Source organism: Parasteatoda tepidariorum, chromosome 12 (assembly GCF_982258835.1).
Source record: "Parasteatoda tepidariorum strain Cologne lab strain chromosome 12, Ptep-v5.0, whole genome shotgun sequence".
Classification (NCBI taxonomy): Eukaryota; Metazoa; Arthropoda; class Arachnida; order Araneae; family Theridiidae; genus Parasteatoda; species Parasteatoda tepidariorum.
Genome location: NC_141766.1, coordinates 1,636,471 through 1,708,559, shown reverse-complemented (window position 1 = coordinate 1,708,559; position 72,089 = coordinate 1,636,471). Strand labels below are relative to the sequence as shown.

The following is a 72,089-nucleotide window of genomic DNA, read 5'->3' as shown; positions in this document are numbered from 1 at the left end:
AATAAAATATTTATCTCCTGCGTTTTATCTGCCAAATGTAAATTCGCAACACATGTTTGTAAGATCACTGATTGAAATTCCCCCTTTTGTCCCTCTTCGACATGAGAAACGCTGGCTACAACTGTATTTTTCTCTGCGGTTTCTTGCGAACTTTCGTTTTGAGTTTTCGGAATTCCAAAACAAATTATTTCGTGATGAGATTTACTATTACATTTTTTACAAGGACTAATTTTACTCCTACATTGTGAACTTAAATGTGATTTTCGGAAAAATTTAAAGCAACGACCTTCGCGCATTAATCTTTCTCTTTTTTCAGAAACCGACATTTTTTCACAAATAAATGAATCATGTTCTGATTTACAAAATACACAATTAAATTTTACATTAGTAGCCAATGCTGAAGCTGTGGGAATATTCGATCTGAACTGTTTTCTGTTATTTATTACTTCCCTGGAATTATAATAATTATAGTGTTTATTTTTCTTAGCATTATCATGGAATAATGTAGATGATTCGCGTACTTGAATTTCTTCCTTAATAAATTGAATTAATTCCGAAACATTAAATTCTGATTTTGATTTTCGTTTGCGGTTGTATTCTAAAGTTAAATCTTCTGGTATTAGTTTTAATAATATAGGGCATAATAAGTGTCCATATGTTCCAGAGACTACATTTAAGCTTTCTAAAGATCTAATGTTTACTTCTAAATTATCATATAAATTCCGTAATGCTCTAATATCACTAGAATTTTTTACGGGATCAAGATTTAATAGACGATTCATATGACTATTAATCACTAAATCTTCCCGCCCAAATCTATCTTTTAACAATTCTATACTTTTCATATAATTTTCTTTAGTCAAAGCAAACCCTTTAATAGCATTTAATGCAATTCCACCCAGTAAACTCTTTAAATAAGTAAATTTTTGTATCTCAGTTAAACTTTCGTTTTCATGGATCGCGATTTCAAATTGATTCCAAAATTCAAGCCATAATGTTGTTTCTCCGTAAAATTTGTTTATGGTTAGTTTTGGGAGTTTAACTGCATTACTTATTTCTGGTACAAATTTAGATTGTGCGCTGTTAAATGATTCTTCTCCTCCTCTACTTTCTTTATTGTTTTCTTTCAAAAATCTTGCGATTCTAGATTGCCACTTTATTATTTTTTCCGAATATTCTTCAATTCCAGTAATTTCATTTTCTATTTCCTCACTTTCAATTAGTGGTTCAATTCGATTATTTATTGCTTTCAAACTTTTATTTTTATCAATTAACTGTTCCTTATAATCTATTAATTCTTCGATCTTTTCTTTAGTTTCAACATTATCATCATTCATCAAATTTTCAATCTTTGTTATTATTCGAGTTGTTAAAGAGCGAATTGTTTTTCTTTTGTTTTTCAAATCATCGTATGAATCCATAATTTAAATCAATTGCACTCACCTTTAATCAAATTCTTAGCTCCAGGTTGGTGCGCCAATATTAAATACGGTGATATGATCTTTCAGATCTCGGGGTTTCATTCATTACACAAAACGCCTTTAACATAAAATATATTTAATAACAAGAAGGATGATGATGATGTTACAGTGTTATGGAGGAAAACTGTGTAGAAACTAACTGATTTTACATTGCTGCGCAGAGCGCCATCTATTGAGTATTAGAAATAATTAATATGGAGAAATAAATAATATTAACACTGCCGGTGTCATTTTTAATAAATTTTGTTTTATAGTATAAAATAAAATATGTGGAAAACCCCTTATCAATTTGAGTTTTCTTTTAAAAAAACACGAAAACTACTTAAAAAATTACTTGAAACTTTTTTAATTTTTAAGACATTCAAATCGAATATTTTTTATTAGTTGTCAAACGCGATTTGATACAAAATAAAGAAGAAAACAATTTTTTACCGCACACGCGCAGTATAACAGAACTACTAGAATTGCTCATATCTTGAGCAGCTTTAAAAAAAAATTTCTCAATTTTTAAGGCAATGATTTTGTAATTAAATTAAAATTTTTCCTAAAATTTTACTTTATTTTATTGAATTTTTTTAAAATTATAGCAAAAAAAAAAAAAAAAAAAAAAAAAAAAAACGTAAGACAAAAAAATTAGTTTTTTTTTTTATAAAAATGTCCATAATTCCATAAATATTTAAACTAAGTTTCTGAAATTTTGTGCAAAAATCGCATGTAATAACCAAAACAATTGTTACAAGTTACAAATTTATTACTGCACTTTTTGGAATAGCGTGTTCAAAAACACTTTTTTCCATTTACTGGGACTCCTCAAACCTCTGAAAGCTTTAAACTTCATTGATAAGTATAAAAAATTCCATAGCCTAAGCACTTTTAAATTTGTAAAATGAGTTTCTAAGTATTCTTTTGAGAAAGATAAAAAAATGTGTTAGTATATATGTGTTTCCATTATTTTGCCCAACCCCTATAAATCCACTTATGTATTTAAAATTCCATAGTATGACAGGGTTCCCAGTTGATCATCGAAGTCAAGCATCACTGTTTGTGGTCAGCAGCGGGCAGGTGACCACTTTTATCCACCAAAAATATATGATTCATATCAAGGGACCGATCACTTAAAACAAGGGACCGACAATTCGCAATAGTGATTCTCGTTCAACTGTTTTACCATAAAGTGCTTGACTTCACGAGTAGGTCGTTAATTTACCTAAGTGGGGGAGCCATCCCCTCTTCAGAGGATCAAAATTGTGATGGCATATCTACGGATAATACTCTGGATTGTTTCCCAGACCGTCGCCAATAGCCCATTGTGCGGCTCTAATACGAAATAAATGAAGTACTACTTTTACTGTATTTTTTGTTCAGAAACCTCATAAATTCTAATGTCTTCGAAATCATGTTCAAGATATTTCCTCTCCACTGATAACTAAAAGATTTGCAAAAAGTCTGCATTAAGTTAAGGAGTATTCTGAACGTTTTTAAAATTTTAACAATCAAATACATAACAGCAACTGGAGATATATACCTATTAAATGTATTTACAAAGCAGATCAGTCTGATCCCTTAGTTTTTTTTTTTGGATTAAACTGGTTCATTTCCTTATCGCTTGTATCAAAAGAAAAAATAAATTCAACTTGCTTTATTTTATAGTTAAACTGAATTTGAAATAAATAATAATGTAAAAAGAATTTTAAAAAAAATAATTCTAAAATGAAGGTTAAAATTGTTTCAAAATTTTTCCGTATTTATAATTATTTTGCTTTTGAAATAAGTGAACTAACAGATATTGGTAAAAAAATTTAAGAAACTTAAAAACAAAATAATAAAAATATCTGAATTTACATTAAATTATTTGAAAAGTACATTAAATTATGACCAAACATTTTAAAAAGGATTTAAAACTAAATATATAGAAATTTTCCAAAATGTCATCTTTTTTTAATAAATTTTTTAATTTATTTTTATTTTGAGACTTAATGATGTGTTTCTAAAATTTCCCCTTATGGAGTAATTGTTTGAATGGCGATGCTTTCCCTAAATCATTGTTTTTCTTAGAAAGATTTTAGAAACTACTCATAACTTTTCCTTTGTCTTAGAGATATTATAGATAACCGATGCACAAAAAGAAAAATATCCTTTTGTAAAATATCTTTAAAATACAATTTTTCTCTCCTGAAATAAAGACACGATTAAAAGCTTATGATTCATATGTTACAATATTTTGTAACGTTTAAAAAATAAAAAAATGGCACGGAATTATCTCTGGATTAACGAATTTTTTTAACTACGTGCTATAGTTTTTGAATTCGCTTAAAAGGTTTTCGAGATATGACTAAATAGCCAAAAAGTAAAATTAACATTGAAGTATCCAAATTTTCAACTGCTCTCTTGACCAAACTAGTGGGCTCATCTTTTTCAGATTATGGTTACTCATTTACATATTGTGGTTACATATTTTGAGAGTCGAAAAAAATGTAGGCTTATTCACAAAAAGTACTTTCTTGTGTATGATTTTGCAACTTAAAATATCGTTTGCACTAATTCCTTAGCATGCACGAGGTCAAAACTTTGAAAGAGAACGCCGGAAGAAACTTTTCCCTGTAAATTCTTTTTCACCTCCATAACCGAAAGTATAGAAAAAGTAAGTTTAGTCAAACCTAGAGTAAGCCATGTAGTTTTAAATACTGAAAAGAAATTTTTAAAATATAAAAATGCAAGCAAATGATTGGATTTCTCCATTGTGTAATCGTATGTTATCTTCTCATAATTAATTTTTATTTTGATGTTTTGAAAACTTCTTTTCAGTATCCAAAAAGTGATCGAACCTGTTCCGATTGTAAAGGTACCGAGAAAAAGATGAGTAATGATTGGAATCAATTTTAAAAGCTAAATCACTGTGAAAAAAGTTTTATAGATTAAAAATTATTATTTTCGGTTTGATTGGAGGGATATTTCTTCATATCGTTTTTTTCTTCATATATTTTGATTGAATACTTTACTTAAACGGCATTCGTGACGATTTAAAAGCGACTGTGAATATACAAAAAAAGCATATTTAAAATTAAATGTTTTTATACTTAAGGGGACATTTTCTTAAAAATCTAAGAATCTGTTTTAAAAGGAATCGATTGCTGCACATTTTTTAATTACAATTTAGTTGTATTGAAAAACATTATTCATTTTTTTAAAAATACTTATTGTTTTCTCTTTAACAGTTATTAAAGACTCAACAGAAACTCAAGTAAAGGACAAAAAACCAGGTAATTTGATTCACTTCGTTAAGATTGCAATTTTTATTTTTTGATAAATCATCGATTAATAGTCTTTTTCAATTTTACATTGATTCATAAGGTGGCCAGGTAGCCGAGCGGTCAGCGTACCTGACTGCGAAGCCAATGGCTGCGGGTTCGAATCCCGCTCAGGGCATAAATGTTTCGCTCTGAGTGTTGTTCTCTGTTGTGTGAATGTGGCCCATCCTATAAACGGGTATCTGTGGCAGTATGGCATGGGTAATGTTGCTCGCCTCCGTGACTTAGGTTAAATGGTGCCCACCGGGTAACGTTAAATGAGCAACACTACCGGCATCTTTCGAGGTGAAGAACAACAGTGCCTGCCGCAGGAAAAAAAACATTGATTCTTGGAGATGCACAATGTTGGTTATATGATTGATCTTAACAAAATTTAAATTTTTTCATTGCATCAAGAATAAGTGAGAAACTTAAGATGTTCACAAATAATAAGTTTTAACACGGTTGATGGCTAAAATTGAATGGAAACTTGATTCAATTCAAAGGTCAGCAATTGAAATGCTATTATTTGTTCTAGGATGCTATCTAGATGGTAAATATTTTCCTGATGGAACTCAATTACCCCACAACCCTAAGAATCCTTGTGAAGTGTGTTATTGCATTAGAAACAGCACCGCTTGTATTATGCAAGAATGTGAGCTAAAAGTTGAAGGATGTTCACCCATCTATAAAGATGATCAGTGTTGTCCCTGCCGATACAATTGTAGTAAGTGTTACTCTCCTTTTTTCTGAAAAGCGGTGTTAGGTTTTTTAATATTAATATCCCTTTCCTTTTAGCATACGAGGATACAGTAACAACCCCTGGTGTACCTATGCAAGAATTACACGGTATGTTGACTTCTTTAAAATTTCTCCTATACATCTATCTTTTAATATATTAATCTTTTAATCTAACTTATTTATCTCTAGAGGGATGTACACTGGATGATGGTAGGTTTGTTGCTGATGGAGAAGCATTGAATTCTTCTAATCCTTGTGAACATTGCTACTGTATGAAGAATGAGATGCTTTGTGTAATTCAGGAATGTCAAGCACCCAGTCAGCATTGTATTCCATTTCCAACCAAGCCTGATCAATGTTGTCCTGAACAATATGATTGTAATGAAGGTAAATATTGCTTTGAAAACAAGTATTTATTCTTCAGCAAACATATTCTTTTTTGCAGCTGTTAAAGTGTAATGAACCAAATTAATAAAAAGGTATCACCCTAAATAACCCAAGAAAGCTTTATATTGTCAAATACACACGTTTAATCATATGTTTATAAAAAAGTTAATTAAAGTAATTATTAAAATATGTGATAAGTGTACCCATTCATACCTTATTATATAAAAAAGTGGTAAAAAAATAAAGCTACTTAACAATCAAGTGTTTTAAAATACAACTGCATATGCAAAGTGCAGTATATCAAAGTAACCTATATTACCGCATTGTGTACCCCCTAATAAGTCTATAGCTATTTCCTCTTGTGGGGTACACTATTACTCGGTAATATAACACATGGTCCAATTTAAATATTATGGGTCAATATTAAGGGGAGATATATGACCATATTGTAATACAATTTTATTAACCAGAAGAAATTTGTAGAGAAGTATTGAGTGATAAACATAAGACACTAACCCTTTATTCGGGTAGATCCTAGAGTAGCCCACCACTTGGCAATTTTTTTTAAAATCTCGCCAAGCAAGTTTTTGAAATCTCGCCAGATTAGGTTTCCGGAAGATATTTTGGGGAGATTGTTTTGAATGTCCGATCACACCACCAAAATTCTTAAACCTGATTGGTTATTTGATATGTATACATACGCAAAAGTTGGATTTCGTTAGAAAAAAGCTAAAAAGGTTTATTTTTTTGCCATTTGTGCTTCTGATCTCTTGCTATTATAATCATAGTTATTGTTTCATTTTTTAACCGTTACTTCTATTATTACTGTTATTATTTAATTTTTTAAAAAATTTTTTTGTGCGGAATCGGTTGAAAATAATTTAAATTATACATATATTTTCTAATAATCAAAAGGTAACGTTGATCCCAGTAATAATCACCTACTTGGCGAGATTTCAAAAAGTCGTCAAGAGGGGAACTATTCTAGGATTTTATCCTTTATTCTTCTATACATAAAAATTTGGTTAAGCGGGATCTCTATAATACTTTCTAGAAATATGTTTAACTCTGTGGATCGGCATGAATATTCTTTCACTAGATGTTTTAAAAGAAGAAAATATAATAGATCATTATATACGTGGTCAACGTTTTTAATTTTTAGAAAGTTTTCATGCCGTGCACTTACTTTATTTGTATGCTTATTTACAGATCCTTCAACCGACATTTTTAAGGAGTTACTTTCCACACCAAAACTTCAGTTTTCTTCAATTTTTGATTCTTCCACCGAAGCAACACATTCAACATTGCAAGAAGCAATAAAAGGACTGCCAAAGAAGGACATTTTAGACGAAAACTCTGATTTCAATGAAGAATTGAGTTTTAAAAAGACATCAACAAATGTCAGTCCCGAGACATCTGTATCGGAAATAAAACCAACCGAGGATATTAGAGAATCTTCCAAAGAGACAACCTTTGTACCTTTTGAAAAAATAAACAATCAATTTTCTGTGAAAGGAAAAAAACCAACGACAACTAAAAATCCTCAACTGAATGATGGAAATTTATTGAAAGATCATCCAACAGAGATTGATGCCTCAAACAGCTATAATGTGGAAAACAAAATTACACATTTTAATGTGAAAGGAAAAAGGCCTGTGTTAGGGAAGCCAATTTTTCAAAATGGAATACCAGGAGAAAAGCCCGTGGATAGGATTCCTGGAGAAGGTAATAAATATGTTTTTTCCTATATACTGTAAATAGTTCTCCAAATTTGTTGTTGGACAACCAAAAAAAATAATAAAAAACGGGTGAAGGAGAACTTTATTTCAAGTTAACACTAAATTGAGTTTTTATATACATTCTAAGGGAGTAATTAAATTCCAAAACCTCTAATGAAAGAAGATTACACCAAACTGACGCGCTTTCACGCCATTAATGAAGTATTTTTGCCTCTGCTATCGCTAATTTCGGTGTACTTATTATATCTCCAGTAAATCGTTTACAATCGAATCTATCCAATGCTTCCTAGAAGAGAGAAGGTCTCAGCACGGGTAATCATAAACAGGAAAGTCCAAACGTAATTGCATCTTTCGTAATTTCCCCACTGCACAACTTAGTAGCCTTAACGTATCGGTATCTTGGTTACCTTGCCTCCACTGCGCAGTTTGTGTTCCTTACGTAGGACTACTAAATTAATCCGTGCTGAGGTCTTCTCTCTTCTAGAAGGTGTTGATCGATCGTACAAGGTAGTGTGTGCTTGTTGCGGACCTCAACTTGTATGCTCGATATCTACCGAAACAAAAGTTTGCTATTAAAAAAAATGAATGTTTTTAGTTGTGCACTATGGATAATTTTATTCTAGTTTTAAAATATCTATCAATTGTTTTAAAAAATTTTTTAATTTCTATTCGCTTAAGTTTAGTTACGCCTATATTGAATTCTTTGCAAGTGTATGTTTGATTTAAAAATTAATTTTATTTTAAGAATTAGTGTGGCGCAACCTAAAATAAGAAATCGTGAAAATAACTTTACTGACTTTAATGTGTAAACTGTATTCCAAAATTGGCTACCAATATGAAAAGGAAAGTAATGAAAAAGAACATTCCTGGTATTTTACTACACCTAACATCGTTCACCTTTGAACTGTATAAGATTTATAAGCAACCTGATATTATTAAATACATAAAAATAAATATAATGAAATGGATAGCCCATGTGATTCGAATGAGTGATGACAATACAATAAAAAAGATATTGCTTTTAGACCCACTTGAACAAGAAAGTGGGGAAGACGGCGGTTAAGATGAGCTGATTCGGTGGAGTCTGATTTTCTTGCAATAAATGAAAAGAATTGGAGATCTAAGATAAATCGGAAGTCGTTATGAAGAAATCTTCAGAGGAAGGCATTGGCCCACATTGGACTGTCTGGCCAACTATGATGATGATAAACACCATCTAATTCTCTGTGTTGCTTCCCTTTATTACTTTTGGTGCAAAGTAGTTTCCACCATTTCCAAAAGTGCTAAAATATCCTAAATTTCTTACAGTTTAGTTATAAAATATGACACACGAGACTCACTTATAGAAACACGAAAAACAGACAAAAGTGCATGTATACATTTATGTTTCATTAACACAAATTATCTCTTTTTATCTTAATAATGAACTCTTCCAGAATAAATTTTTATATTTAGGAAGTAAAAGAGACGTCTTTTTTAAAGATGCCCATTTTTCATACAGTTTTTTGAAATTAGAAAACCATAATATTTCTCAATCGAGTTAACTAGCTCAGATTATATATGGTTGTGATAATAATGGTTATAATAATATATGATTATAATAATGTGATAATATATGGTTGTGATATGGATGATAATAAGATAAAGAAAATATATGATAATATATGGATAAATTCCTCAGTTGTCACATTTAATAACCCATTAAGAGTTATCACATACGCTTTTGAAATAATTTGAAAATTAATTTTTTTTAAATGCGATGATAAGAAAACATTCATGAAATCTCAAAACTTATATATGATCTTTCCAAACAACTCGTATTATTTTCTAATATACAATCTGAGACAATAAAATTTTTGTTTCAAAACAACGCAAATAAACCTTTCAAATTCATTGAAAAAAATGGCATATACTCGAGAGCTTACAAAAGATACTGATTTGAGACATGTATTATTTTAAAAGGCTAAATTTTTTGTTTCCGCAGATTGGCCGTAGCTAAATACTGACGGATTCTAAAACGGGTTTTTAGAGTAGTAACAGAAAATTCTCTTTTTATCAGGTATTTGCCGTTTTGACAATCGTGTATATAATAATGGAGATACCATCCCAACAACAGATATATGTACCAAAACTTGTCAATGCTTGAACAGCAGAATATATTGTAATAATATTATTTGCAAGCACATTCCACAAAATTATTCAGAAAACTGCCGAATAGCGCAACACGAATGCTGTCCAATTTTAGAATGTGCTACTGCTGATGGTGAGTATTTTTATTTTAGCTCATTAACTTATTTAGTTTATATATAAATATAGTAAAACCTCCGTCAAGCGGACATTCTTGGGACCGAAAAAATTGTCCGTTTGCGGGAAGGGTACTCTAATAACGAAGTTTAACACTATAAAAATTGTTTTAAGAATATTTTCAAAGATGCGGAAATAATTTAATAATTTATAATAACTATCCACACGTATATTTATTTAAACTTTAAGAAAGATAAAAAAGAATATATAACGAAGTTTGTAAATGCATAATTCTAGATGTAGCTGAAGATAAATGAATATAATTTTCCTATTAGCATAGATATTAAAGTTAGGTATATGATACCGAATAGGAGCTTTCAGTTCTCAGTCGGTTTCAATTATTAGGTTTACATCCCTTTACACCCACTTATCATTTGATAGGGAACGTGGTTAATACCTTCTTTAACCCCTTGGGGACGGGTGATTCATGAAAGCATTCGTACAAAATCAGAATCAGGAAGAAAATAAATAAAAAACGGTAGCTTAAATGCAGGAGTTGCTAATTTCACAGACTTACTTTGCCTTGAATTTAATTAGTGTTAGTTTAATTATATATATAATCAATGTTAATTCAAAGTATAACTAAATAATTTTATTTTGAACTAAGTAATGGTGAATTAAATAAATCAAACAATTATAACCCCGCCCACAAATAAACTTCTAAAGAATTACTTTGATTACCAGTTTTATCTTTTTACCCTGGTTGATACTGTTTTATGCTGTCACGTATTTGTGACAGTCGGCGCGAAAGGGTTAAAGTAAACCTCCCACGATTCACAGACAAAAAAAGAAATGCATATCTGTAATTCATGAAGACCTATGGAGTTGATTATTCACAATTGATCAGCTATCAAGTGTCTGAATAAATTTTTCTTTTATATGAACGCCTCGAAGTTTATACTTTTGTTCTCTTTTTTACCCCAGCTGTGTTAAATGCAGTGTTCAAATTGATAAGAAAATTAAAGAAATTTTTAATGGGGAAGAAGCATTGTGAGCATTTAAGATGTCATTTCTACTTGACCTGTGTGGTCTTGACCTTCTCATAACCTGTGTGGTCCAGATGAAAAGATCAAAAGATGCCGCTGTCCGAATTATTTCAGCAGAGTAGTATCATTTTTTCTCTTGTTTTTGCAAAAATAAGGCAAGATGACAAGAGAAAGATTGATTCTTCAGTAGTGAAATAGCTTGACAATATTTTTAGTTATGGATAAGGCAAAAAATTTACATGCTTCAAAAATGGTGAAAAGTTGCATTTTTTCCTGTTTCAATTTAAAGCAGAAATAGTTTTTTTTTAATTTAGAAAAAATAGTGTCCGGTTTGAAGAGATAGAAAATAACGTTTCAGGGCCAAAATGACTGTCCGCGTCCGCTTACAGGAGTGTCCTCTTTGCGGAGAGCAGCCATACCCATGGTAGTTAACCTTTCTCCAAATGGGTTTTTGCATTTTAAGCTGAAAGTTGAAACTACACAACTGTATAATTTGTTTGTCAAAACTTTATTATCTTGTGCACCAAAATAGTGTTTGAAATGGAGTTATCATGTCAACAGATCAAAACGATTATATACTATGAGTTCCGAATTAAGCTCAGTGTCACTGAAATCCACAAAAAATGTGAGAAAGTTTAGGTTTCAATACTGTTGCTTATGACACAGTAAAAGTTTGGTTTCGAAAGTTTAAAGGTCGGAATTTCGACACTGAAGATTAACCACGTTCTAGCCGCCCTGTTAAGGTTGATTGTGACTACTGAAAGCAAATCATTGATCAAGACAGGAATGTTTCAAGACGAACTATTGCGTTAAAACTTGACGTTTACCAAAAAAACAATAGTTAACGCTCTCAAACGCATAAATTTAACTTTTAAGTTTAACAGCTGGATGCTTCACGAATTGACTGCTGGAGACAAGAGCAAGAAAAAAGCGGCCTGTTTGACTCTGCTCAGAGATCAAAGAAAATAGAACATTCTGGACAGAATTATGACCTGTGATGACAAATGGATGTACTACAACAATACAAGGCGTAAAAGAGGGTGGTCAACACCCGGGGAATCAGCAGGTCCGGTTGCAAGACGAACGCTAACTAACAAGAAGGTGTTTCTCTGTATTTGGTGGGATTGTCATGGAATTATCTATAAGGAGTACCTGAAAAGCGGGTAGGCTATCAACAGTGCAATATACAGTAATATGCTAATCAACGTTAGTAATGCCATTCGCGAAAAACGAAAAAAAAACAGTTCAGAAGTAAGGTGGTCCTCTTTCATCAAGATAACGCCCGGCCGCATGTTCGTGCGATGTCGAACTTGATGCAACATCCGCCATACAACCAGGCATGTCGCCTTCGGATTACTATTTGTTTTCACATCTGCAGCTGCATCTTGATGGCACAATCTTCCATTCAAATGATGAGGTCATAATTGAGGTCGATCGCTTTCTGGACTCGCTCAAGCCACAGTTCTTCACAGAAGGGATTGAAAAGTTGCCAAAACGCTAGTTGACCACTGTTGATTTGAATGATATATATATATATATATATATATATATATATATATATATATATATATATATATATATATATATATATATATATATATATATATATATATATATATATATATATATATATATATATATATATATATATATATATATATATATACACTGGTTATCATAAATTAAGGAAAATTCACAAAAATCGCGATAACTCAAGAAATTACACATGGAATTTTATGAAACTTACCCACAATATACAACACATAGTAAGGTATTAAACAACATAAAAAGAAATTATCAGACATTAATAGTAGTATAGAAATTAGCACATGTATAAAATAAACAAATTGGAAGTATCGGTTTGCAATAGAAAAAGTACCTTTAATATGGAATATGATTGCCTCTAGAAGCAATACAGCACAAACAGCGATGTGTGATGCTTTCAATTATGCGGTCTATCAGTTCAATAGGAAGTGAGAGCCATTGCTCTTGTAAAGCAGTTGCAAGCGTGGCAAGGGTCTGAGGGGGCGGATTGATGGCAGATACACGCCTCCCTAGAGCATCCCAAACGTGCTCGATAGGATTCAAGTCCGGGGATCGAGCTGGCCACTCCATGCGAGTAATTGTTTCCTGTTGAAGATAATCATCAACAATGCGAGCTCTGTGTGGTCTTGCATTATCGTCCTGTAACAGGAAGCAATCACCAATTGCCCCGGCATATGGGCGCACATAAGCATCAAGGATGTTGTCTCGATAAACCTGAGCATTCACGGTTCCCCTTGGAAAGACATGGAGGTATGTGCGCCCTCCTAAGGATATGCCTCCCCAAACACAGACACTGCCTCTTCCGTATGCATCTCTTTCACGGATGTTTGATGGATGATAACGGGTCCCAGGTTCTCTCCATATCAAATAACGTCTACTGTCACTTTCTAGACTAAACCTGGACTCATCCGTAAAGAGAACAGGCCTCCATTGATCTGACGTCCAGTGGACATGTTGTCGGGCCCACTGCAAACGGTCTCTCCTATGGCGCGATGTGAGCGGCACGCAAATGGCTGGTCGTCTCGCATACAGACCACCTTCGTGGAGCCTTCTGCGCACAGTTGACGTTGACACCAACCTTCCGGTGGCTGCAGCAAGAGAGGATCTAAGATGTGTCGGAGTAGCGGTTCTATTCCTGCGTGCACTTAATGTCAAATATCGGTCATCGGCACTGGTCGTAACAGTTGGCCGTCCTTGACTGAACCTCCTAGATGCCGAATCTGTGGTTTGAAATTGCCTCCAAAGTCTATGAACCACAGATGGACTCACATTTAGCCATCTGGCCACTTCTGATTGACTCTGCCCTGCCTCTAGTCTCCCGATGGCTCTCCATCGTAGTTCTTCAGGCAAATGATGCCTAGAGGTCATTATTACGAATTGGCTATCTCAGATTTTCAATGTCGCAATCACAGTAAAATTTGTGTGCTTTCTCTCAAACTTGGACTTTTATGCTCCAGGCAGATGACGTAAGCCGAGTGCAGCGCCACTAATTTGCATATTGCAATTTTACTCAGCTACTCTTAGTGGACAACATATGCAAATTTTGCACGGTTTGGCTTACTTTTGAAAGAGTTATCGCTATTTTTGTGATTTTTCCTTAATTTATGATAACCAGTGTATATATATAGTATTTCTAAATTTTCCATTGAGTTAACATATGCATCTGATTTAATTTTTTTAGACAAAAATTATTTATAAAAAAGTAGTGTATCTTTGACTCTTCAGGAATGATATATTGTACACATGTAAACAATGAATATCCTGATTATATCTGACAGTTTGAATCTTAACTACTTTATCTATTTTTCCCCTGTGTAAAAATTATGAAATTAATTTCTTTAAAGAATTTTATATAATATTTGGAACATTTTAATCAAAGAATATGATTCTTATCACACCGTTATGTACAGTGCGTAAAAATAAACGGATCAGCCTGATTAACTTTTGATGTAATGTTTGGATCTTCATGTTCTATGACTCAATCTTAATAGTTCAAGGAGGTGATCTCAAATATGCTATTTAATAAGTGCAGACGATATTTTAAGTTTCGAAATCAGGCACACAAAAAAAAAAAAAAATTCTTGACGAATTCAAATTTCTGAACCCCAAACGAGAGAGTAGCCTCAATAGTTTGGGTTAGAAAAGCAGTTCAAAGTTTGGACCCCTTAATGTTAATTTTACTTTTTGCGTATTTCGATATTTTTCGAGAACATTTTAAGCGAACATTTTAATTGCACACAATTATAAAATTTTTTTACCTAAATATAATTCAGTGCAAAAGATAACTTTTTGTAAATGTTCATTATTTTTTTATTATTTTATTTATTGACGGTCGAAAAAGTTTTCAATAGTAAGACATAGAAGCTTTTACATCATTTTAAGGAATATAATTTTGCGTGGCAAAATACAAAATTTGAGCAAAACCGATCGAATAGTTCCTGTAAAATCACATTTAAAAAAAGTCACATTTCTAAAATTCGATTTCTCTGGAAATATTCGATCAATTTCGTTCAAATTTTGTATTTTGCAATGAAAATTACGTTCTTTAAATTATATGAAAAATTGTATGCTTTACAATTTAAAGTTTTTTCGACTATTATTAACAAATAAAGAATAATAAATATTTGATCTAAGTCATTTTTTGCACGGAATTATCGTTAGATAAATGAATTTTATAATTGTGTGTAAAAAATTTTCAGTTCGCTATAAAGTTTTCGAGATCTGGCGAACTATGCAAGCAATAAAATTAACATTAAGGGATCCAAATTTTGAACATCTTTCATGACCAAACTATTATGACCATATATCTGAGATTGCGGATGCCCCCCAATATTTTTGTAGTCAGAAATAAGAATTCGCCGAAAAAAAGGCATGTTTATTCAAAGAAGGTCTCTTTTCGTAACTTAAAATATTGTCTACGCTAAGCATATTTGAAATCACTCCATAAAATCATTGAGAATGAATCCTAAAAAGTGAAGATCCGATCATCAGATCAAGAATTATTCAGGGTGGTCTGTTTTTTAGTGCACTGTAAAAACTTTGATGCAATATCTCTCTCAATATGATATTGAACAGCCCAATAAATTGCGTGAAGGAACACTTTATTTAAAGTTAACACTAAATCGAGCTTTCACATACAATTTAAAGATTGTAATTAACTCTAAACACCTTAAGTAGAAAAAGTTTACACCACTCTTACGCGCATGACCATCGTAATTGAATTATTTTCGCTTACGAAAACACCAGTGTTGGCTTATTTTGTTTATCGTCAAAAAATTGTTTACAATCCGTTTCACATTTGAGTGAGTTTGATATTGTCTTCCAAGTTGGTATATATCTGAGGAAACAATAGTTTGTCGTTAAAACATGTATGTATGTTTTTAATTGCGTCATATTGATAATTATATTTTAATTTCTGAATCTCCATGAACAGCATTAAATGGTTTTAAAATATATAATTTCCATACACCTTGATTTTGATAAGCCTAATTAGAATGCTAATTTGCCTAATTAGAACTAATTATATTTTAAGAATTAGTGTGTAATAGTCCAGAGGCAATAAAGTACTTTACAGAAAGTTTATATATTTTTTACGTTTATGTTTTTTATTTAAAAATGCTGAATTTAATTTTTTTTAATGCTGAATACAATTTTTTTTAAAAAATTAAATAAGTTTTTGAGAATTTTTCTGCAAAATTTCAAGATTTTTTTTTTACACTGACGTAACTATTTTCACCACTTGATTTTATTTTCTCTTATGTTAATTATCATACTTTTCAACCTAAAAAATCAAGAGGGTATTTTTGCTTTTGTCTTTAAAAAATAAAAAGTGGTTTTTAACCAAAACTGTTCAAAATGTTTTATAGCACAAAAAAAAAAAGTTTTTCGAGCTCAAAATTTTACTTTTAATGTTAAACATCCCATTTTTTAATATAAGAAAATGAAAAGTTTTTCTTTTGTTCTTGGTCAGTAAAAAAATTCGAAGTAGTATTTAGACAAAATATTTTAAGATTTTCTTATGGAAAGAAATCAGTTTCTTGACCTTAATTGTATCAGTAAGAGTTTCTTGGCCTCAATTGTTGTACGTCATTGTTGTAACGTAATGTTCAATGTCATGCTTTCAATTTTTTAAAAAAAATAGAGATAATTTTTTGCTTAGTAAAAAATGTGGTTTATAGCCAAAATAATTTTCAATAATCATAATAATAAGGAGGATACTCAAAAATATAAGAGAAAATACTCCCATTTGCGTGAAAATTAAGGGTTTGAGAAAAAATTGTTGAGGGGTAAATAAACTTCATATGAGTATTGTAAAATATTATTGTTATAGGTAAAAATCAAGTATGGAAAAAACCCTAAAAATTATGATTTTGAAGAAGATTTAGGAAAAATTATGGTTATTGGAGAGTTCGCATATCGAGGAGGTGGACACATTTTTTTTTTATTCTTTACTAGATCGCACAAAATTTTTTATTAATTTTAAACTTTAATTTATTATTCACCTTTATTTTTCTCTGCTGAATTACTAAGAGAGACGTCATTCAAATCTTACAGTCATTATTCGATAATCATAATTCTTTGAATTTTCACATTTTGGACATATTGTAGGTATAGAATTTTTAGAAAATTTTTCCTAGTTTTGCAATATGCCATCAGAAATACTCTATCTTGAACCAAAAATAATAAATAAAAAAAAAGAAACTATTTTCCTCAACTGAATTACTATGAGAGACGTCATTCAAATGTTACAGTCATTATTCAATAATCATAATTGCTTAAATTTTTACATTTTGGACATACCGTAGGTACAAAATTTTTATGAATTTTTTCCTAGTTTTGCAATATGCTATCAGAACTATTCTGTCTTAAACAATATATACATATATATATATATATATATATATATATATATATATATATATATATATATATATATATATATATATATATATATATATATATATATATATATATATATATATATATATATATATATATATATATATATATTATGTTCAGAAGAGCCGGATTTTCCCCTTTAACTGTTTTTATTTCAAATTAAAAATAACTTTACTGTTACATACTGTTATTATAAATGTTAGTATTAAGTAATTACACTAAGAACATAAATCAGGAACTATCCCTGTTTCTTGGTTTTGTGAAGTATCAAGAACCACTATGGTATAAGGCCACCATTTTCGGAGTTAAAATACACTAAACTTTTTTATAGTGTGCTGACTGTTTTGACATTATAAGAAGTAAATAATTTTAATGACATGCCAGGTAATTTTAGATAATAAAGACCAAATTATATGCAGATATTTAGGTAAGTATAATTTAGTCAAATGTGCTAAGGACTCATTGTGAGGTAAGTAATAACCTTTTGTTAAAGCAATAAATCTAGCTTTAAACGATTAACTGAAGGTAACTTTATTTCATTTTATATTTCTAATAATTTAACATATTTTAAAATGTCTGGAAATAAATTTAGATTTTACTTGTCAGACCTTTCTGCTACTTTTTAAACAACAAATCTATTTTATGAAGAACCTGATAAATCCATCGAATGCGAAGCAGATTAAAACAAAATCAAATGGGGGGACATAGTATTTGATATAACACAAAGATAGGTCACATAATAATTATTTTTAAAGCAAGAGCCTTTGCCAGAAATAAATAAATTCAAGATAGCTGCTAGATTGAAAAGAAAGCATACTGGACATTTAGTTCAATTAAACCAAAATGGTATGATGTACTTTTACAAAGTAATTTATTTGATTTCACAAAGAGCAAAAATTTTCTTAAAATTTCTTAGATCTCTGATTGTAACACGTAACAATAAAAATTATAATTGGCTGTTCTACCCAGCCTAAATAAAATTGTACCGTTATGATACTTAAACCAAAAAAGAAAAAACTTCTGATTTAGCCTAAAATACATTTGCGTTGTGTTATCATTTTGCCTTTCAATTCTGACTTTGACTAGATTCCAGCATGGGATATTTACCTATTTATTATGACAATGTAAACTATTAAAAACACATTTTTAAAGGTAAGAAAAATAGCACATTTATTACGAATAAAAAATGAAAAAAGTTGTCAGAAAGGACTGGCATCAAACATGAAAGACGAACATCATCGATTACCACAGGCTAACATCATGCCCCTTATAAACATACGTAACATACCATATTTCATCGCACAACCTTTTCGGGTACACATAATTCTCTACAGAAGGGATTCATATTCTTTGAGCCAACAGGTTACCCACATAAAATATTTACCACCAATAGCACACCAGCACACGTGTGGCAAATACAACGCGTGGTTCCCTCAGGTAACAGCTTAATAAGCGAGCACACATTCTGGATCTTCTTGCATATGTAAAAAAATATGCCTTACAAAAAAGGCAAACGACGTTCGCCATCAACTAACGAGCATTTTTCAATTATATCATATCAACCACTTAGGTTATTAAACATTCTTTCAACAATTTTTCAACCAACATACTTATCACATGAACACCAACAGAATGCATCAACATATATCAGGGGTGGCGAACCTTTATACACCAACGTGCCATTTTTTCTAAAGAAGTGTTTGATGAGGTCATAGACGTGCCGTCAAATAATTTTGACTTCGTGATTATTGGGAAAATAATATTAAATACTATCAACTCAAAACTCTTTATTTACATTGAAAAAAAAAGAAAAGAAAAACTTTTGCAATGTCTCAGTTATACGCGTAATTCAACTTAAAGTAACATCAGTGTGACTTCTGTTGCAGATTAGATGACAAATAACTTATATTAGGTTGTAAGACGTTAGTTTAAGCAGGACTGTTAATTTTTTTTGCTAGTTATTTATTGTTAGCTTGTTTTTTATGGTTATTAATTGATTTTTTTAGCATTAATTGTTAATTTTTTATTAATAATTGCTTATTATTTTGTGTATTTTTTGTGAATTTTAATTTAATTGTTACATATGCTTCATAGTGTAATACCATTTGTGTGATAACAAATGTGATCGGTGGCGTGCCTGAAATATTGTGTCGGGTGCCATAAATGGCACGTGTGCCATTGGTTCGCCATCCCTGACATATATCATTTTCAATCACCTAACCCAGTTGGTTGCCACCATACAGCATAAGTAATTACAAAAAGTGTAAATTAAATTTACAACTAAAAAGTGAAATATATAAAATTAAAGGCTTACATTAAACTTATTCTTAGTTAAAATTATAATACTGAACAATAAAATTAATTATTACATTTATGTTAAAAAATTAAAAGTTTAGAAAAAAGGTTTATTCTCACTGTCATTAGTAGAAAATTTTAGGTCTCATGCTGCCACCTATTGCCACAAAGATGAATAAAAAAACTGTACAGGAACTTTATCAGTACAAATAACCCCGTCCCAAAAAAAAATTTGTTTTTAACAAAAAGAAATTTACATTAAAGAGCAAAAAAATTTTAAATATATAAAACTTACAAATTACATCATAATTAAATTCACCTAAAAAAAAAATGGCTAAGCTAAAACTTATTTCACTTCACAAGAAGCACCACAAAGAAATTTTATTTTCAACCTCCTCTGAATGTAATCAAAATTCAGCTCAGCCGTGAATAAAAAACTAAATCCTCAAAAATCAACCCCCCAAATTAAATTACATTATAACCATAAGTGTCAAGGTATTGGTACCAGTGAGGACAAAAATTAGCACAAAAACATATATAATAAATACCATAACAATACAAATAACACAAATCACATAAAATATTCCTGAGTATAATACGCGCTAAACAACACATTATCACATTTGTACCCCAAAATTGGGTTTTAACATTATCATCATTCATATCACTTGAAATATATACGCAAAAATTACAAATTCTTGAATCACAACACTGTAAGTTGCCTAAAATGATTTATATCGGAGTAGTCTTGACACCACGAAAGCTATCATTGCCTTAACAGGCAAGAAAATTTTCTGTAGCATAATACAAGTAATTTCAATAAGCACTTAAATTTGCAATATCAAATATTCCCTTAATTCATTTTGAAACAGCAAAAAATTACAGAACATGATTAACTTACAATTATTTACAAGAGCATTTATGCATTTTCATAAAACACTTAATTATGTCTAACCCTACCATTTTGTCGAGGTCTTAATTTATATCTCGTAGGTAAAAGTTGCATTTCCCCAAAATATTCGTTGTTCACTACATTGTCTCCCAAATTGTTAGGATTGTAAGTGTAAGAAGAAACATCCTCACTTTGTGTAGAAACAGGTTGCAAAATCTCATTATTCTCATCGTCGGTGTTGAGACAACCTAGCCTTTTTTCCATATGACTGATGTCCTCAATGCGCACCAACCTGTTGTTATTAGGTTGTTTAGTATGTTGGATTCGCACAACCACAGGCGAGATGACCTCCACCACTTTATAAGGACCCAAATTAGGTTTATTAAAATAGCACTTAGATAAGAAGCTATATTAGATATTTCATCTTCACCGCATTTCTAGAAACTATTTTTTGCAGCTTTCATCGTATGCTTAGCAAAAAAATTTTTGAATATTGTAAATAATGTCAGTGTACTGAAATACGAAAAATGGCGGCAACTACTTTACACTAATGTGATGTAGAACCAAGAACAGTTCCTTGCGTAGTGAAACTCTAAGAATATTTTTTCCACCAATTGGTGTAAAGTAGTACCACCAAATGGCGGCAGCTACTTTACACTAATATGATGCAGAACCAAGAACAGTTCCTAGTGTAGTGAAACTCTAAGAAAATTTTTTCCCACTAATTGGTGTAAAGTAGCTACCACCATTTTTGGTATTTAGTAACACTGATATTAAGATAAGATACACACAAAAGTCAGTAGGTTTATTTTTACGAGACAACATAAAGTAAGAATCCTTAATTTAGAATGCATACACAAATTCTTAATAAATAATAATAATACCTTTGTAGTTAAAACATACGCGTATCACAGAAAGAATGTTAAGACGAATTCGAGCTAGGCTTAATAAAATAGAAGCGAATCGAAATTATACATTATTTAATTATTTACTACAGTTTATAGAGAAAAAAATATAAATATCCTTATTACACAACTAAAAACATGCATACGTATTTTATCAACGAACTTTTGGTTCAGTAGATGCAAAGTAGCATTGAAGACAATATCCAAATCACGCTAACTCGAAATGGATTGTAAACAATTTACGGATGGCATCCAAAATACATCAATACTGGTGTTTCCAGGAGCAAAAACAATTCAGTAAATCGTGAATGCATGTGATAAGTGTGTAAGCTTTTCAACTTCAGGTGTTTATAGTTAAATTACACTCTTTAAATTGTATTGATTGTCGATTCGATATTACATTTTAAAAAAATTGTTCCTTCACACAATTTTTTGAGTTGTTCAATATCAAATTCTGAGAGATAATACACCTCAGTTTTTACAAAGTAAATGATGCTAAATTAATATTTTTATGCCACACTAGCTTCTTTATATCATCGAAATTTGTGTGTCATTTCTGAGTTGTTTATTCCTGTGAGTTGTTTATTCCTGTTTTATTAAGTGTCACCGAAATTAAGCATGTTCCTATTTCAGAGCCAGTTACTGATCTTTCTTCAACTAGTGATAATTTAACAACAACAACAGAAACTCCGATTGTTAAAGTTACTGAATCTTCATCAGCTACTACTGAAACTTCAATAGCATTCAGTGATTCTTTTGTATCTACTACGATCTTGGTTAAACATACTGAGCCTTCAGTAATTCAAACAGAGCCCTTAGTTACAGATACTGAGCCGTTAGTTACAGATACTGAGCCCTCAGTTCCACATACTGAGCCTTTATACGTGTTCAAAGTACACTCTTCTGTTGCTCCTTCTACTCAGTCAACAGCTAGTGAACTTTTCGAAACATCCAGTAAAGACTCTTTTGTTGAAACTACAGTTTTACTAAAGAAACAATCTCCCGAGTTATCAGCTGAGTCTTCAGATACAGTTCATAAAACTTCAGATGGATTTTCCGTGCCTACCGATGCATCTACAGAGCCCTTAGATACTGTTTATAAATCTTCAGATGCATTTGCTGCGTCAACCAAAACATCTACAGAAACAACAGATACGGTTTATAAAGCTTCAGATGCATTTGCTGTGTCCACCGATGCATCTACAGAGCCTCCAGCTACAATTTATAGATCTTCAGATGCATTTTCTTTGTCTATCGATACATCTACAGAGCCTTCAGTGACAGTTTATAAATCTTCAGATGCATTTACTGTGTCTACCGATACATCTACAGAGCCGACAGATGCAGTTTATGAATCTTCAGATGCATTTGTTGAATCTTCCGATGACTCTACCAAGCGGCCAGATGCATATACCGAGGATTCAGTTGCAACTACGAAGATTTCAGTTTCGTCAGGTATATTTTTAGCTGAATCAACCGAAACGCTTGTGTCATCTACTAAACGTTCAGATGCTTCTACCAAGCATGCAGTTACTGAGTCTTCATTTCCTTCATTTATATTAGCCGAAACTTCCAATATATCTGGCATATCCATAGTTGAAACATCCGCATCACTTACTGAAACATCTTATCCACTTACGAAAAGTCCAGTTACATCTACATTTCCAGTTTATCCTTTAAATGCCGATACATTCAACAAGACTCCAGAACCTTCAGCTGCTTCATCTGTGCCTTCAGTTAAATTTGCTGAAAATTCAGTTACATCTACTATACCTTCTTCCACCGAGACTTCAGTTGCATCTACTGAATCTAATTTGTCATCGACAGATACTTCTATCCATGTTTTCAACGCAACATTTGGTGAAAGTTTGCCGGTACCATCATCAACTAACCATGCACCTTGCAATCTAATTTCAACCGAAACAAACACTTACGGTAAGTTGGCCTCTTATTCAAAAAAAGTGGGAAACGTAAAATGGTTTTCACTCGCAAATAAAATAATTATCTGAGGGTAATTTAGAAAGGAAATAATCATTAAAATCTAAATAATCTTTAAATTAAGTTCTTTTAGTAGTACCTTACTCTTAAATTGATACATTTTACGCTAAAAGGTCATATTTGCTTATATTTATTAAAAAAGAATATGTTAATTTATAGCTTAAATTAAAAATGCTTTGAATGGGGGATCAAAAGTCAAAAGTAAAACAATAGTTTTAAGCATTTATATGCTAGTTATATCTTATACAAGGAGACTTAAGAGTGTCTTTTCAACTTTTCCGCTCTATGACATCTATTATTTTCCTCTTTACTACTGAAGTATAAATAAATATATGGCAGAAATATAGCAAAAAATATGGATTGAAGAAAAAAATATTTTAGCAGCTCAGAATTTCTATTTTACTTCCATAAGCTTTAAGTCATAACAAGATAAACAAAATATGAATTATACTGCCAGGAGCTAATAATTTTAGGTACACACACCGGGATCTCGGGTTTTAACTGAATAAAAGAATCGGGTTTTAACTAAATATTTCAAATGTTGAATTGCACCTTAAGTAGCAACAAACTTGCATATTGTTATATGATGGTCTATTAAAATACAAAGGTGGATAGATTTGAAAATTATTTAAAGAAAAAAAAATTATTTTTAAAAAAATCAAGTTTTATCTAAACACAATGCAATGTTGCATTAAACCTCAGTTTCAAAGCTATTTTAATAATGCAAACCAACCAAAAATAATTATTGAAAAGAATCTAATATTAGTTATAAATAAATACTTAATTCTTAGGGAAGGCGATATTTCGAAATTATGGAAAAGTTAAAGTTATTAAATGTATGCACCTTAATATAAAACAGTTAATTAAAATACATATAAAAATATTACTAAATGGATATAAAATAAAATACTTATAATACTATGAGATATCACTTGACTATTACGATGTCATAAATTTCGTCTTACGTCCTAAGATATACATATGTGGACCAGCATGTTCTTTACTGTTTTATTTTTGAATATTAAATAACTATATCTTTAAAAGCTACATACAGATCACATAACTACTAAATCAAAAGAAAAAATACGAAGTTGTTTTTTGACTCACTGTACAGAGAAAAAGAGTAACTGAAGTTTAATGATAAACTATCGAAATTGACTGCTAATCAGCTTTGAAGATCTTCTGCGTATGACATCGCAAAAAATCTTAATAATCTGCGACTTTCATTTTTGTTGTCTATAAGCGGTCTTAGGCTATACCCATTACGACCATACCACCCTTGTTAAAATTATCAAAATTTCTTTAAAAAAAGGAAGGAAAAAATATTGCATTTTGAAATTATAATTTGATTTTAAAGAAATTTCATGTGTTGCGTTTTTTACTTAGAGTGGCAGTTTTGAGATACAAACGTTTAAAAGTGATGGTAGCGCCTTTTTTTTATTTATCAAAAGTGAAAAATTTGGTTCATTTTGCGAATACTGATTCTGACTAAACCATTCAGCTAAATTTAAGGGTTTAAATATTCCACTCAATGCAGAATTTAGTGCCTTTTAATGTTGGTGCATTAAATTTTTGTGTCAGATGAACCGTTTAACTGTTATAAAACAAAAAATGTAATATGCCAAACATTTCGTTGTTTTTTCGTTCTCAGAAGTTTAGCTCACTTCACACAATCATGACTGGAACATTTAGTCCACGTCCTATTTTTTTCCTTTTCACTATTATGGTCACAATTAAGGGAGAGTCATTTTGTAACAAATGAATTTTATGTTTCTTAATAAATGTAAATTTGATGTTTCATGAACGACTCAAAAACTTAAACCCTAAATTTTATCAGTTAAAAACGTTTAATACAATATATAAATTTTACAAAAACCCATTTGGTGAGGCCAGAAAAAAATATTTCTCATTTTTAAAATGAATTCTGCAGTGTTTAACATATTTTGCAAAGTGCTTCAAAGAAATAGATTGCATTAATAATATGAAGAGTTTTTTAATTGTTTAGAATTAAAATTTTTGAGAAAGTGGTCAACGCTAAAAATGGCCGGTAATAAATTTTCTTAATTTTGCACTATAGACGCTGTTTTCAGCAAAAATTTCACCGCTAAAAAATTTCAACAAATATCGGAGAGTGGTCTACATTTGTTTTTTGTTCAGGGATCCGAAATGAAACTTTCAAGGGATGAGGAATTAACAAGGCTTTCTTCCCAACTGAAGAACTGTCCATTTTCACAAAAATAGTGATTGGATCGACATCTGTTGCCTTTCGAGGATTACCAAGTTTTGAAAAATCATTAACATGAATTAGTTCTCCCCGAGAGTTATTACGCAGTGAAAATGGGCCATACCGAGGAAAAACTTTCCCTTTCTTCTTACAAAATTGTTTTTTTCTCCGAATCAGCTTTTAGTAACATAAACTTTCATTTTCGCATGGCCTTCAACTGAGATGGAGGTGCGTTCTCATAGCAAGTGTTTTCTTCTGTTCTTTAAACGTTACTATTTTCATTGTTAACGTACTACCATTATTTATATTTTATTTTATAACCGTCGTTAAATAGCCGACCCAATTTTTGGGTTTACGAAATGTTCAACTACGTAGCCTTGTAACGTTGAACCCAATCCAGAAGACAAGGGAACTTCTGGATCATGTATTGGGAGAAATTTGCCTTCATGGAGGACTTCTTGATGGAACCACTCGCATTTGCGTTAGATGGAGAGGAATCCTCTCTTACGAGAGCCTCTCACGGATCACTGAGGATATTTCAAGGTCAGTACTGTGGTCGGTGCAAGCCGGATTTGTATCGACAGCCATTGCTAGGATTAGATACCGGTTCACCTCATTGAACCGGGTTCATTCTTAAGAACAGTACTAACGTTGTATGTTGAATTTATTGCGTATGCAAGCTAACTCAGTTTGTAGGACTGCAAAAGTATGGCCTAGGGCTAAGCTTCTTCTAATTTAAAGTTCTGCATAGTTTGTTACTACATTTTTCAAAAATATTTCATTCGTGAGCCGCGGTGACTTAGAGGACAGAGTGTTCGCCTTCTAATAAAGTGACCCGGGTTTGAATCCCATCGGTGGCTGGTTGATACGAATTCTGCTCCCAACTCACACCAACTGCAGTGCTCACGTAAAATATCCTCAGTGGTAGGCGGATCATGGGTTGGAGTCACCTTGCCGTCAGGCTAACCGTGGGAGGTTTTCATGGCTTTTTTCTCCATGTAACGCAAGAGCGAGTCCATCAGAAGGAGAAGGAATAGAACATTGGTAGTCGGAAACTCAAAATTGGGTCGGTTGGTAAACGACGATTATAAAATAATATAAAATCTGTCATTCGCATATATTACAGTTAGTTATTATATAATAAAATAAAAATATAAAAAATAAAGTAAACCTTTTAGGATATGAAGGTTCTACTGTGAGACAGGGATACGCCATAAAACATTAAAAGAAAAAGGAAAAATATTTAAATATATGGTAACAAATTTTAAAAGAATATATCACCACTTTCTTTACATATAAACAATCACTGTTTCACAATAAACTTTTCTATACACTCTGTGATGTGCGGAGAAAAAAAAGATTCCTCACTGGCGAAGATCAAAAATTTTTAATTTTATGTGTATGGAAGGAAAAAAAAGTTTGATTCCAAAAGTTTGAATTTATTTCTTAAATTTTTTTTATTAACTTTCATAATTTTATATATTAGGGGGACCAAAAAGTAAATTCGTTTCGGTGCATTTGATATTTGTTATCAAGATTTAATTTTTAATCAATAATGTATTCACTCACGTTAGCAACAACATTTCAATGCCGGATCGAAAATGAAACAAAATGGATCGAACAAAAATTAATTGGTTTTTAAGACTAACGAATATTTAATGCGCCAAAAAGACATTACTTTCCAATCACTTTAATATATTGAGAGAATAAAATATAATATAATGTTACCAAAAGTTTAAAATAATTTCTTTTAATGATTTTATTAACTTTTGTAATTTTATATGTATAGATGAAAAAATGCATTGAAAAAAGTGCCTCTTAAAGTTATTTCTTTAAAATAAAATGATGTGTGAAACTGCTTTTCAGTTAAAACAACCAAAAATATTTTCAAAAAAATCTTCAGGTTTTAAGTCTCTTAAATTAATATTAGGAGTGAAAAGCTTAATTAATCGCTTTCAGATTAGCAGTTCGTTAAAAATATTAGTTTGGCTGTATCAGTTCTAGCCTTCAGTGTTAACTCGGTAAAAATTATATTGGGAAATAGTATGTGTACCAGCCCATGTGCTAACTGTGTGATAGAAATTATGCGTGAACAGATTGCCTTCTTTTAAAATATAATTCAATTAATTTTTAGAACAATAAGATTCAGTTAATCAGGTAAACTATTTTTTTTGTTTTCAGATGAATATAAATTAGATAGCGAGTACAGCTTTTCTTCTGTGAAAGTTCCAATTTTTTCATCAACTAAGGAAAATGATTACACTGAAAACAAAGGTAAAGAAAACTTGTTACATATACATTTGAAAAAAGAAAATGAACATTTAAGTAAAGGGAAAAAATAAAAACTTTATTAAAATCTGACGAATCATTATTAAACTTTTTATTTTTATTTTCAGATGAAGATAAATTAGATAGCGAGTACAGCTTTACTTCTGTAAAGGTTCCAATTTTTTCATCTACTGAAGAAAATGATTACACTGTAAACAAAGGTAAGCAAAACCTTAGAAAAAAAATCTCATCGGTGAATTCTCGGACAGAGAATCCTGTCAGGATGCAATCTTACATACACATTAAAAAAAATGAACATTTAAGTGAGGGAAATAAATAAAAACGCTATCAAAATCTGACGATCATTATTAAACTTTTTATTTTATTTTCAGATGAAGATAAATTAGTTAACGAATACAGCTTTACTCCTGTAAAGGTTCCAATTTTTTCATCAACTGAAGAAAATGATTACACTGAAAACAAAGGTAAGCAATTTTTTTTAATAAAATCACAACGATGAATTCTTCGTCAAAATATCCTGTCAGGAAGGAAACTTACATACACATTATGAAAAAAATGAACATTTCAATAGGGAGAAAAAACAAAACCGTTATTAAATTTTGAGGAATCATTATTGAAGTCAATCATAGGGAAGATAAGAAAAAAACCTGTAACTGAGGCAGTGATTGAGTTAAACAGTTGTTGCAAAAGACGCTTCTTTAAGTTGCATTCAGTGCTAAATCGTTTGAGTTATAATTTATACAATAAAGAGATCAAAAAGAAACAAAGAAAAAGATTATTTGCAATAATTTTGCGATTTTATTAAATTTTACTTAATCTTTATAACTGACTTTCCTTCATTAAAAAATATATTTATGATTCAGAAAAAAACAATTAAAATCAAGGAATTATTCCTTGAATTCATGAAATCAAGGAATTATTTTTTATTATTTTTTATTAAAAGATTTATAAATAAATTTCCGTACATTGAAAGTTTTGTAAACATAATACTTTCAAAAACTATCTAGTCATTTTAAATTCAAAAAGACAACAGATTTGTCCACTGGATGTTTTCTTTTGAACACTTCTGGACATTTTTGTCTAATGCAAAATAAAGAATATTAAACTTTAAAAAAATTATTTTTGTGAATTATATTTATTTTTGTGCAAGTTAAAAATCTTATATTCTTATTAAGCACAATACCTTTAAAAAAAGGTAGTAAATACGCTTTATTAGTTAGGAGAAAGAGCGCTTAATAGTTTTTAGAACTTCTATTAATGTTTTCGCAAAATTTTAAAGCAATAAAATAATGCGATTTGTGGTTTTGAACAAGCAATTTGAAACTACACGTTTCTCAGTCTTCTTTAAAATATAATCTTATTGCAATTTAAATTGATGAAAAGCTATTTAGAAGACGTTAAAAAATTTCCTTTAACGTTAATTGCGTAAAAATAAAGATACTTAACAAAAATCTAGAAACTAATAACTGTATAATGCTTAAATATCTTTCAAAAAGTGAATATTGAAGAATTGTGTTAGCATAATTTTGTTAGAAAATATTCAATGTTTTTTTTTCATAGCTTATGTTCTTTTATTTCACCAAAATACTTCTATTACTTATTTTATTTTAATTTTATAACCGTCGTTGAACAGCCGACCCAATTTTCGGGTTTACGACTACTAATGTTCAACGCCGTAGCTTCGTAATTCTGAACCCAATCCAGAAGACAAAGGAACTCCTGGATCAAGTATTGGGAGAAATCTGCCTTCATGGAGGATTATTTGATTGAACTAACCCGCCTTTGCTTTAAAACCACGAAAACCTCCCATTGTTAGCCTGAAGACAAGGTAACCACTGAGAACATATTTTACGCCAGCACTGTGATTGATGCATGCCGGACACGGAATTCGTATTGACCAGTTATCGCTGGGATTCGAATCCAATTCATCTCATTAGAAGGCGAACGCTCAATCCCTTGAACCATCACGGCTTTTCCTATTACTTATTTTATTTTAAAACCGTCATTGAACAACCGACTCAATTTTGGGCTTACGACTACTAATGTTCAACTCCGTAGCCTTATAATTTTGAACAAATTCAGAAGACAAGGGAACTCCTGAATCAGTACCCCCAGAAGTATGATTTCTTATGGGAACATGGATGACTTTGTGACTCGATGGATTTAACGTGCATTAGTCATCATTTACTACACCGGGAGTCTTCTGTCGGCGGGGATCAAACCCGCCACCTCTTGGACATCGGCCCAGTGCACTACCAACCAGGCTATACCGGCCTATATTACTTATATTTATATTCTTGATATTGTGAACCATGCACTTTGATATGTTTGAAAACTTAAAAACGCTTAAAAAGAGTAAAAAATGAACTCAAAAATGAACGTTGCGTGGTAAAACTGGTGTGAGGTTTTATTTTTTGTATACTTATGTTTTTTGGGATGTTGACCATGAATCCGCATTTTGCGACAGAAATTTTTTCCAGGGAATTTGTTTCTTCTCCATAAAAAAACCTGGAAAAATCTAGTTTTTTTAGTATAATTTGTTATGGTTGAATGTAGAAAATTTCCTACCAATTCTATACCAACAATATGTCCTTGGGATGATAAAGCGAAGAATTATAAGTTTGGAAATAATGACTATAGTATTAGAATGATGTCTCTCTCACTACTTCAGCTAAGAAAACTAAAGGCGAATAATTTACTGAAGTTTGAAATATATAAAAAATTCTCTTATGGGATTTACTTATATCTATCTATCTATCTATCTATCTATCTATATATATATATATATATATATATATATATATATATATATATATATATATATATATATATATATATATATATATATATATATATATATAATAAAACGTATTTCTACACTCTACACTCTGAGGGGAGGACCCCCCCCCAATATTCGTAACTTTTCCTGAACTTATTATTAATATGTTGCAATCTACTACTAAGTTTTCAAAGACATTCCTGCTGAAATCATAATGCTAACAGATCAATGAGTAAAGATAATAAATATGCCTCAAATCTTTCCTTCATTCTTATCTATGTTTCTCGAATACGGAGGAATCAATGATGAATGAGATGATCATTTTAAATATCATTCCTGTTCTAGTATTCCTTGTATGAGAAATAAATCGTCAAATGTAATGTGTTCTTCCTGTATCTTTTCGTTATGCACTTCTTTTATTTTCTCTGAAAATCAGGAATAGTATGTAAAACAGTACGAAACACAAATCGTAATAAATAAAAGATTACAATATAAATAAACTTGGCATACAATGTACAGAATTTATCTAGTTTTAAGTTCCATCGCTTAGAAATGATTAGTTCTTATTATTTTAATATAGTAACTCACTGAGTATAATTTGGTTTTATTTCTTTTAAACCCTGAATGAAGGAATTTTTTCTTAAAAAATAAAAATTTTGATTTACATCATTCTCATCGAACTGAAAAATAGCGAACATTGACCCTAATAAAACAAATTTAAATCACCATTGAGGAAACTTGAGCTATAATTGGATCAACTTTGCACTAAATATGCTAAATAAAACTTTTTTTTTCTCAATTTTTTACTCTGTTCGATTACTGCTTTTGCCTCTTATAAACTTTTCATTCGCATCTAAATGTTAAAATTCGTATTATAAATTTTGATTAATTTTAAAATAAAAAACATTTGTCCTTAAAACTTTTTATTATAGGGAATGAGACACTGGGGAAAGGAAGGAGCCGTTTTCGTTGCTTATAATAATTATAAAATTGTTTAAAAAACTGACTCTATAATAAAACTGGTTATACCCTTGATTTGCATGCAAATTAAAAAAGAGAAAAAATCATAACTTTTGGAAACTTTTTTGGAAAATTATGGTTATTCGAAAGTTTGAGGGGGGTAAGAGATAAAACCTATTTTTAGAATCTGGGAATAAACAGATGAACAATGGGAATACCCATATCAAGGCTTGTTTACGGTCCAAGTTCTTGAATCCGAGAACTTGGAGGAATTTCTCTCTCCAAGAAATTGGATGATTCGTCGACACTATCTAAGTTCTTGAATGTCACTGATCGGTCCGATGAAAACCTGCGCATGCGCATTGTTTATATTCAACATTATAAAATTATACTTACATGAATTCAAAATTGCTAAATAAGTTCAAATAAAATCATAATAACACAAATAGACCCAAACAGATTAATTTATTTGGATTAAAACATATTAAAACAGACTCCAAAATAACCTAATCTGATGCCTGCTTGTTGACGTCACAAAACTTAGGAAGCTAATTGGTTAAGGGAAGAAAAACTTTGATGGAAAGTAGAACATGCTCCACTATCGTCCAAGGACTTGAACCAAGAACTTGGATGATCGTTTACACGATCCAAGCTTCAATCAAAACAAGTTTCCATCAATTTCAATCAATCTTCGTCCAAGAACTTGGATCGTATAAACAGGCCTTAAGTTTTGTTAGAAATCCAAATTAAGAAAAAATTTAGGAAGAGCAGCAAAAAATCAAAAATGGATAAGACCCTTTAAAAATTATGATTTGAGGGAAGGTTTAATATTAATTATGGTTATTGGAAGGTGCAGTTTTCACCTCAGGCGGTAATTTTTTTTATACATTACTAGATCCTACAAGAGAATTTTTCATAAATTTCAAACATCTGTAAATATTTTTCTTCTAGTTTTCTCCACTGGAGTAGTGAGAGATAACGCTATAGTCATTATTCCAATAATCATAGTTTTTTTGATTTATTACCCTAGGGACATGCATAAATTGGTAGGATATTTTCTCTAGTTTTCAAATATGCTATCGGAAATTTCTTATCTGGAAATATAAAATATTACATGAAAAAAACTGAATTTTTCCTAGAAGAATCATATTTCCCGGAATTCGGATTCCTGTTCAGCACCCCAAAAAACATAAGTGTACAAAAAATAAAAACTCCAGCCAATTTTTCCAAGTAAAATCCTCTATTTCCTGGACTTTTGATAAAGGAAGTTTTGATAAAGGAGTTTCGATAAAGGAAAGAGCCCTTTACTGTAAAAATCACCATCCATTTTACTAACCCCCGTTAGTTTCGTGTTCGGAGACGCATGTTTAGCCATTATTGAGTTTTATTTCTTAACATTTTATTTTTTATGAGCTTCAAAAACTAAACCGTTATCTAGCTGGATATAATTCATCTAGCAATGTAGCGAATCATTTGTAATCAATAAGAACTGATTTCCAGTGATTCTTGTAATCATTAAAACTAGACATGCCATCATTGATTGAACTATTGAATTATTCCAACGTAAATGCAATCTTATAGGCTATATGTTATCACTAGAGCCCGGATTTTGATGACCTAAAAAATCTAAACTAATGCCCTTAAAAAGTACAAAAAAGGCCATTAAAAAGGGCAAAAAATGCCTTAAATAAAGCAAAAATATTGAATTAAAAAAATGTTTTGCTCTTTAAAATTATTATGAGTCATTTAAAAAATTTAAAGCAATGTAATACTTGTTCTACTTTCATTAAAGTTTGAAAAATATGTTTTATATCCTAAAATAACAAAAAAAAAGGAAAATATATTGACACCAAAATATTTTTATTTTGTATAGAAACTTTAATGGATATAACAACTTCCATCTCATAATATTACTAAATATCAGAATTACAATGGATTATTAAATGTTTTTTGATAATTTGAAATGTAAACGAGCGTCTCTTGTCTGAAAGTAAATTTTCATTCCTGCAGAAGCTTTTTTCAACGTCTACTGATGTTATAGGTGCGTACTTGCAAAAGACGGTCTCACTTACTGACAATAATTCTTCTTCAATTTGAAAAGATTTTGCTTCACCTGTTAATATCCTAGAGATTTTCTTCATTGTTTGGAAGCCAGTGTAATAATGAAAATTGATAAAAAATAATAAAAATTGGAAAAAATTAACGAAAAACTTTAAAAAACGCATTAAAATGCAAAATATGCCCCAAAATTTAAAGAAAAATGCCCTATAAATCTAAGAAAATGCTCTAAAAGACAAAAAATGTCCAAAAATGCAAAAAAATGCAAATGTCATCAAAATCCGGGCCTTAGTTATCACCTATTTAAATTTTTATGTTATAGGAAGATGCGAGCAAGATAACTTTTTCGCTAGTCTAAAATTTCTCAAAAATTTTGAGAATGATAAAGATTTGAAGAAAAGACATGCAGTAACCCCCCACCCTCATTTGAGTATTCGGAAGGATGTCTCGCCTCCTCGACAGTCCCGATGAGGATCGCCATCCGAAACACTGGCGCATGCACCTAGCCGACCGGCCAGCCCCATCCGTGACATTTATTAAAACCAAAGAAATTACATAATTTACAGAAGCTGGCAACACAGAATAGTATGAAATAAAACTTGCTCCGGGAGGGCCGTCTTATAGTGCATGATGCCGACGGTATTCCCTTATAGGGAGCCAAGACAAAACAGTTGTAGAAAAGTATTGTGTTAATTACATCACTATGTATCATCTGTTTGTATCTACAAAAGATGTTCCGTGTTTTATATAAATGCCAGGTACAAAGTAACATTAAAAACGCTGATCTCTAAAAATGGAGCAAAATGACACATAATACTTATTCCCGCTACAGACAGTCAGTGTTACAGACAGACAGTTAGTCATCAATTAGACAGTGGGAACATTAAACATTAAAATTATTACATTGCTAAAAGGGCTATGATAAAATTAAACAAAATAGATTAAATACTTGTGACAAATTGGTGATACAGGTGAAACTAGTAATCCAATCTATTTCGATACAACAATGAAGTAGGGCAAACTACAAAAGTTAAAATCAAGAGCAAAAATTGAAAGGAACAAGGTAAAACATTGCTGCTAAAATGAGAAACCTTAAAATCAGCTAGGTAAACAGATAAAATAATCAAGGATTAAATAGGAATGAAGGTTAAAATCATGATTGAAGATTAAAATTAAGTATCCCATCAATATACCAATTAAAATCAGTAAGAACATGAGTAATTAAGTTAATCGGAGGATCGGAGACAATTCTGGGAGACACAGCTACTAGCTAGTAAACAGGGGATCCATGGGGTCATCAGGTGTAATTGTATCTTCAAGTGTTCGCTTGATGATTTCTCTAATAATTTGCATTTGTTGTTTGGATCTACACCATGTCTCCATGAGTCCCCTTATGTTAACGTGGATTCCACGGAGTGTCGAGAATTTATTGCATTCAGCTATCAAGTTCAATTGTTTGATTTTTGCCACAATATTTGCAGCTCGATGTCTTTTGGAAAAATCTGGCTTGATATTCCCCGAACACTCCGTGTTCAGTGTAAAATTGGTTTACATAAAATTCGCTTGATAGAACTCTTTCGTTAATGTTTGGATAAAATCCGTGCGTGTGTCTCCCATTCATTGAATTGTTCCACCTTTCCTGCCAAAGGGCTTTGCTGACCTGCCTTAATTTGTGGTTGATTTGGGGTCTGGTGATTGAATAGTGGTAGTCTACCCCACTGAGGAGAGTACCCTCCCTAGCTAGTGCATCAGCCTCCTCGTTGCCGAGTTTCCCTAAATGTGCCTTTATCCAGTTGAATTGATAATTTTATTTTGTACCATATTTTTTATGTTTTAGGGTCTTTTGACGTTTGGTTCTCGAGGGACTGCAACGAGGATTTTGAATCAGAGTATATAACCAATTCATTAATGTTTTCACTAACAGCCCAAGAGATAGCTAGTTTTATAGCTGTAAGCTCAGCGGGGTAGATACTTGATTCATTGTTAATTCTTGCAGATTGTTGAAAGATAGTATTGTTATTATACTTGACCAGAAGACCACTACCTACTCTATATTCGTATTCGTTTGTGTCCGTATTTAAAACAAGCTTTCTGCTTCCGTCTGTGAAAATTTCGTAGCCAATTCCCCTCGGCCATTTGAAGCTCCTAGTGACCATTCTCAATTGTTCAGGGTTATAGTTGCGGACTGAACTTGGTGGGTAGTCTTCTGGCGCAAATTCGAGCTTGCACCAGAAAAACAAGCAAGATTTGAAGAAAAGACCAATATGTCTTTACCCTTACCTCTCTTTCAGCCATTAGGAATATGCCTCTTAATTTTTTTCTTACATAAATTTACTTTTGAAGTAATGTAAACAAAAGGCTTAAAAATGCGCGTCTTGTTGGAGAGACACAGCACGTAAACTTTAGAGATTGGTTCCATTTACTATGCTAATTTAGCAAACCACAACTGCAAGTAAATAAAAATAGACTGAAACAGCCATTTGCTTGGCTACTTGTGGAAATTAAATTTGTTAATTTAATTTTTCTAAGGTTCTTAACAGTTTTTTTAATTTGCCCCCAAAACTCAATTTATTTGTGAAATAAAGCAAACATTTCACCAACATAATTATTAATTTTTATTTTAGCAGATTCAACCCTTGTAGTAAAATCAGAAAAGGATTCGACTGATTACTCTCAAGAAACAATTAGGAAGGACACTATAATAAAATTTGACATTCAGGACATAAATTCAACCAAAACTAAAGCAGTTTCTATCCATGATTATGTTGAAACCTCATCAGAATATAAGCCATTACTTGAGACTTCAACTCAACATTCTTACAACGATGGAGATCAGATCATTTTATCAACTAGCAATGTAAACAGTTTAAATGACGGGACAGCTATTAAGTTTGTAACGGATGATAATCATTTGCATGAAAATGACGATACTAAGCAAAGCGAATATGAAAGTAAAGACGTTACTTCATTGAAGGAAAATTTGGAAAAGAAAACCACTAACTATGAAGCCTTCCTTGATAAAGAAAAAACTGAACAATCTACTTTAGCTCCCTCTTTAGAACTCAGCTCCGAAACTAAAAATTATGAAAAAAATGCCGGTCATACAATTATTTATCCAGATATCCTTCACAAAAAGTCACCAGATGCCTTTTCCATTGATAAGAAAGAAATTGTTGCTAATTTTGATGTATCTTCAACCAACGACAAATTTAAAAGTGAAGTTACAACTGAAAAAATATCCTCTGGGTTCAATTTACTGCAAGAAGCGTTTACAATCAAATCTTCTACTTCAGTAGTTGCAGCCTCTGATGACGTTTTTTCGACAAAGATGGGTGAATCTTCAAAACACTCTAAATTAGATGGCTTCAGTAACAAAGAGACAGTTATTGATTCCAAAGAAACCACCAGATTTTCAATCGACAAACAACCAGACAGTACTACTCCTGATACTTCAAGTATGGAAACTTCTTATCAACCATCTACTGACTACTTATCTTTCAATAATGAAGCATCACAGGATGAGTTCGGCCTCAGTAACAAACGAACAACTATTGATTCCAAAGAAACCACCAGATTTTCATTCGACGAACAACCAGACAGTACACCTCATGATACTTCAAGTATGGAAACATCTTATCAACCATCTACTGACTACTTATCTTTTAATAATGAAAGATCTCAAGATAAATTAGGAGGTCTCAATAACAAACAGACAATTATTGATTCCAAAGAAATCATCAGTTTTTCAATCGACAAAGAACTAGACAGTACGTCTCATGATATTATGAAAATAGAAACATCTTATCAACCATCTACTGACTACTTATCTTTTAATAATGAAGCATCACAGGTTGAATTAGAATTCCTCAGTAACAAAGAGACAACTATTGATTACAAAGAAACCACCAGATTTTCTATCAACAAAGAACTAGACAATAAACCTCATGATACTTCAAGAATAGAAACATCTTATCAACCATCTACTGACTACTTATCTATTAATAATGAAAGATCTCAGGATAAATTAGGAGGTCTCAGTAACAAACAGACAACTATTGAGTCCAAAGAAACCACCAGCTTTTCAACGGACAAGCAACCAGACAGTACGCTGCATGATACTTCAAATGTTGAAACATCTTATCAACCATCTGACTACTCATCTATTAATAATGAAAGATTTCAAGATCAAACAAAAGATTCCTCAGACACTGGTAAATATTTTATTTTAAATTCACGTTTGATAAATAACAGAACATCTCTGTCTTCTGTAAACATGTATGGCTCCTTTTGTCCTATTAATGTGTATGAAATTATTATTATTTTGATATCAATTGATTTAAAGCATTTAAAATTCATCAACGACAGCGAGAATCGAAACTAAGAAAGTGTAGCCGTGTTGAAAATACGGTTAGACAGACAAAAAAAATCAAAAATCATTAAGAGAAGGGTTTTTTTTTAAAAAAATTTACCCACTATGAATATCTAAAGTCCGGGTGAGTCGCACCATTTTGAATTAACTGAAAAATGAAGATAGTGAAACATTAATATCGAAGCTGGTTATTGTTTTATATGTATACGCTGAATCAAATAAAACCAAATATAAGTAGATAAAAATAGTTTAAAAGTTAATATGTTTTATTTAAAAGCTAGAAAAGTTTTGATGCATATTCACTCACTAGTTCGCCATTGCTATTTAGACAAATGAGGTCTTATTTCGTACGCCTTTTTTTTTCTTTCACGTGAAATCAAATAAAAGAATCAGTCGATAAGAGATATCACATGTATAAAAAATGACAGTAAATAACTTATATCTATTTATTCATCTGCAATTCCTATAAATGAGGCTTTGTTTCTTATCTGTTGTTTTACTCTAAATTTCAACGAAACCTAAACTTATTCGATAATACTAGTTAGGAGGTTAAAAGTGGTTAATGCTTAAAGAAGTGCAGATCAAAAGTTATGTTTTTCATGATTCTCATAACTATTAATAGACTTATTCGATTTAGCTCAATTCAAAACAGTTTCTAATAGAGCTCTTGTTTTAATGCTCCTTGAAGTTGGAAACAAACATGGTTTAAATAAGTTTCATTTATATGTACTGAATAATTTGAAACCTCTTTTTATAATGAATCCCTTTTATGACATGATTGTTTGAAAAAACTATAATGAATCCCTTTTGTGACATGATTGTTTGAAAAAACTATGATGAATCCCTTTTCTGACATGACTACTAACTTTGAGAAAACTAAGTGAAACTAAGTTTTAGCCTTTCTGAATATAAAAAAAGAATTCAAAACTAAACCAGTTAGATAAATATTTTTGCTCTATTCCTTATTAGTCACAATATGAATTAAATTTTTCTAGACACATTAACTGCTCTAAGGAATTTTATATTTTCAATCGATATTAAATATATATCCAGCAGATTTTATATCTGGTATTTTTTAAATCATTTTCAAAAATATGAATCTCCTTGTCCATAATATTTTTTAATGTATTATATTTTCTTTAAATATTAAAATATGCATTTTGTCGTGTTTTTTAAAAAATTGTAACTAACTTTAATATTCTTAATGAAAGAAAACTTCATTAGCTTCCAAAAATATGCAGATGATAATAAAAGTCGATATGTTTCGAACACTCAAAAATATGCGCCTACTCTTAAAATTCGCGAGATGTGAATGAAGAAAACAAAAGAGATTTAGAACAGAAAACGGAAAATTGTTAACGATAAATGTAAAATAAAGATGAAAAACAAAATTAGGAAAACTGTGGTAACCAAGAATAAAAAAAAAGCAAAAAAAAAACAGGAAAAGCCGCAGTGGCCAATCGAGGCAAAACAGGGTAAAATGCATTTCCACACAATATGAAGATCTGGTGTGGAACTCATGTCGTTAACAAGAGAATCGGCATTCATATGAATAAAAAGCATTCTGGGGAAACAAAATATATCTGAGGTAACAGGGATGAAAATAATTTTGGCATTGTCGAAATTGAATTTATGCACAAGATTTCAACAATGTGCGACAATAGATGATTATCGCACTCTTTCTACCCCTGTCACATCAGCTCATCTTGATGCCTGGAATCTTATTTTATTCATATGAAGCCGATTCTCTCGTTAACCACGTGAGTTTCTCACCATCTCTCTATAACGCGTAGAAATGCTTTTCACCCTAATTTACCTCTCTCGACTACAGTGGTTTTTCTAGTTTTTTCATTCTTGGGCACTACAGAGTTCCTAGTTTTTTTTTCACTCTTTATTATCCGTTTTTCGTACACAATTTTCCATTTTCGGTTCCAAATCTCTTTTGTTTTCCTCATTCACGTTTCGTGAGCCTTTAGAATGAGCGCCTATTTTTGAGAGTTCAAAACATGTAGCCTTTTATTACCATTTGCATAATTTTTGAATCAAATGAAATTTTTTATCATTAAGTATATCGTTTCGCTTCAGTTTCTTGGGATTATTAATTTAATATCTCTTATATAATTTAAACTTTAAATGAGTTTACGCCTTTGGCTCTGAACTTTGAACTCGGTAAAAAAATGACTGGTTAGATACACTGCTCTCTATATATAAGTATCCTAAATATGAAATATTATAATGTTCTGAAAATATTCCTTATTTTAAGATTTTTTACGGTCAGTTGAATTTGCATGAAAAGAAGAAATATAGAGTATTGTTGCGTTCTAATATTAGGTAGCTGAAGCCAGAGAGGTTGACTGTCACAGAAATTTTATTCTAAATCATTTTGAACGAAAATCACAACTTTAAAGTTCTATACTAAGTAAAATATTTTACTGAAAAGACTCCCTAAGAATGTAGTCAAATATTTTCAAAAATTATTAAAATTTTAAATAAGTCGTCCATTTAACTACTCGTTTTTTCCTAATATTTATATATTGTTGCATTAAAAGAATATCTTTTTAAATATTTCATGACAAACAAACTGTTAATTTATCTATGAATTTTTTGTTATCAGCATTGAGAGATGAGCAAAAGTAAATCATAAAGTTTTTATGAATGAGATAACTTTTTAAAAATCTCAATCGTTCTCAATTTCTTCTTCTCTATTTTTAGGATATTTTACGACCACAGATAAATATTTGAACAACTACTATGAAGATCATGTAATTGAGCAATCGATTCAACCAAAACCAGCGATTGACAAGCCACTTGCATTATTATCAGACGGTAAGTCATAACGTTGGCCGGGATAGCCTGGTTGGCAGGGCACTGGACTCACATTTTTGAAATTGAGAATTCGAATCTTGTCGCCGAAGATTACCCGGGTAGTAAATGGTGACTGATGCACGTTGCATTTGTCGGGTCACAAAGTCCTTCATGTTTCCGAAAACAAATTATATATCTGGGGATACTGAGATTGATCGTTCTCTGGTTCAGGTCCAATTTAAGATTTGTGGATGAATGGATGTGTGAATGAGTCTGCCATATAAAATGGGTGTGACGTATGGGCGTGGCAGAAGTCAAATTCTTGGCCAAAAATGGAGCCACTGAAAAGCAAGAACAATGGCCGCCGACAACAACAACAAAATGTCATAATGTTCAGTCAAATATCATACTATCTATTTACACTATAATAAATCCCATAAAATTTACAGTTTTAAACTGGCAGATGTAATGGTAGCGAAAACCATAAAACTTGCGAAGTAATTCGGTAGCCTGAATTTGCAATACAAGAATAAATTTTCTCCATAAAAATTATAAAGATGAATAAAGATATGCAGTCAAAATCCTTTTTTATTATTATCAAAAGATTTTGACTGCATATCTTATAAGTTTTTTCTGTAATAGTTACCAAGAAAATCCGTTGCAACAATTTTTTAACACACACAATCTGTTTTTCTTCATGAAAATTACAAAGTATATCTGTAATCACATCGGCTTTCTACCACATGGGAACAAGTTTTCTTTATGAAAGTTACAAAGTAAATCTGCACATGCACCAAATAGAGATATGTTATGTCAGGACTGTGATAAATGCAAGCTGGGAACAAAATTTATATCGACCAGTCATCACTGGGATTCGAAACTGGGTCACCTCATTGGGAGGCAAGCACTCTGTCCTATCTCATCCACCACGGCTCTAGCATTTAATTATGAAGTTAAGTATGAAAATGTCTTCACCTTTGGAAAGACTTTGAAGCCTTAATAGTGAATCATTACATATTGAATTGCAGTTTTTTTTATACAATGTTCAAAACCCTAAAATAATTGCAAAAAAATAAGAGCAAGTACAAAAAATCATCGTAAAATGATTTGAGAAAAAAGTAAAGCTATCGTACTATAAGCAAAATTGTATATCAAAATCGAAAATTTGAACTGACGATTTTAATCCGTTTATGATTAGGATGAAAAACAGTAAATAGCCATTTTGTCAACAAAACGGCTTTAAACCTTCAAATATACGAAGAAAGTCAGTGGAAAAAGGGGATTAATTTAAAAAATGCTTTGTTTTTGTATGTTAACTTACTGCATGTTGCGTCTGCCTTCTAAGTAATTTGTTTACATTCAATTAATTTTTAACTATTTTGCAAGCTACTAGCATAATTTATTTCAACTTGAAGCATTTATTTTCAAAATTCACCTTTTTGATTTATTCTTTTAATTCTGCAAGTGTCACTTTTTAAAAGAAAATTAATTAGTATTCAAGCGTATTTCCAAGTTTTTATTTTGCAATCTAAAGCTTTTTGACGTTATTTCTTTTGCAAATATGGCTTGAGCTAGAGGTGTTAATATACTGTGTGTTGTTTGGTCGTCATACATAGAAGGCCGTGGTAGCTCAGATGTTAGGGAATCGCACCCCAGCTAGGGGGATCCGGGGTTCGATCCTCGACTCCACGAAGACTCACCGAGTGCATGTGATTCTGTGGATTCGAAAGTTCTGCGGTCGGTATCTGAACAGTACCATGGCTATAGGAACCTGGAGAAAAAATTTTAAAACTATGGATTTAATACTTTAGTACAAATATAATTCTGATAATCTAACAGACATTTTTTAGTAACTATTAGAGTTTTTTTATAATTAAGGGATTACAAAATATATTTTTGATTGCAATTAGAGCGTCAGAACCAAGCTAAAAATAAACTGCAGATAATCTACAGAAAAACTGCAGTTTGAAGACTGTTTTGGCCAATTCCGCTACAGAATTTTTGAAGTCGAAACACTGCAAAATTACTGCAGTTTGTAAACAGCAGTAATTTTGTAGTAGTACCAACTTCAAAATTCTTAATGTTAATATACAAATTTCTGTGTTTAGTGGTTCCATCTATCGTGATTGATAGAAAATACTATAGTTTTTGTTAAAAAAAATTCCTTTTGGAAAAAAGCTTTTGATAAAAAAAATTTTAACTTAATTTATTCTCTATTTAAGTCTCTAATTACAGAGTGTAGTACTTATGTAGTTTTCGTCGCGATTGTGCCGCTATATTATATCCTGGGGTTCGAACACCCACCCTGTCGGCTGTGAGATTGACGGACTAACCCTCTCGGCCAAAGCGCTGTGTCCTAGCTCATGCAAGGAACTAAAAGCTTTTATGAGGTGGCTCTTATTGGTGTGGATAAAGTTTTAGTATTTTTAATTATATTAGGTGAAAACAAAGTTAATAAATTTTTTCAGCGTTAACAGTTTGAATAGCGTCATTTTCTGGTTATCTAATTGTTTTGATTGTATACGGTAAAATAACAATTAAATGAATTATTACTTTAGAGCGTTTTTTATGAAAAGTTCCTAAGAATGTAGATTTGAGATCTTTTCCCCCTATGTTTCGTTATTTTTCTTTTAAGTTTAATTTTTAAAAGCAAGGAGCTCTAAACGAATTTTTAAAGTTAGCAGTTTTATAAATCTTATGCTCATTTAGATTCAATTGAAAGTACTATGAGTTACTTCTTTTTGAAAAAAACAAAATTATTTGTTTAATGTATAAAGCTTTCATTTATTTTCAAGCAATAAGAAAGGTGTATTGCTTTAAATTGTTTAAATTTATTTAAGACAAATTTCTGAAACAGAGTTAAATTAATAAATTTTTGAAGGAGAAGTTTGAAGCTAAAAATTCTGGTTTAAATATCCATTTTCAAATTCAATTTCGTAAACTCCTTCGATATAAATTTGTTTAAAATCCGAACTAAATATTTTTTTTATTAGACAAAATAAGTATAATTTTTGTTCTGCAATAATCCTAGCTTAGTATGAATTTGAATAAAAAAATTTACTAAGGAACATTAACTACTTGCCTTTACTTTAATATTGTTTTTACCATCAATTTTTCGCAAACATAGTTTTCCTAAGTCAAAAAGAAATAAATAATAAAAATTAATAAAAATAAAATTAGTAATAAAATTACTAAAATGCAGAAATTTTTAAATACCTAATTTTAGGCATATTTTAAACTAATTAATTTGTGTCTAAATCTCACTTAAAAGTTTTTGACACTTTTGAATTATAAATAATTACAATTAAGTCAAGTATGTATTTTATGAATTTTAACTTTTATGAAAATAGACAGTGTACATTATTTCCGTTATCAATACATAAGTTTAGAATTTTTACCTAATTATGAGAAATTAATATATAATCAAAAAAAAGAAAGGAAAAAAAGACATAAACATTATAAAAAGTTGATATACCAACCAGGAAAGCAAGATTGAAGAAATCAAACTCTTTCAATTTTATTACAATACAAAGTAACTGCAGTTTTTCTGCAGATTCATCAGAAACTATACTTCTGAAACAATGACTGCATAATTACTTCAAATTTACTGCAGAGTGATCACGGATTTAAATTTTCAGTTTTTTCTAAATTTATGATTTAAAAGTGACCTCACTTAAACAACAGTAATTTTGTAGACAATAGTTAAAAGTTTTTTCGAAATGAATTACTGATAAATTACTTCACATTAGCTGCAAAATAACTGCTGTGATTTTACAGTTAAGATTGCGCCACAGAAAATCTGCAGTTAACTCTAGAAAAACTACAAAATTACTTCAGTTCTGTAAAAAAAACTGCAGTTTATTTTTAGCTGGGAAATATATATATACGTACACGGACCCCGGTGTACCTTTACGTTGATGCTTTAAGAAATACTTTTTAATTTTTAGCAAAAACTTTATCAAATAGCTTTTAAAAAGTATCAGAACCGGTTAAGTTGCCAAATAGTTATCAACGTCTAGATTTGACTGACCGTCAGTGATTATTAGAAATATTCTTTATTTTCCTTTGCTTATTTGTGACGACTTATGTGCATAAATTTTGGCTAGGATTCTAAAAATACGGTGCGCTAAGAGAATTAATTATAAAATACCGCATTAAATAGGAATATACAACGAATAATTAATATGTTTATCTCTTTTAGAAAAATTCCTTACAATGGGATTCGAAAGAAAGCTTTTTGTTAAATGAAACAATTTTTTACACTACTGAATATAAATTTCTATCACAGCATGTTTAAAATGATTTCTTTTTATATATTATGTCTATATTTTTCGTAAACCATGTATTTACAGCTTTTTTTATTATCTCCATTTATGTAAAAAGAAAAAAAAATCATTTCCTTTGCCCGGGATAGCCTGGTCGGTAGGCTGCTGGGCCCATGTCCGAGAGTTCGTGGGTTCGAACCCCGCCGGCCGAGGACTCCCCGTGTAGTAAAGTGACTGATGCACGTTAAATCTGTCGAGTCGCAAAAGTCCTCCATGTTCCCATAACAAATCAAAACCTCTGGGGGTACTGGATTGGAGATCGATCGTTCTTTGACTCAGGTCAAAATTACGATTTGTGGATGAATGATTGGATGTATGAATGGGTCCGCCCTATAAACGGGTGTGACGTATCGTGTGGCAGAAGTCGAATTCTTGGCCATGGATGACGCCACTGGAAGATAAGAACAATCGCACCCCCTCTGCCTACACAGGCATGCGTCAACAATAACAACATCATTTCCTTTTTCTTTCAGTGTGAACATTTTATTTTTGCAACTTATGAATGTTTGAAAATGAATCCTTTAAACATTGTGGAAAAATTTTTTTAGCCGGATAGTTTTTTATACCCATTTTGCGTAAACGTTTAAATAGCTTTTGATTGAAAGATCGGCCGTTTAACATGTGAACCATTCAGAAATGGTTCGAAGGCAAATATTCAATAGAAAAATACATTCTTTTGTAGAAAATGGTCTTAACTAGAGAGTTTTTAATACCTATTTGCCCAAACATTTTAAAAACTTTTGATAGAATGATCGGCTATTTATCATTCGAATCATTAAAAATTGTTCGAAGGTTTCATAGAAATATACATTTATTCAATAGATTTATAACAAAAAATTAGTAGATCATTTAAAATTTCATAAATTTCTATAATAGTTCTTTTAGGCCAAACAATAAACTGAATTTTTCACTCTTGTAACAATGTTCATTGAAACGAATTTTCGTGAATTAAAAAGAAATCTTATTTAAGAGACTTTCATTAAACCTCATAAATACTAACGAATTTCTCTCTTTGTGAGATCTTTAAATGCTTACAACATATACATCGCTATGACAATATCTCATTATTGTTTATAATAGCTCTTTTTATTATTTCAGTTAATTGAAACTATTTAATGGTACAATATTTTTCCAGGTAACTTTTTCACAAAAAAAGTGGAGGAAAGTGACAATTCGTCCAATCAAGACAACAACACGACCGGCCAATCATCTCAAGATTTTTCAAAATATCCAATCAGTGAAGAAACAGATTCTCCCAAATTAGAAAATACCAAAACAACACTTGATTATTTAAAAGATACATCTGAAAATAAGGTTACTGGTACAACACAAATAAATACTCACATAGGAATAGTACAACAATTAGAAGATAATGATGAAGGCTTCCCTGTTTCATTCTTAGAAATGGTTACACAAGATAAAAATGATTCAGGGTTGTTCATTCAAGAAACTATTCAATCCAATCTTATTGATTTCAGTGACGGTAAAACAAAACCAGAAATAGTTACAGAAAGGTCAAAAGAAACTTATCTCACAACTTCTGTTCCAACAGATGAAAGTACTTTTAAAGAAAAAACCCTTTTGAACATTGTGACAGAAGCCTCTATTTTTGAAAGAACAACAGGGATTCTTTTTGAATCGACTGAAAGAATAAATTCTGGTGCGGCTATCTCTACTACTGAGATCAAAAATAATGTTCAAAACGATTACAGAACCTCACTTAGCAATGACTTCGAAACAGAATCTTTTCAGGGCACAACAAAAAGTGAATACTCCCATGAAAATCTTTTAAAAGATTTATCACTAACCTCAAATAAACATGATTCAGTGTCTGATTCAAACGTTACTCAAACAACTCTATCAGAAACAAGTGAAACATTTGTTGTGACAGATGCGTACATTCATCTTAAAGATTCTGATCAAACTTCAAATGAGAAAGCAACTTTCTCATCTAATGACGCTATTGATTATTCAACAAAGTTTGTGAAATTAGACATCACAACTTTTTCTACCAGTCTTATGTCGACTTCTGATAAAGTGGAAAAAGAATTTACTTCAACTAAAAAGGAAGAAGGAACGAGTACTGTTAAACCACTCCAATTAGTACCTGAAAATCTTTTAGCTCTAACTGAGTTAGAAGGAGATTTGAAATTAGAGTCATCGGACACTAGCTTACTAAAAACCAAACCGATTGATGAAAAACGAATTTTGCCAGAAATTTTTCTTATGAAACCAACTGTAAACACAAACAATTACAATAAATCTGATGTTTCGGAAATACCGAATACCACAGAACATGAGTTAGAATTTCAATCCGAACCACCAGCAGAAACTTCAGTTAGTGATTCTTTCATCAATTCAGACTTCCTACCAGAATCCACCGAAATTAAAATATTGAACTCTGAACAGGATCAAGAGTTAGCAGCAATAACCTCAAATATTTTGACTGAAACACCTGTTCCTGAGTTATCTACAAATCCAGGTTTTCTCTCCGAAAACAGCGTTTCAGAAACAGTAAACACTGAAAAAGTGCAGTCAGAAGCACCTGATCATGAGTTATCTACAAATCCAGGTTTTCTCTCTGAAACCAGTGTTTCAGAAACGTTAAATACTGAAAAAGTACAATCAGAAACACCTGTTCATGAGTTATCTACGAAACAAGATTTTCTCTTTGAAACCAGAGTTTCGGAAACGTTAAACGCTGAAAAAGTACAGTCAGAGACACCTGCTGATGAGTTATCCACAAATCCAGGTTTTCTCTCTGAAACCAGTGTTTCAGAAACGTTAAACACTGAAAAAGTACAGTCAGAAACACCTGTTCATGAGTTATCTACGAAACCAGATTTTTTCTCTGAAATCAGTGTTTCGGAAGCGTTAAGCACTGAAAAAGTACGGTCAGAAACGCCTGCTCATGAGTTATCTACAAACCCAGGTTTTCTCTCTGAAACCAGTGAGTCAGAGGCGTTAAAAACTGAAAAAATACAGACCGAAACACCTGTTCATGAGTTATCTACGAATCCAGGTTTTCTTTCTGAAACCAGTGTTTCAGAAACGTTAAACATTGAAAAAATACAGACAAAAGCACCTGTTCATGAGTTATCTATGAATCCAGATTTTCTCTCTGAAAACAGTGTTTCGGAAACGTTGAACACTGAAAAAGTACAGTCAGAAACACCTGCTCTTGAGTTATCTACAAACCCAGGTTTTCTCTTTGAAACCAGTGTGTCAGAAACGTTAAAAGCTGAAAAAATAGAAACCGAAACACCTATTCATGAGTTATCAACGAATCCAGGTTTTCTTTCTGAAACCAGTGTTTCGGAAACGTTAAACACTGAAAAAGTACAGTCAGAAGCACCTGCTCTTGAGTTATCTACAAACCCAGGTTTTCTCTCTGAAACCAGTGTGTCAGAAACGTTAAAAGCTGAAAAAATACAAACCGAAACACCTATTCATGAGTTATCAACGAATCCAGGTTTTCTTTCTGAAACCAGTGTTTCAGAAATGTTAAACATTGAAAAAATACAGACAGAAACATCTGTTCATGAGTTATCTACGAATCCAGATTTTCTCTCTGAAACCAGTGTTTCCGAAACGGTAAGCACTGAAAAAGTGGAAGAGTTAGAAGAAAAACCTAAACTTTCAACTAGTGACTCATTCAAAAAACCAGGTATCTTCACTGAATCCACTATTTCAGAAGCAATACACTCTGATGAAGAGTTAGAAATAATTACTTCAGGGTCTTATATCACTTCTCGTACGGAAACGGTATACAAAGACGATTTTTCTAGCAAAATAAGGGATTTTGAAACTTCTACAAAATCTATTTTTCCAGCAGAATCAACTGTCATTTCAACAAGCAAACCAGAAATTACAAAAAAAGATCGTCCTCTTGACAAATTATCATCAGGTTTTGATAGTTCTGATTCTGAACTTCCAATCGGAGCAATGCACCATCAAAGCAACTCATTCCAGAAACTCAGTATAGATGTTTTCGAAAAACGCCAAAGTACTACGCCAGAATCTTTTGAAATAGGTAGCTTATTTGATGTAGAGCAACTTCCAAATAATCTAACCACAGTAGACACGTTGAATGACACAGAGGTCCATCTCAAAGGGACATCAATTGATTTCTCAGCTTCCTCATACAGCGGTCAATTCTTTTCAGATGACATGTCTACTACTACTGAACAATCTTCTAAGTTCGAAATATCCTCCCATAAGCGACAACCGACTAACAACTTTACTTTTTCCCCTCAAACCAGTTTTGAAAATATCGATCACAATACAATTGCTGATTTTCCAGCTGAAGAAATATGGAATATAGTGAAGCAATTTAATTCCGAGAAAGTCCAAGCAGAAATCCATGAAATTGATGCGCCAAGTGAAACTTCTTCTCAAGCAACTGAAGCATCTTCTGAAGCAGCTGATGAAGAGGACTTTGATAAAACGCGAGATGATATAACAAAAACAGCAGAGGAGACTGTTACTCCTCCAACATCTGAATCCACTTCGAAACCTCTAATTTATGATGTTATTTTAGAAACAGATCCTGATTCAACGGAAGAATTAACTACTTTATACGAGCCACAATCAACCACTACAAATCCAGGTATGTTTTATATTTTCTTTAAAAAATAATTGCTGATCCTACCTAATCATGATTTAGGAGCTTTTACGAAAACAAAATTAGTTTCCGAACATTCGAAGAAAGATTTGTGGGCTAATGGATGGGTTGCTTCATCTAACTGGGATTGAAAAACATGAATCCATGATTCATTTTATTAATAGCACATACTCCAGTTGTATTTTTAACGAAACTATTCATATTTTCTTCTTAAATGATAAATTAGAAAGATTTGTAGGCTAATGGATGGGTTGCTTCATCTAACTAGGATTGAAAAGCATGAATTCCGTGGTCCATATTTCCTTAATAGCACATATTCCAGTTGTATTTTTAACGAAACTATTCATATTTTCTCCTTTAGTGAGAAATTACCTAAGACTTTATTTATCATATTTCGAAGAATTTTCTTACACATCAAAAATAAATTTAGGCATTTCCTTTCCCAAATTTCTTTCATTTTACTAATTACAAAAATTACTTCGCAACATGGCTGCTTTTTTTCTAGCGTTCAAATTTTATGCATCACTATAACTTTTAAAAACTTACACTACATTTTAGAACACATTGCGTTTTTCATACGCTATTTTACCGTGTTACTTCTTAAAAGCTTGCTTCAAATAGTTGTTTCTCTAATGTAACATTCGGAAGATTCACTTTATTATTTTTACTCGAAAGACTCCAAAAACTCTATTCACAGCGTCCATTCATCCCTTGTAAAATTGCTGCAAAATATTTAATTCCAAGAATGCATACAAGCTTTTTTTCTGAATAAAAAGTTCTTTGAGAGAGTTTCATTTTAGACAGTACAAAAATTTATTTTTATGATGAAAGTAAAAAATTATTGTTAAAACTAAAAAGAATTCAATAAAGATATTATTTATTTTGGGCAGAAAATTAGTATTTCTTTATGTACTTAGATGAAATGAGGAATGAACTTAAGTAAATAAGTACATGAGTAAATAAGTACATACGTAGCACATTGATGGTGGCATATTGATCATCATTTAAAAATTAATCTAAGATCGATTTCATAAAAGATATCTAATTTTACTGTAATTCCTTTACTAAAGATCAAGTCATTCAAAACGGCAAAATGTGATAGAAGGAATACATATTTGAAATATATGTGATTTCAAAGATCATTCTATTCCTATCAGAGCAACTTTTGTTTAATATTTTTTAATAGTGTCTCTTGTTTAATAAACATTGTTTGTAATAGTGTCTGAATTAGGCAAGATCAAGTATTTGTATAAATGCAACAAAAAATCTGTTCCCTAGTGTAATCATTAGGAGATTTTTTACAAAAATGGAATTTTTTCTTGGTTTGCGGCCAGTTTTATTTAAAGTTTTATCATTGCCAAAAATATATAAATTCAATGGTTTCTTTGAGTGTTTTCATGAAAAGAGCAATTTTGTATTTAAAAAACAAACGATTTTTTTAGAGATTTTAGCGATTGAAACAATCGTTTCAACTTCGATGATTTTTAAAGTTCAAACTAATTTGTCCGTTTGACAATTAGTAAACATTGAAACACGTTCATTTAAAATTTTAAAAAAATAACATTGGTGCATTTTTCGATCACTCAATGGGAGAAGAGAAAAATTTTGTAATAAACGTTTTTCATTGTACTTTTCGATTGCATAGTTTCTAAACCAAAAAAAAACTTTCTTTTTATAAAAATCATTTATGTCCAAAAAAAATTTGACATAAATGAAAACCAAGAGTTAGGTTAAAATTTTAATTCTAATCTAGGTTATTCTATTTAGAAATATTTCTTAACATTTGCAATTTACATCTTTCAGATATCATAGATAGTCAACGCCCCCACCAAAGAGATGGTTGTAAGTATATCATCTTAATTTAAAATAATTATTTTTCATATTTTTATGAGCAAATGTTTTGATCTCTCTTCTTCTTCAAGAATTATTGACCAAACTTTAAGCAATGTTTAAAAATTAGACTAATTTTGAAAGTATATACTATCGGTGGTGACTTTCTCTCGAATAAAATCTGATCTAAATACTGCCATAATTAATGATTTTATAAAATATTTAGGAGAGCATATTCATAATTTTATAGAGCAGCATTATTCATATACCATATACCAAATCTTTGGTATATGGTATTGCTTTGGTATATATTTATGTAGTTGTTTTTGCTAACACTGATCCAATGACATGCTTAGACAAGTCATAAAATTGATTCTCCTATTTATTGTTTCAAATACAATAAAAGATAAATGAATCAATAGATTAACTAATCAATAGTCCGTGAAATCAAATAACGGTAAAAGGTACTAGCACCTTTGTCGATACTTTTTACCAGAAAATCCATTTTTACCGCGATACTTTATGGTACAAAGAATCTGATGTACCTTAATTTTTACAGTAATATTCACTGTAAAATCGCTGAATCACTATAATTTTAAAAACATTACTGCAAAAATTGCATCATAAAATTTTGCGATCAAAAGGGATTTTACGGTAAAATAAATTTTAAGAATGATGCACTCAGGGTACCAGTACTTCTTACCGTAATTAGAACCAGAATTTTGCAGTGTTTTTTTAAACTTAATACAGTCTTGAATAAAACTCATAACAATGTTTATTTTAATTAATGTTAAAACCTAAGAAATATTAATTTATCTATATAACAATTGAATTAGACTTGAACTAAGTGGAAAAAAGAACTTTTTCATAGACAAGCTTCTATTTTAGAAGTGAATTTAAAAGGAAACCATGCTCGGAAATAACATTGTACGAGGCTAGGGGCACTTCCCTGTTATGAACTGTTTCTTCGTGTGCGTCTGAACAATAAAGAAGCATTCTAAGCCACGTACACCGAGTATGCGTTCCTATGCAATTTTAATCCGCCTAAATACCTGTCGCAACATTTACCCCCTGTTATACAGATAATTTTCAAACTTTTATGTTTCGACAAAAAATAGACATTTCAGAATAAGAAATCAGTAACTTTAGGGACAAAACAGATTTGAAGCCCGCATTTAGCAGGATAAAGTATTTGTATAAATGCAATAAAAAAAGTGTTTTCCAGTGTAATTACCATTTAGAATAATATGTTTATCCTAATTTTATCTCTATCGAAAAATTAATCAAATTTAATAAATTAAAGTCTAAAGTAACGTATAAAATAAATGAAATACTATGTAAAACCAATAATGTAATCTACCAACATTATTAACAATGAAAGTTAATATGATGCCCCACAGCTATGTCCACAATAAAAAAAAGAAGTTATGTATATATATATAATTATTAACAATATTTCTTAAATAAAATTATTAACAATATTTCTAAAGAAGGTTTCTCTTGGATTATCACTAATAATCAAAAGATATTAGATTTCATTAAACATAATAAAATTAATTCTATTGCGACTTTTGATTTTCAGGATCTTTTCAATAGCATATTCCCCTTTCTAAACTATATGATGTCCTTCTGAATTATTACTATGATTTTAAAAATATCCTTTGTTGCGATTTTGATTATTGGGAAATTCTGGTTAATTTTTGTCTTTTTAATAATTATCTTTACAATGAAAAGGATATTTTTCTTGAAATTGATGTAATACCACAAGGATCTAATTATTCATCTCTCTTAGCTAACTTACTATGAAATTGCATTATTATGAAAAAAATTATACTCTTAGTATTAAATTTGCTTTTAGATATATTGATGACTTAATTATCTTTAATTTTCAAGACTTAACTATTTTATTAAATGATATTTACCCCAAGGAATTAATCTTGCTTCGTAATCATGATGATAATATTAATTTCAATTTTTTGGATTTAGGTATTATAAAAGTTGAAAATATCTGCTGTGTTAAATTATACGATAAAAGAAATGATTTTAATTTTAATATTAATAAACTAATTACTTGGAATTCTAATGGTTCTAGGAGCATCTATTTAAATGCCACTTTTAATGAAATGAACGGAATTAAAAGAATATGTAGTAATATTTATTTATCCAAAAAACAAATCGATAAATTTTTTAAAAATTTGATAAAAAACAATGGATACCCAACTAAAGTAATAAAATTTTATATAAAATCATTGAATTGATAGTATATTTTTGTGTATATATTTACTAAGCATTTTCTTTGTTAATTTGTATAATTTTTCCATGTGCAAATCCATTTCGGGCAAATCCGTGGTCAAAATTATTTACTAAAAAATTTACTTTGCTAAAAAATTTCCTTTGCTAATTTATATGATTTTTCCATGTGCAAATCCATTTCGGACCAATCCGTGGCTAAAATTATCTACTAAAAAACTGTTTCTTTTTTAATTCTTATAATTTTTCCATGTGCAAATCCATTTCGGGCAAATCCGTGGGTAAAATTATTTACTAAAAATTTCTTTATTAATTTTTCCATGTGCAAATCCATTTCGGGCAAATCCGTGTTATAATTATCTACTAAAATAATTTTTCTTTGATAATTTATATAATTTTTCCATGTTTTCAAATCCATTTCGGGCAAATCCGTGGCTAAAATTATTTGCAAAACAGGCAATTTATGTTTCTCTTTTCTATTTTATATTTTTTCTTAAATAAATATTTATTTATTTTCTAAAATCATTTATGGTCAACTTTTTAAATTATCCAGTATAATATTACCTTGCGCACATCCATTTCGGGCCCATCCTTGGTAACTAACAAATCAATGCACAGCATAACAAATCACTTCAGCAATGCAGTAAGAACGGCACTTTAAATTCCTCTAGTTACACTCAATTTACGCTTATGTTTTCATATTTTGTAATCTGGTAATCTTGTTGTGAAAATATTTTTAAATCATTCTTGAAAAATTTCCCGCTTATGCAAGTACATCTGATTTCGCTACTCTCTTTAGAGATTTTGTTTTATACTGTTTTTTCTTTTTATTTTATTTCATTTTCTGTTTTTGAGTGTTATTCTTACTTATTGTGTTCTATTTTATTTGTTGTAATTTTTGTAAAAAAAATTTTTTGAGTGCTCCTCACACTATTGTATTAATATACACTATCTAGCCATTAATGACCGGACACTGTGAAGTTCGGCGGTGGAGGAATTATGGTGTGGTCCTGTTTCTCATGGTTTGGCCTTGGACCCTTGGTGTTAGTGCGTGGAACCCTGAAAGCAGAAGGGTATAGAAACATCCTGGACAATTCGGCGCTTCCCACCCTGTGGCAACAGTTCGGTAATGGCCCGTTTGTGTTTCAACACGATAACGCTGCCATTCATAAAGCACATGCCATCACGGACTGGTTTGAGGAAATGGGGGTGCAAGAGCTTGATTGGCCATCCAAAAGTCCCGACATCAATCCAATTGAGCATCTCTGGGATGACTTGGAGCGCCAGTTGAGGGCCAAACCACAACGCCCCAAAACCACCACTCAACTCTTCGCCATGTTACAGGAGGAATGGCGGGCAATACCAGCCGCCGTGTACCAACACCTAGTGGATAGCCTTCCTAGAAGGGTTAAAGCTGCGATTCGGGCGCGTGGCGGCCCTACGCCCTACTGACTTGATGCTAGCACCTCATGTATCCGAAATGAGGGGTGTCCGGTCATTAATGGCCAGATAGTGTATTCTGCTTTGGCTATATTGTTACAATATCAGAAAGCACTCTTTTTTGCGGATATAGTCGTGAGGGCTGATGAAAAGATTATATCTTTTATTTTCAGGTTTGTTTAAAAAAAATTAATACTTTTTTTTTTAAATCAGTTGTTTGTTACTTTTTATTTTTTTCATTATTATCCCCCCCCCTTTTTTTTCATATGTCTATAATTTTCCTTTGTTTTATCTTCATTTTGAACTTATATATATACATATATATAAGTTATATATATATGTAAGTGAAGGGTAGCCGCAATCTTTAAATTGTGGCCCTAATAGTTTAGCCAGAAGAGCGAATGAATGTTTGGCCCCCTTTATGTTAATTTCACTTCTTGCGTTTTTGGTTATATCTTTAAAACTAATTGACCAGTAATTTAAGCCAACAATTACCAAAAGTTTTACCATTTCCTTATGAAATAAGTTTACTCAAAAATAATTTCCTGCAAAAAATTATTCTTAATAGTTATTTATTATTTCTATTATTTATTTTAATAGCGGACAAAAAAATTTTGAATTATGAGGCATAATATTTTTACCATATTAATCTACTTATCTTTCTATTGAGAATTGTAAATTTTCATTTATTTTTATTTAGTAGAAGCCGAGGAAAATTAAAATTAATTATTTAAAAAAAAATAATTTGGTGACAATAACGAAATAATTTTTTTTTTTTTTGGGGGGGGGGGCTGATTAATGCGTTAATGTTTAACTTGCGAGGAACTTGACTTACGCAAACATAACATGCGTGAAAGTTCATACATATTTTTTCCCTAATAATAGATTGCTGTTTTTTTTTTTTAATTATAAAATTCAATGCGTCTTTTTAAGTCGTCTGCTTATTTTATTCTCATTTTAGCAAAGAATTCGAATATGATATTATATTGAACGAATATCGAGTTATATTCTTTTACGAACATTTCAATTAATTCTATCAGGGAAATGAACTACAATTAAAATCTTGAAGAAGAATATACAATTCTCGACTTTTAGAAATTTAAGAAACATTCTCACTGAATCATGTTAGATCATTCTGTCTAAAATGCACCAATTAAGTTATAAATGTATAACTTTCTTAACGTATATTTTTACATATAAATTTCTATTTTGCTGAAAAAAATTATAAATTTGCTTGAAAAAATTACAATCAAAGTTACTGTCAAGAAAACATTGGAAAACAATTAGTATTAAAATGAAAATTTTGTTTACAAAACATTTTAAATTAACACAAAATCGTTTGTTTTTAACGAAAAGATGGAATATTTGCACCCTTCTCTCTAGATGATTCGAACATCTTGAAGTCAGCTATTAAGTAGTTCCGAAAAAGATTTTGTTCTATTGTATCTTTCAGATTGTTACTATGAAAACACAGTGTATAATTCAGCAGAACAAATTCCCCGAAAAGATCCCTGTGAATTCTGTTTTTGCTTTAGAGGAGATATCATATGTCTTCAACAAACTTGTCCTCCTCCGATACATGGATGTTATGCAACACCCATTCAAGGATTTTGTTGCCCAAGATTCCATTGCCGTAAGTATTTATTTATTCCAAAAACATTTTCACAATTCCCATTACTATAATAAAATAGGTAGAAATTGTTTAATAACTTCTTAAAAACGTAATTTTTAATTATCAAAATTTGAAGGAAATTAATGAAATAGGAATTCTTTTTACCGAAAAATATAAAATTTTTCATTACTACATATTAAACCGAGAATTAATGGAGCCTTTTAAAAAATGGTCATTTTTACTGTGAGATTTCAAAGAAATATTCTGTTATTATGTTAAAATTATTTTTCATTGTAAAATTCTGAAACTTGTTTTTTTAAACTGGAAAATTTGAATGGCATTTTTCAAGATATGTTGTTTTTCATAAAAACAGAAGTTTTAAATAACAAATTATAGCTCGTAACAAATTTTGCAGTTGAATAAAATTTATGTTCTTAATTTATTCTTATACAAAGCCATGATATCATTAATATTAATTACATTCTTAAATACTTTATTAAAAAATCATAATTTTTTAACTGTTTTCAATCAGTAAATGAAAATGTTGTTTCTCTTTATGAAATAGTTTTTATAAATAATTCAGATTAGTTGAGTAAAAAATAATGTTCAGAATATAACCTTATAAAAATGCACGCTAGAAGCTCTATTTTTAGCATCAAAGTTTACTTTATTGTTTGATATTTAGATAAAAAAATTTCTATTAAAATCTGCAAGTTCTTTTTTCAGTTACTTTTAGTTAAATTTTCAAAGAATACGCTTGCAAGTTTTTTAAAAATTAATGCTGTTTTACTGAATTTCAAAACATGTCTTTTATTGTAAATAACTTTCGTATTAAAAGTTAAAATATTTTTCTTTTTTCCTTGGAGGAAATTTTTTTACTTTACCTCATGTACGTTTTGCAAAACTGAAATATTGGATCCCTTAAATATAATTTCAAAAATTGTTAGTGAGGCCATGGTCCAACATGGACTGTAATGGCAGGGAGTTAGTTAGTTAGTTAGTTAAATATAATTTTAACTAATTTTGTAAGTAGTGACGATATATATATATATATATATTACGATAAGCACTATTTAGTCAATTTAGTTACCTTTATTTCTATTGTTTGCCATGTATAGCACTTGCTGATCCCGTCTAAACTATAGACTTGTTGATCCCGTGTGACAACGACATTAAACTCTACATTCAATTCATTTCAATTCCGTTCAATTAAGCCATGTGTGCTCCTTGTTTTGGATCAGAGTCACAATTTAGTAACATTTATCAGTAAAAATTGTTTCGACTTAAGTAGGATTAATATTCAATAACAAATATATTTCCGAAACTCATTCGTTTGTAGATACTTTTAGATAGGAATTAAACTTACTGTAAATTCTTTTAATTTACTAAAGTTTTCCCCCCATCAAAATAGCAGTTGTTTTACACTTTCAAACACTTTATAAGACACTTCTTTCATAGTCCTGTTTAAATAAATGCAACAAACTTTACAAAAGTTTTTTAAAAAAATGTCATTGTATGCTCATTATTTTAACATTAAAACTGGTTTTCATCGCTGAAAAACATCCACAGAAATTCCCATAAGCGAAGCATTTAATATTAAATAAATAATTCCAAGAAACTGAAGCGCTAAGATGTTATATGATTGAAAACTTCATTCGCTTCAAAAATGTACAAATAGGAAATAACAGATGACATGTTTCAAGCGTTCAAAAACAGGCGCCCATTTTCAAGACTTGCCTGACGTGAATTTCTGATTTACGTGTGTCAAGTTTCGAAAATGGGCGCTTTTTTTTGAAAGCTTGAAACATGTCGACTGATATATCCTATTTGTATATTTTTGAAGTGAATAAAATTTTTAATCAAGAAGTATTAAGTATTTATAATCATATAAGGATTTATAATCATATGCAAAAGGTATTTTTAATCATTACCATTTCATTGCAATTTAATTTTCAAAATTTTATCTATTGTAAAAAATTTAACTGTAACCTAAATTACTATAAAGAACTTAAACTTCTGCGCTTTTAAATAAGGGAATTTCTAAATTCTGTGTTTATGACTACAAGTAAACTCTATGAGAAATGATCAAATGAACGAAGGTATAACACACAAGAGAAAATAGTATCCTAATTTTTGTCGCTCTCCTTCATCCCACGCTTACCGTTACTGTTACCCACAATCATGTAAATAAAACCGTTTTTTTTATTATTAGTGTAATTTATCAGCAAATGGCTGCACAATCATATCTGGGGGGAAGCTTCCTTAGATATTCAAAAATTAATTAAATTGGTTGGAAGTATATTTTCAACGGAATTATAACTGGTTAATGATTGATTGTCCTTTTAACCAAAAAAGAATAAATTTAAACGTCTAATTGTAAGTGTTGAAAACTTTCAGTAAAGAGGGGTGCCAAGGAGATTGTCACGAGGTTAAAGCGAATATAAATTGAATTATTATTCATTAATTATAGATAATTAACTAAATAATACTTGAAATACATTTATAATTTCTTCTTAGAAGAATCAAAATAATTTTTTAAGTTAGAAATTTCGAAAATTCGTCATTAATCACTTGGTAAAATTTTTTTATTTTTCTTGCTTTGAAATATGACTTTTCCTTCTATTAATGGAAATTTTTAGGCTAAAAACTAAAGTAATTTTGATGCTTGAATGAATAGATATAGTTGAATAACAGAAATTCTGTGTCCTATTTGGACTAATAATTGCAATCAGTTTCAAAATAGATGTTTTTACTACCATAACTTAAAGTAGTACTCCTAATGACAAAATTTTTATTTTAGCTGTTCACGAAATGCATTTTAATGGAACAACAACTACTACTCCAGGATACCCACATCATTTTACCAGTAGTTTATTAGCTACAGGTAATAACCTTTATTTTACAAAATCTTTAAAAATAAAACGATTTGTTATGACCTTTATTTTAGAATATCTTTAAAAATAAAACGATTTGTAACAACCTTTATTTTACAATATCTTTGCTTCAGAATTCATAGAAAATATTATTTGGTTCATGATAACTCATCATGTTAAAATAGTTTCTTAAGAAGATTAGCCAGCTGGAGAAAACGTGCTTTTAAGATATTTACACTTCAAAAAGTTTTAGGATATCTCAACACCAAAGAAGGTGGCAACTACCTTACACCAAAGTTGTGCAGTTACACACCACAAATAACTCTTGGTTTCTAGTGTTTCACTACACAAGAAGTTAGTTCCTGACATAGACAAACACTAAAAATGTTCTTTAAAGTATCTGCCTCGATTTTGGTATTCCGGAAAGCACTAACATTTATAATTAACAATAAGATATGATACACACGGCAATCAGTAAAATTAATAAGATACAATTTAAAATAAAATACAATTTAAAGTGAGATACAATTTAAAGTAAGATATAATTTAAAATACAGTTAGTTTAAGAAATATACACCCACTAATTTTTGAAATATAATTATCTTGTTAAGCAAAAATACACGTAGCACAGAGAAAGTATTAATACGAATTTAGATTAGGCTTAACAGAGCAGAAGCGGATAGAAATTAAATATGATAAAACCATTTGATGTAAATGACAGATATTTAAAAATTAAAATATAATTATCCTTATCACACAAATAAAAACATACTTACATTTATAACGGATAACTTTTGTTTCTGTAGATGTATAGCATTGGCAAAATAACAACAAACTCACGCTATTTCGTACTAGATTGTAAGCATCACTTTCGATATTCAAAGTACACCAAAATTGGTGTGTTTGGAAGCGAGAACAATTTACAAGTGGTGTAAATATTTTACATCATTGGTTTAGAGCAGTGATTCTCAACCTTTTTTTTGTTGCGGCACACTTTTAACGATTTCGAAATTTGACGGCACACAATGAAAAAAATTAGCTTAAAAGTTATTTACTTACCTATAATACACTGTGTTAACCCTTTGAGGCACACGAACATAAATTTTCATATTTTTTTAAAATTGAGAAACTAATTATGATGCTTAGGATCTAAGAATGGGAAAATGACATTTAAAAAAAATTCTGATTCATTGCACCACACAGGGGTTGGTGGTTTCGGTGGTTAACCAGTGTCCACATAGAACATTTTCATGTGAAAAAAAAATATTATCTTTTTTAACTTTTTTTACAATAAATTTTCACTTTTCAGAAATCAAACAATAAACTTAAAGTACTAAAACTATTTATATAATTTTAAAGACCAAAAAAGGCTTTAACAAATATAATATAATACAAAAATAGTATATAATAAAATATATATTAGTGAAAAATAAAACGCATGAATTTCAAACACAAAAAATATTCTAAGTAAAATATAATATATATTATACAATATCAGGATAAAATAAATAGTACAGAAATATATAATAATAAAAATAAAATATAAAATAAAATGAATTGATTATCATTGAATTGAAATTGATTATCTTAATTGAAAATCAACAATATAAATAAATAATAATAATAATAAAAAATTTAAATTCTTAATTTTTAAGACAAATAAAATGCAGAAAAATTTTAATAGTAGAAAATAGATATTATAGCATCAACTAAATACGACTGTTCGCTTATTCAAAAAGAACTCAAATGAGCAGAATTAACTTGTTTCAGATAAGAAATTTGAAGTAATAGACTTTATTTTCAATAGAAATAGATAAGAGACACATTGCTCCCCATTTATAAGCCCCATGAAGAAAAAACCCTAATAAATTTTTACCCACTTCACTATCTGAGTGAAGGAAGGGGGAAAAAGGATAAAGACTCGTGTTGGTGGATATAATGTTCTAGGGGCACAGTGGCTTCACTCTGAAACCAAAAAATATAAAGGTAAAAATTAAATACTTTTCTGAGGAATCTTTATTGGGAAAAATTTGTGTGTCAAAAGAAGCTCATGAACAACAAATCTGAGTGATATACTTCAAACTTTTTTTGTATTTTATTGAGTAAAAAAAAAAAAACTTGTAGTAATGAAAAAGGGCCTTGAAAACTTTTTATTTTTTTCAAAGGAAGATATAATCTAAGTGTAGTGCTGCTATCTGGTGATGTTTAATAAAGTTAAAATAATACTTTAATATTATTGGTTTCGGAGATTGACCTTTGTGCCGCTAGAAATAATTTTTTAAAAAGTGCGGTTTCGCTGTCGTACCACTGTGCTTCAAAGGTACAGCACATTTATTAAGGGATTAGTTATTTCTTTCGACAAATTCTTTATTAGTTAGTAACAGTTTTTTTTTGCTAGTTATTAATTGTTAGCCTGTTTTCTATAGTTATTAAATGTTGTTTTTTTTGCATTGTTATTTTTTGTGATTTCTTGTTAACTAGTTTTTTTGCTAATTATTAATTGTTAGCTTATTATTTTTTTTTGCTAGTTATCCTTTGTTAAATTGCTTTTATAATTATTAATTGCATAGCTTACTTTAATGATTAGCTTTTATTTTCGCTTGGAAGTTAGTATTTAGCTTGTTTTAGCCTTTGTTAATTAATAATTTTAATAGTCATTAAATTTCCTACTAATTTCAACATTTCTTAAAATTGTGTGTCAAAGACAATTTATACACTTCCTTCTTATTTTAAGATTGTTAGACACAAGACAATCGCCCACAAAGAGATCTTCACGCGGTTGAAGCGTGAAAAAATTATAAAAAGTATATATATAATATTATATATCTAAACACTTTTCTTTAGTTTAAACTTTACTTGTAATAAAAAAAGCATTATAATTTTTACTGTATCATTTCTAATATTTGGAGGCACATTTTAAGAATTTGGCGGCACCCAAAAGTGCCGCGGCACAGGGGTTGAGAATCACTGGTCTAGAGATTTAACTATACCCTTCAAAATATATACTTTAAAAACTGTGGTGTAATAACTATTCGAATTTGGGGTTGAAAAACTCTAAAATGAGTATGTTATTTCAAGTTAATACCAAATCGAACATTCATGCACCCTTTAAAGAGTGCTGTTAAATTTAAACACCAACAAATGAGAAAGCTTACTCCAAGAAAAATATTATTGAATTGTTTTCGCTCCCGAAAACACCAACGTTGACGCATATTAGCTTTCCCAGTTTCACGAGTATCGCAAGTAAGAGTTGACGAAGTAAAGTTGATTCCTTCCACGTCACTATACAATATCTAGTGAGACAAAAGCTTGCCTTTAAAATATACATGAATGTTTTTAGTTGTGTCATTTGGACAATTATATTTTAATATCCAAATGTCCATGAACTGTATTAAATAATTATGTAAAGGTTAATATATATCCGCTTTCATTTTTTAAATAAAGTTCAAATTCATATTAGTATTCTCTCTATGATGTGTATATGTTTATTTGAACAAACTATTTTATTTTAAGACATATTTTATAGATTCATCTTAAATTTATGAATCGTGAAACACTCTTTACTGATTTTTTTGTATATCATATATTTTATAAATCTTAGTGTCATTAAACAACAACCAAGATGGTGGCTACTTTACACCAAGTAGTGAAAAAAAAAAATTCTATTTCAGCAGTATGAAGAAGCATTTCACCTATAAAGATGTACTGCACTACACTAGAAACTGTCCGTGGTCTTTGTGTAGTGTAACGTTTAGTTATGCTGGGTAAAAAGTAATTGCCAACGTTTATGGTGTTGAGATGGACTAAAATTTTTTACGGTGCACATTATCACATTTTTTTTCATTTGCCAAAGTTCATGATGTTCAGAGGGACTAAAAGTTTTTACAGTGCACATTATCACGTTTTTTTTTTCACTTGACAACGTTAATGGCGTTCAGATGGACTAAAATTTTTTACAGTCCACATTATCGCAGTATTTAAATTTATTTTTTCCCTGTTGCAGTTTTTCTTCATTATTTATTCATTTTTTGTGTGTTTTTTTACGGACAGCACATATTTTCATGCTCATTAGAATCAATTTAATAACTTAATTTCAGAAGCATTTCGTTAAAAGATAAGCACATTTTTAATGATATATTTGCACTAATTCTTTCAAACAATTGTTATTTTATCAATTTCGTATAATTTTTTTTTTGTGATAGCTATAGATCGGTTTATAAAAATATTTTTGTAACAGTTTATATTTTAATGATAAATACATTTTTAAGTACCGAACTGTAGTTTTCGCTCATGAAATTGGCAAAATAACAAATATTTGCAAGAATTAGTGTGAATATATGGATAAAAATTTGTTTTCTTTTTAAAATGACTTTACAATGAAGCTATTAAATTCACTCGAATGGGCGTAAAAATATGTGTTGTCAATAAACAAAAGTACAAAAAATGAATTAATCATTTTTTAAAAAATAAAACTATAATAGCAAAAACATAAATAAGAAATGTGATGCACTGTAAAAAAAATTAGTTTATCTCAGTTCCAAAAGTGGTTGTAACTACTATTTTTGCAGGGTAGTTGTCATAGGTGTAAAGTAGTTGCCATCATTTTAAGTGTTCAGATACACAATCATTTTTCACAGAGCATATGTGTTCATTGACACAATTTTTGGATTATTTTACTTAGAATTTTGACAGATATTACACCACTGTCTTTACAATGTATTACATTCCAGTAATTTCTGAGCATAATCAGATAAATAATACTATGATTACTTTGAAACTTTAATTACGAGGAGTGTAGCTGGAACATTTTTTTTAAAATTTGCTCTAAAAAAGAATTTAAAATTATACATATTTAGTGAATTAACTAATTCTCAGCTAACATCCATCTAAAACGCAATATTTTTCATTCATGCTTAAATTAATATTAATGCCACTTTACATCATCTTGTTTATAGTATTTTTAAATATTTTATTTTATTATAAATTGAATGGTTATTTATTAAAATGATATATGAAAATATTTTCTGATAAATGCATCAAACTTTTGTGAGAAAAGAAATTGATTAAAGAAATTTTATAAGGCACTCTTTTGCTCTAGAATTAAAACCTCGTTTTTAAAATGACCTTTAATCAAAGGAAAAGAAATTACTCTTAAATAATTATTTTCACTTTAAATGAACTTTAGAATTGAACAAACAAGAAATTTTTTATCTTGAATGATTTTTAACTCTATATTTAAATTTAATTCAGCTCAAGAAATAAACTGAAATAGTTTGTGATTTATGGGAAAATATGTACATGTCATAGGAAGGAATTCCCAAATATGACCGTGCTAATGCCCAAAATTGATCTTTGTTTATAACTAATTAAAAATTATACATAATTAGCAAATTAACTAATTTTTATTTAACATCGATCTGAACAAAATCCTATATTTCTTATCCATGATAAAATAAACATTAATACCACTTTACATCATCTTGTATAAAGTATTTTAAAAAATTTATTTTATAACAAATTAAAAAGTTAGTTAAATAAATGATCTCAAGGAAATTGGATGGTAAGGGGCTGAGGAACTAATGTCGTTAACGAGGGAATCAACATTCATATAAATAAAACAAGATTCCAGGGTATCAAGATGAGCTTATGTGACTGGGGTGAAAAATCGGCTCATCTTGATACCCTGGAATTTTGCTTTATTCATATAAATGCTGATTTCCTTGTTAACATTAGTTCCTTAACATTCGCTCGTGCAAATACATTTTACTCTGATTTGCCTCTCTCAGCAACAGTGGTTTTTTCCTTTTCTGTTTTTTCATATTTATTTTTATTCTTTCTCGACTACTGTGGTTTTTCTAGTTTTGCTTCTCATCTTTATTTTTCATATTTTGTTGGGAACTTTACGTTTTATATTGCAAATCACTTTTATTTTTTTTAATTCATTCACATTTGGCAAGTTTCAAAAATGGGCGTCTATGGGCGTTTTTCATTTTTTGTTGGGAACTTTACGTTTTATATTTCAAATCACTTTTTTTTTTTTATTATTCATTCACATTTCGCAAGTTTCAAAAATGGGCGTCTGTTTTTGAGCGCTTGAAACATGTCGACTTTTATTTCCAATCTGTAGATTTTTGAAGCGAATGAATTTTTTAATCAATTAAAAAGTTAAATATTGAAAGAATATGCGAAAATAATTTTTGATTGAAAATAAAATTTTGAGATAAAAAATTTTTTAAGGCACTCTTCTGCTCTTGAATTTAAAGCTAGTTCTTAAAATGACCCCTTTGGTCAAAAGAAAAGTAAAATTATTTAAATGAACTTTAAAATTGTTACAAATGAGTGGCAATATAATGAAGTGAATCTATATTTTCAGGCTGTGAAATTGAAGGACATGTTTACAGAGTGCAACAAGTTGTCCGACCAGCTAGTGGTCCATGTATGCTTTGTCGTTGTGAATCGGGTGGAATGATGAAATGTGAACCAAGAGAATGTCAACCTCAACCACCCCTCCTTTTACGTCTCAATCGTGATTTCTTTCGACGAAGATAACTGCCAAAGATTCTTTAACTGCCTGTCTCATTGTATTACTGCCTGCTTTATTGTATTTATTGTTTCCTTTAGTGGGACACTATTTATGGATATTTTTTTTATTGTGCCATATACAATCATGTTTTATTTATTTAATTTATTCATGTTTTATTTATTTAATTTATTTGGCTTTGTAAGTCGTCTGTCTTTCTGAAGATGGGAATTTATTTATGGATAGGATCTCAATTTCATTGCTGTTTGTGTACATCATTTCAACCTTTTTTTTTTAAAAAATAAATGCACTGTGTATATTTCAAATCTTTCTCTCTCTTAATATCAATAGAGATTTTGGTTAACTATGTTGCTCATTTAATAATTGTTTTAATAATTCTTGAAAATTTCAGTTGAACCCATTTAAAATAATTTTTCTTAAATGCGTGTAGAAAAAATGAGGTCAGAAACCAGTCGGTGTAATTGAATTTCATTGATAATTTCTGGGTCGTTTCAGAAAAGGCAAAAGGAGATTTTGGGATTGCCTCCGTTGCAAAAAACAAATTGTTCAAACAATAGACAACAATCAAAATCTTCAACCAAAGAACAATGTCTTATCAAAGGAAACCTAAAATGGTTGAGAGTACGTAAGTTATGAGGAAAGTTATATCATAATTTTAAATCATTTGCTTTATTTAGATTTTTATAATTTTAGACGACATCGAAAATTCAAATTGAATGCAATTCCATAAAAATGACACAACATTTATTAACAAGGACACTCTTCAGAGAATTAATGATTATTACTGTTCAGCATAAAAAAGAAAATTTGAATTTAGAGCTCCCTAAAGAATCAATAAAACTACGATTCCCAAGAAGTAAGTATCGATTGATATCGAAAATTCGCATCCATAAAAATGACTCAATATTTATTAACAAAGACGCTCTTCAGAGAGTTAATGATTATTATTGTTCAGCATAAAAAAGAAAATTTTAATTTAGAGCTTCCTAAAGAATCAATAAAACTACCGTTCCCAAAAAGTACATAGTATCGATTGATATCGAAAAATTGCAAGATACGGAACAATATTTTTTTAAGAATAAGAAATAGTTATCATCGTACAGCATAGCAAAAAATATCCATATTTCATAAAGGCTGTAGAGGATATTTTCACGATGGAGTACATAAACACAGACACCATAAAACTATCAACGTTATTCATAAAACATGACTGGAGAGATAAAATATTTTCGGATAAATTTTTATTAAAAATAAAAAATATTTTGCAGACATTGTAGGATATTGAGCTATTATTGGAGTGCAGTATTGTATACCTTTATTCAGCTGCATTAAAAAACACTGTACAATTCAGTAGCAGAATTACGTAATTAAATAAAGGCATCTCAGTCCAAAATAAAATGCACCATTTACAAATCGAAATATTTGTTTTTAAAATTTGAGCCATACAAAAATTCATTTTTAAAAACTCCTTCTATGTTTGCAAAAAGTTGCATTGATATTTAAAAAAGTTATATCCGTCAAATTTTATGTAAAAATCCTTTTTCCATGTATTCTCATCAATTTTAAAATATCAGAACTCTTTAAATAGGAAAAACTGAAATTATCATCGGAATTTTTTTCACAATATATTTTCTTTTCTCGTAAAAGAGTTTTGAATAAAATATCATGCTTATGAATAAATTATAAAAGAAAGTAAAAAACATTCAACAAAGCAATACTAAATTGTAGACCACGGGGGTCATGGAAATAAAGACTCCGCAATTTCGTAACCAATGACTTGATTGCGGCAAAGTGATCGACATTGCGCACGAGCTGCATTTACTTCCCCATAAATCTGGCCCTTTATAATTAATTTTAGAAATAACTATTATAATTAACTTAATAAAACTTTATAATAAAATTCATAACAAACTCAGTTTTATGCACAAGAAAGCAATTCAGGTAGAATAATTCTTATTAGGTATTCTTATATATATATATATATAAGAAGAGAGTGGAATGATAACACATAGCCAATCACAGAAGACTTCTGGTTAGTAACTCACAAAACAGCCAATCAAAATTGAAAACGCATGTGTGTGAAAAGGTAATAATTTTTAATAATGCTGTCAAAAAATACAAAATGCAAACTGACCTCAAATAAAACTCAGAGGACTTCGAATCAAATAATTAAGAAAACTCTACTATTACGCTTATAAAAAGGAAGATTTATTAGCTCAACAACAAAATTATAACATCGCCATTCCGAAAAAGAAAAAAAAAATCTCACACTTGTTACGTAAAGCTATAAAAAGACCGAACGATTATTTATGCAAGCGATTATATATGATTATTACGAACTAAACTTCATGCAAACGATTGTTTATGACGTCATTAGATAAAAGTGTCATTAACGCAATATTATCCAGTGTTTATTAATAATTTTGAGTGGCAATGTAAAAAGATAGTTGTTCTAAAGTTTTATAATAGAATGTTTGTTTTGATGGAAAGCAGTTATTTATTTCAGAACTCCAATATATTTTAATAGCTTTGATAAATCTGGTAGTGTCATTGGAATAACGAATCAACACTCTCTAAAGAAACTATTTACATCCCAAATTATCAAAATATATAGAATAGTGTTTATTATAAAAAACTTATATCTTTTATAAAAAATGGATCGCCGTGAATATCTTGAGCGATATCAACAGCGACATAGAGCTGAACATAATTTAGCAGCTGGGAAATAATCGTAGTGCTATCAACACGCGACGGCGGAATGCGCGGCGAAGAAACGTTGAAGAGTCAAGACGTTTAAATGAAAACGAATACCTTGGTGAGTCTTTATCAGACATCATACCCCCTTTTTCCGGTGGAACATTCAGTGATGAATGTGTAAACTGTGGTGCTCTTTCGTTTCCAGCAGAGTAAGGCAGGACGAAATTTAATTGCTGCCATCATGGCAAAGTTGAGCTCGCCAATCTGGAATATCCAGAAGTATTAAAAGATCTTTTGCTTGGGAGCCATTCTGATGCAATTAACTTTAAACAGAATGTTCGATCGTACTACTCTGCATTTGCGATGGCAGCTTTTTGCCCATCTCATGAAATCTCTTTTAAAGGGATCAGTTATCTTACTTTTAAAGGTGATGTCAATGTTACTGCAACAACAAGCTTGATCCCTCCTAATAATCAAAAACACAAATTTGCTCAAATTTATATCCAGGATAGTGATTCAGCATTGTCGAGTAGAATTTCAGATAAATGTCTTAGATAGAAATATCTTTCTTAGAAATGTCTTAGATGTCACCATATAGGGAGCTTCCGGCATCCTATAAGATCATCAATGATTTGAGTTAGGCTCTGACACGCGTGCTTCGGATACGGAGATTAATCTCCGGCTAATACCCTATAGTAATGTGTTAAATAATATTCCTTCCTCTCTTTATATAGGTTTATAATATTGTTTGTAAAAAATTGCTTTATATAAGTTAATAATGCTGATAATAAGCACCTCTGACATTTTACAATCCTATCATATTCTCTCTATGTGATGTTGGTGCAGCTAATTTCCAGGATGACGACTCTAATTTTGTTCGCGAAGCAAACAAAAATGTAATTGCGTAGCAATTATCGGGGGTTGGCGAGCGGCAGAGAGCAGGAGGCGGAGCCCTCTGGCATATATATATATATATATATATATATATATATATATAAAACAGTTATAACAATTTAGCGCCTGGTAAAGAATGTATTCAATAATTAAATTATTCTTCATGTTGTACCCGGAACGGAGAGCCTAAATCAGAGGGGAACTTCGGATCGACATCCTGCTACTCTGAAAGCAAAAGCAAAGAAAAAGATTTTTCGAATTCTATTCTACTCCCGATACCTTACCATCCTATGAAGCGTGTGGTGATAAAAGATGCAAAACTTGCCCTAATATTGACAAAAAACATACATTTCTTTATAACGATAGCTCCAAATCTTTCTGTGAAATTAAAAATGTTATTTATAGGTTAACCTGTGGTCTCTGTAATATGAAATATGTTGGACAAACCAGTAACTCACTTAACGTTCGAATTAATCAACACCGTTCTGATATAAACAAATAAGACTATCAATAACCTGGAATTCAATCATTTTAGAGAACATAAATTTAACAGTGTCAAAATTTATATTTTAGAAATTGTAGAAGATTTAGATTTAAGACTACAAAACGAAAATTACTATATGCTTTTATACAAAACAATTTTGCCGTATGGGTTAAACGATATCTTCCAACATACACAGATTAACTTTAATAACTCCTCAACTTAATCACTTTTTCATATTAAAGATAAGCGTACAAATCGAGGTAAACGGGGTTTAAGAAGTAATAGAAACTCTATTAATAGTGACAAATTAAATATAACTTTTCTTTCTAATATGGAAAAAGATTTTAATAAACATTATAACACTAAACCAACTAAAGATTTTGTCTTCTCCCTTAAGAATTATGATGTATATAAATTCTACTATCTTATTATTAACTTTTCTTTTATTAATTTAAATTTCAAAATTCTTTGTTTCGATCTTATAAAAGCCAAAATGAGTAAAATTTCGCCAAATGAAAAGAAAAATTTAGATAATTTATATTTCGTTATTAACTTTCAAAATCTTATTTTCGATAAGATCAAATTTCATAATATTTATGAAAATTTTAAAGCCTTATTTCCATTAAAAGAATTTAGCAAAATTAAAAGCTTTAAATAAAATAAATCTCTTGGTAGAACTATATTTAATTATAATGATATAAGCAAACATTTAGGGAGTATTAATATATCTGATTATGAATGTCACTGTGAGGAAGAGAAATATTTTGATTTTGTTGATAAACATCATAAACATATTATTACTAGTAATTTAAATATTATAGAAAACTTAGAACTTAGGAATTAAATGATAAAAGAAACAAAATTTAGACCCATTTACCATATATCAATCAATAAAATTCTAAAATACTTTCTTAATGATCTCAATAGTTTTTCTTTAAAGATATCAAATAGATTCTCTTTACCTTTAGGTATGCTAACAGAATGGAAATGGGGTGTTTATTATTACTTTAAAAACTTTGTTTTCAATAATAAGGATAATTTAAATAAGAGTAACAATCCAGCAAATTTTTCTAATATTATTCAATCAATTAAGCAACTTCAAAAATATTTCGTAATTACTCTCATAGAACAATAATTATGCAATCTTCTGTAAGAAATTCTATGCTGAAATTTCAAATACAGAATTAAAAAATAGTAAAAGTCTTAAACTCAGTAATTTCAATAATAATATTGTCATTAAAAAATTTTAGCTTTATATAAGAGATTGAAAATTAAAATTAGCAATATACAAATTCTTTACTTAATTATCAGTCCTAAATTTCATAAAATTCCTGTAAAATTTAGAACTATCACATGTGGGTCTAATACTTATCTAACTAAACCTGGCGCCATTTTCTCTAACTACTTAAATAAAATTATTAACAATATTTCTAAAGAAGGTTTCTCTTGGATTATCACTAATAATCAACTGATTTTAGAATTCATTAAACATAATAAAATTAATTGTATTGCGACTTTTGATTTCCAGGATCTTTTCAATAGCATTCCCCTTTCTAAACTAAAAGATGTCCTTTTG

General features: G+C 30.2%; 2 protein-coding genes across 2 annotated transcripts in view; one reads left to right on the top strand and one right to left on the bottom strand.

Annotated features, from left to right (window-relative positions):
* LOC147800893 (uncharacterized) overlaps window positions 1-1,421 on the bottom strand; it is a 10,341-nt gene extending 8,920 nt beyond the window's left edge. The window contains exon 1 of the mRNA XM_087156055.1: window positions 702-1,421. Within this exon, the coding sequence (XP_087012181.1) occupies window positions 702-1,421 (720 nt within the window). The remainder of the gene's footprint in view (window positions 1-701) is intronic.
* A 32,790-nt stretch (window positions 1,422-34,211) lies between these two features.
* Window positions 34,212-67,083, top strand: LOC107449504 (uncharacterized). Its single transcript, XM_087156054.1, has 9 exons — window positions 34,212-34,295; window positions 35,607-35,658; window positions 36,394-37,980; window positions 40,851-40,964; window positions 46,404-49,877; window positions 51,696-51,734; window positions 56,866-57,045; window positions 59,825-59,908; window positions 66,271-67,083. The coding sequence occupies exons 1-9, from the start codon at window positions 34,212-34,214 to the stop codon at window positions 66,444-66,446; spliced, it is 5,790 nt and encodes a 1,929-aa protein (XP_087012180.1). The 3' UTR covers window positions 66,447-67,083.
* The last annotated feature ends 5,006 nt before the right edge of the window (window positions 67,084-72,089 follow it).

Excerpts from the sequence above, each read along its gene's own strand:
- LOC107449504 (XM_087156054.1), top strand. The coding sequence starts at position 34,212 with ATGTCTCGCCTCCTCGACAGTCCCGATGAGGATCGCCATCCGAAACAC. Across the intron at positions 49,878-51,695 it reads ATCAACCACTACAAATCCAG|ATATCATAGATAGTCAACGC; the intron begins GTATGTTTTATA and ends TACATCTTTCAG. Across the intron at positions 57,046-59,824 it reads TTGCCCAAGATTCCATTGCC|CTGTTCACGAAATGCATTTT; the intron begins GTAAGTATTTAT and ends TTTTTATTTTAG.